The sequence below is a fragment of the Diadema setosum genome, chromosome 2, assembly GCF_964275005.1.
Source record: "Diadema setosum chromosome 2, eeDiaSeto1, whole genome shotgun sequence".
NCBI lineage: Eukaryota > Metazoa > Echinodermata > Echinoidea > Diadematoida > Diadematidae > Diadema > Diadema setosum.
In genome coordinates this window covers 38,318,680-38,390,768 of record NC_092686.1, presented here as the reverse complement: position 1 = coordinate 38,390,768, position 72,089 = coordinate 38,318,680, and the positions used below count along the sequence as shown (strand labels likewise).

Sequence of the window (72,089 nt, the reverse complement as noted above, 5' to 3'; positions counted from 1 at the left end):
CTTGTGAGCTGTATGACTCGTTGGCTGTATGACTCGTGGGTGTCGGTCTCGTGTCGTGCACCCAGAAAATGTCTGTGTACCAGTACACCGTCCTTGGTATGTCGTAGAGCCTGAAATATGTTATGATATCCATAACAGGGTCAACAAATCTGATATGATTCATCAACAAAGAATAGTTAGCGAAGAAGTGATAAATACTCGCTGGATATATCATTTAAGAATATAATATGCTGACGCATCCAAAGAGACTGAAAGCGGTGCTACGGCAGTTGCCTCTTGCGCTCCTCAGCTGAATGTTTCAGGAGGGAAAAAAGTTACGTCAATTTCAGTATGAAGAGCGGAGCAAGTAGCCATAGTAATGGCTTTAAACTAGAAAGAAGAGTTTCAGCCAGTCTCAGATGTGGTGATATTAACGGACTCTTTGAATAGTTTGCATGAAATCGAAAATGTTTCAAATGATAATATAGTGCAAGAAGTAATGTTTAAGATTGCAAATTTATATTATATGGGAATAAAAATATCCTTCGTATGGATTCCCTCACACTGTGATATTCATGGAAATGAAGTGGTAGATTCTTTGGCAAAAGCAGCCTTGAAGAGAGAATATGTGGATATATTTGTTTAGAAATCATATAGTGAAATAAGAGCAATTGATTGGGAGGTATTATAACGCCATCTGGCGGAGTCAGTGGGACGCATCCGATAGAGGGCGACATTTATATATTGTGAAGAATGTACTGCCGGTCATCACATCAATGGGAGGTTGACGTACGAAGAGGGAGAAGTTATTGCTTGTAGACTGAGATTTGGTGTGGCAAGATTAAATCACTTTATGTATATTATTGGCAAACATCCGACCGGAATGTGTGCCACATGTATGTTTCGAGAAACTGTAGAGAATTATTTATTACATTGTGATATGTTTGAAGATGAGATGAAGTTGATGAAAAAAAGAAATAAATCAGAAAGAGCTAAATATATACGTTTTATTACAACCACGCAATATACATATCGTTTTGAAATACGTAAAAGGGACAAATAGATTTAGATTGCTGTAGACCCTGTGCTACAAATTCTCTTTTCGCTTTTCATATAGTTTTTATGTTTTAGTTGTCTTTGTTTTGTGTATACTGCACACTAACACTGTTGTTAAACTCACTTAAATGAAGCTCTAAATGAAAATGCTTACAGTATGTGAAATTGATTATTATTTAAATTGCTCATGAAAATGTAAATTAAGAGTAAATTTCTGATATCTTTGCACCCCCGGCCTGCCCTCCGTGTATATTAGTGGCCTAGGCATTTGTGCTGAGAAGCCTGCTAAACGTACATAGCTGGGTTGGCAAGATTATACCATTAGCCAGCGGTTGGCAGGTTGAGTTCACCAGTGCAAAGGACAGTTTTTATATTTATTTCACATATATTTTGTAATTTTTTTTTTTGTTTATGATTTAGTGTGACAAAATAATATAAAGTGATGTATCAAAATAAAATAATAAATTGTTTGGCGTGAAATATTCGAGTTTTGAAAGCAACGCCAAAAATTATAACAACAACAACAACAACATATTCGACATCTTTTCAAAGCATCCGAGGCAGTATCCAAACACCCACACGTTCACTCAACGTCCGTCTCAAAGTCGCGACCGAAGGACCATGGTAGAATGGCAAATGAGTTGAGAGTTTCTGTGCCCAGAAGAGAGAGGGAGGGTTATCAAACAATATATTATGAACTCGCAACGCGTTGGGCGGGACCCTCTTCATCTTGTACTTCATTGTTATTAATAGAATTCCAATTATACTTAATAATATCATTCGCATAATTTAGGAATTCTATTACATAACATTTCGTACAAGCTTTCAGAGGGTTAGGATCTTCAAAGTTCAACACAAAAACTGTCAAGTTAGATACTAGGCGTTTCAAAAAACTTTTGATTCTTAATAATATTCAAAAGCTATATGTCAGATAACACTATCATTGATATGAGTGATAGCTGAATAGTGTATAATTTTGTTGGAGGTAGTTTATATTATAAAAGCATAAATCAGTTTCATGAAATCCATTATTAATTTCACGGTTAGGTTCCAGATTTTGCTCTATTTTCAACACTCTGTAGAAAATTTTCACTTTGCACAGTGGTCAATGGGTGTGTATGGGAGTGTGTGGTTAACGACCTGACAATGGTCCTGAAGAATGGCCAGGATTTGAATGCTTTATTATTTATTCATGAGAAATTCCATTATCACAACTAGTCTTTATACAGCCTCTGGCAGTATCTGTGTAAAGTCAAACGCCTGCCGATACTGTCGCGACAGTACTTTCCCTTCTTCTGAAAAACGAAATTACAATGAATATCTTATGTTCTGTCTTAAACATGGTGACAGGAAGCAAAGAAAATCAATTAGAGTATACACTTGTGTATATGGAACCTTAAATAAATCTACTGTGAAAGAAATTGCCCCAATGAAAAATGCTGCTGAACTCTTTAACAATAATGATCTCTTTTTATCGAAAAAGCGACAAATTTGTCAGACTATTAGTAGACAGTTGTATCAAAATGAGGAACTTAAGATCATTTACGCTTATTTATATCCCAAATTTAGTGATATGTGAATCAAAATTTGAAAATGATTGCCAGTTGGAATGAAATAAAATATGGTGTTTGCAAGCACATGGAAACATGTGATTACTTTTTCCATGTGCATGCATTTTATCCATTACCGTGCATGAATTCAGACTAGCAGTGCCCACGGCAATCCACATGAATTAAATTGATTAAGCATTCATGTGCCTGGTAGCGCGAGACTGACGCCTAGTCAACAGGTGGTTCAGGCATGTCCATTGTTCAAGGCCATTGTCAGCACACATTCACATACACATCATTGGTTCCTGTGCAAAGTTCAATTTTTGTACAGAGGGTTAAAATTTGACCAAAATCTGAAACCTTACTTCAAAATCAATCTTAGATTGAATGAAACTGATTTATGCTTTCACATTCAAATCACCTCCAACAAAATTGTACACTATCAATGACAGTTTTAACGGATGAATAGTTTTTGAACTATTAATGATCAAAAGTGGGAAATGTTTTTTGAAACACCTAGTATATTTCAGGCGATGAAACAACTGCTGCACATGGACATTCATGATAGGGCATATTTTATTCATGACCAATCTGAATAGTACAATGACAAGGTGTATGTTCCGTCTGAACACATGACAAGGAGGAAAGAACAGTACAATTTCGACAACTTCTGTGAATTACATACGTATCCAGTGTCTCCCATATTTCTTACAACTTACATGAAGATGAGTTGAGAATGGTTGAAGCGAATGTTGCTTCTCGATCTGGCTTAATAAAAGTCTCGAAATGTTTTGGTATTAGACCAATGGAGTTTGACACATAATCTCCTCATGGTAACATCTTGGGTACCCTAGTACTTGAGGCATTGAGGTAACTGAGGTCTACTAATAAAATATTTAATTAATGATCAAACTTTAATTATGTTATACAATACTTTATTTTTACCATATGTAATGTACTGTAATATTGTATGGGGCAACAGTAGCAAAACAAAATTGAATACAATTTTTCTTCTCCAGAAAAAGGCTCTTCGTATATGCACACATTCAAATTTTTTGGCTCACACTGATCCCATATTTTATCGCCTAAAAACTTTGAAAGCCCATGATATACATCTATACCTAACTGCCATATTTATGTATAAACACACTCGAAATTTATTACCATTTTTTCATAATACCCTAGTAACCAATGACCATATTCATTTATACCCTCCTCGTCGTTCCCATGATTTTCATTTAAGTAATCCGAAGCTTTTACTTGCTCAAAAGTCAATTAGACATCAAGGTCCGGATACATGGAACACTCTTCCTGAGGAGTTGAAACAGAGTGCCTCCTTGTTTTCATTTAAAGCAAACTTAAAGAAGTATATTTCATTACAGTATACTTCAAATACGAACTAAAAACAAACAAATTATACAATTAATGTTGGTCTCCCGATAGCAACAACGCATGTCGTCCCCTCTTTCAGTAAACCAATTTTATTATTCTAAATTCCAGCCTATCTGCCATTGTGCACCTTCAAGCACCTGCACACACATTCACCACCACCACCATCACACACTAGAGTTTATTTTCCCCTGCTACTTTCGCAGCAGAATTTATATCGTTACGAATCTAGTACGTCCTTATCCTTTCCTCGGGCCGGCCATCTTTTCAAGCAATGCTTATAATGGCGGCCCTCTGCATAATCGTTTCTTAACTATAAATGCTATTCTTATCACTGCTGCATAGACATGCATATTGTATATTATATTTCTTTCATATCGTTGTTTATGCAAGTCAAAAGACTGTGTTAAATTTATTTTATATATTTCCTACATGTTCATGATTATGTACTTATATGTATCGTGGTTTATGCAAGTCAAACGACTCTGCATTGAATTTACTTTGTATACTTCCTGCATCTTCATGATTATGTAACTTATGTATATTGATTTGCAGAAAATAAAGTATCTATCAAACAAACTGTGAGGAGAAAACACGGATGTATCTGGTCTGCCTTATTCAATGTACCCTTTAACCACATAGACAGGGTAGGAGTGGTTACTTTTTTGTGAGGTTAGAAAAAAAAAATTGGGGTCACACCGTGAACCTGACGCAAGGGTTCTGTCCGACTTAAGTACTCTTTGAGCACAGATAAAACACACAACTTCTCATTTGTTGGGAAGGAAGACAATTCAACAGATTGATTAGCAATTCCTTCTTTGTAGTTGTTGTTTTCAATAACTCTACCACTTGAAAGATTGCACTGCATGTCATCAGAAATTGACACATCTGTAATGTCCAAAAACTGAGAGTCTGCACTCTTTGTGCTGAAACAAGGGCCGGTAGGGCAATCAACTTCTCGCTTAGTAATAGATTAAGTCTTGCATTATCATCGAATGAACATAGGCCTAAGTAACCTTTCACTTGAGAAACTTAACAAGTGGTGTTGTAACGTGGTTTGGGAAGTTCTTTATTAAAAATACCCTTCAACACTCGTATTACCAACGGGTGCTTACCAACGGGAACAGAGGGCAACACAGATGATAAGGCTGACCGATAAGAGTTTATTGTACTGTAATTTTTCTCCAACACATTCTGGTCAGACAAGAAAATTTACGATATTGGGGATAGATGAACTATGGATTAAGCGATTGTTTGCGGCACCAACTAATCCACTGCTTCCAAGCTGAGCCATACTGCTTGTTGGTGTTGTTGCGCCAAAAATGTGCGATGAGCTCGGAATCGTGCTCTGAAATTCCTACTGATCTCCAACGTTTGCTGAGATAGTCCAGGCGAGTAACTCCAGCTTGGGCACTGGAATGGAAAGGGGAACAAGGCAGTCCCATGGTAGGAGGAGGAGTGGGGCTACCAGGAGGATAAGCGGGAACTACAGTTGGACGATCAAGGGTGCGTTTATCAACTCTTTTTCTGGGCAGAAACGGGTTTTTTCAAACGGCTTTCAGGGATTTTTACGAGATGATAAACGCAAAGCTGTTTTGATTATGGGTTCGGAAAGCTTTTTGAAAACCGCAAATTTGTGCTTTCCGAAACAGGTTTTCGAAACAGGTTTCCAGAAACCTGTTTTTAGAAGCCCTATGAAGATAAACGCAAAGCTGTTTTGAAACGGCTTTGTACTGCGGTTACGAACCAAAGTGCACAATGCAGCTGCGCAGTGGCAAGGCCTGTTTTTGTGTTCGCGATGAGTTGATAAACGCAACTATTTTGGAAGCCGTTTCTAAAGGGCTTTGTAAAACGGCTTTTGAAAGCCGTTTCAATCAGGGGAAAGATGATAAACGCAACTGCTTTCAGGCAGTTGTCCCTGCGGACTTTGCGAAGGACCCTGGAAAGTAGGCAAATTGGAGGAAAACGTAGGGATGTAAAAATTCCCATGATATTAAAAAGGCATCAATAGCCTTTGCAAGGGGGTCTTGTTTCCAAGACGTACTGTACCACTGTCCTATTGGCACTGGATGCGAAAAGATCACCCTCGGGTCTGAAGGAATGTCTAGAAAAAAACAAAGAAAATGTATCGGGAAGAAGATTAATTTCCTTATAGTAGACCAGCCAAACCTCAAAAAAGGCTCTAGATAAGGATTCGACGGCATTTTTTTGTTAATGCTCTGTTCTCATGATGAAAGTCTTGCAAAAATACTAAGGAATAGCGTACGGCCGGATGTCAAGCGTATTTTTGCCGAAAAATGCCATTTTTAGCTCAAAATTCAGAAGCATGTCAAAAATCACGATTTTTATTTTTTGCTTGCATTCAATTCATATTTGAAAGATCTTGAGTTTCAATTGTCCCTTTTCATGAAATTGCAATTTAAATGAGTTTCCTTAGCATTTTAAAAGGTCATTTTGTACAGCCATATATGGGGCTCTCAAATGTTTGGGTGTTGTTTTCTCGAAATAATATAGATTAATTAACGTTCCGCAAAGTTTGTTTTTCCAAGCTAATTAGATGATCTTCCAAAAGTAATTTAATGTTTTATAAAACTACAAATGCTTCTTTAATTGAATGTGTCCATATTATTTCGAGTTTTCTTGAAGAAATTTTTACTTTTAATAAAAACTCTGAACATGTAAGAACTCAGAAAATGCATTTTCGAGCATTTTCCAGTAGCCCCGCGCTGCTTGTGTGCGCGCAAATACTGAATACGTGTGCGTACGTCTACAGGTAAAGTCTCCATCTCGCGCGCGGGACTCGACTAGAGCTGCATGTTTAAGTCGTTGAGCTGGAAACGTGGTGACTGAAAAAGGGACTATATTTCCTTTGAATGTAAGTAAATTAGTAAATAAATACATAGTTCTTTATTGCACTGCATAAGGCAACTTTAAAATCTGTTTTGATCTAACAGTTAGATATACAACTTTGATCTGAGACTTGGTAAATATCAAGGTTCAAGCGCTAGTAGAATCTAACGTTAGGCCGATGTCTTGTGACTGTATTTCGCACCGATCCCGTGGGCATGCTTAACCCCCGGGCCGCCACCCGACAGTGCCGCATCCGGTCCGCATCCAGATTCCGTATGAAGGATGTCATTGGAACCTGAACTTACATGTGGAATGCATCCATCTAAACTTCTCAAATGTAATCAAAATGTGCTTTCAGGACTATTATATAAGTTGAATACAGCTGTATATATATATATATATATATATATATATATATATATATATACATATATATGAAAGACATGTGTATATATTAGGAATTTCTACTAATCCAGATTAAATGCTTCTTTTCTAATCTTTTTTGTTCTTTTTTTCTTTAGTGATGAAGTAAAACAAGGTCTGATATCAAAATGTGCTCAACACTACTTGGCAAACAGAATTTACAATATGATTTGATACAGATCTACTTCCAATTTTTATTGCAGCATTAAAGGGATGAGGGATGGTCTACTTTTGGTTGAGATGGGGGCTGAGATGGAGATTTTTGTGAAATAATGAGAACCCTGTAATGAAATATTAAAGAGTAAACAATACCAAGAGGAATTCCAAATTTATTTGTTAAAAATTGATTTTGAAAAGGCTGAGATGTACGAAAACAAAGAGGTCCTAATAAAAGGTGGCACCCACTTTTAATTATAATCATTCTGTATCGCTTTCTTAAAAATTTCTCGGCCATTTCAAACCAACAACTTTAATCAAAGAAACTTCATATTACTCTAGGAATTTGATGCTCTTTCATATTTCATAAGTTGTTTTTAATTTGCTTGCAAAAAGTTAAAGTCTGAATCTCCATCTCAACCAAAACTATACCATGCCTTTGAGACTCACAGTTACAAGCCGCATACTAGTAGTTTATGGAAATTGGTCCTCTTATTTCCTTTGAAGCCCAAACGCCAACATTTTAATCCTGTCAGATTGGAATGTCTTTTGTTTTGGGTTTTATGGGGGGAGTCAACAAAAGGGAAGTGAACTTTGCCTTTCTTCATCAGATGGAGGAAAATATATGACATGTTGGTCAGAAAAGAAAAAGAAAACTGCATGTTGAAGTGCTTAAAAAGAGAAAACTTCACAAAGGAACAGTTAGTGAATCTGAAGGGAAATAGCACAGAGCATGTTTTTTTCTATAGTTCAAGATATGAAAGACATAAGTAAACGGTTCCAATCCAAACACCAAGTACAAGAATATGATCTGGTCAAGATGTATGTTTTGCCAGTTTTTTTTTTTCTTTTTTTCACATGTGCCGTAATTGTCATGATGTTGGTAATACTGTAATATATGTTAGCTATTCAGGGCCCCAGCAATGTATTCTGGTACTTGGGATAAGGGAAAGTATTAGAGGGAAGCATTACCCACATATTTTGAAGAGGTGATTTCTTCTTCTTCTTTTTTTTTTCTTCACTGAGAGACATATACTCAGTACAGATATCTTATCACACTGGTCTGCGGAACACAAAAATGATATCAGACTAAAAGAATCTTAAAAATTTGGCAGTCACCATTCTAATTTAGTTGTACAGTGACAAAAGTTCAATGCAACAGCGTACAGTCATAATTAGCTAGGATATGTAACCACAAACTGTGAAAAAGATAGAGATATTGAAATATTGCTAAAGAGAAAATTTTGTTTTTCTTACTGGTGTAACATTTGTGATGGTGGACACATAGTATATGTCACATTAAAAAAATGAGTTTATCAATGCAGTTATTGCAGTCAGCGCAATTTGTATTGTTGATTTTCAAAGTCTTTGGATGTATGTCACAGAGATTTGTTCACGATAAAAATTTTCACTGAGGACTCATTCTTTTTTAATGCTTTTAATCATTAAGAAGATTGCTTTCAGATGGAATTTTTGTTTTTGTTTTTAGATGTCCACAAATCGAGACTGAGGTTCTTTACCTTTCAAAACGAAATAATGTTGAAAACAAATAATTATTTATATTTTGCAGGATTCAAGTATGTTCTTACTGTGTATGGTATTTCTATCAGAATTTTGGTAACCAGCAACATAGATGTCAAGTGCTGTTATTCTAGTAAATGTACGCTAATGGCAAATCATTATTTTAAAAAAGAGAAATTGCCTCGTTTGCTGTTTACTGTATTTCATTGTGTGTTGATATAGTCCGTGAACGCTGTTTGAGACGGTGGTTGCGGGCGTGATGTGCACATTGTGTAGTACGTTTTGTTGGTTGACTGGGAATTTAGAGTGTTGGTGATAACTGAAATGATTTTTTTTTTTCACAAAGATGTGATAATATAGAACAAAAAAAAATCGAATTGCAAACAAACAATTTGTTACATGTCTGCTCCAAGGACATAGAACTTGGCAAAGGATAGATATAATCTGCGCTATAGACTAGATAATTTAACCGACTTAATGATGGGAAGGGGAAATGAGGCTGTTATTGCATTGTACGCATTTCAATTCTAGTTCCTTTTTACTTCTTGTTTTCTTTTTTGAGGGTGATATTTGCCTTACTTTTTCACACAAATATCTGGGATACATGTATAATATTCTTATGTCGCCGAATAAGTGTGCGTTCCAAACAACATTCATGTAAACAATCAACCATCATAAAAGAAACATAAAGTCTTCTGCGGGAGGATAGATCAAAATAAAATGCAAACACCTCGCCTTAGAACATTACAAAAGTAAAAGCGATTTCGTGCCTATCCCTTGCAGGGCTGCGTTTCAGGGCCTGAGAATGCAAACTATATAGCATTGTATTGATAACCATGAACTCCCAAGCATTCTCGGGGGAAGGGGTGAGTATGCAGGATGGGAGATTTGGTATCGTCATTTTTCCCAGTAAAACGTGATTTGTTATCATGGTTTCCATGACAACCATTTCCAAACATAGTAAACAATTCATATATAACTCTTAGGTTTCATTGTTAAACATAGATTAGTTAGATTGATACATTTTTCACACACAAAAAAAAAACATGTTTCAACACTTGTACGTTTTACTATCATGAATATTTGAAATTTTCAGGGAGTGACCTAATAATGATCAGTTGCCATGGTAACAACACTACTGACCACCCCTCTTTGTATTTTTTTTTTTTTTTTTTTTGCAAAGAAGCACATTTCAGTCATATCAAGGTGCCACAAAGGGTTTTTGCAGTCAGCTATCCAACCTGTCCATTGACTTCGCCGATTATGTAAGATAATATACCTACACGCACTATTCCATGTACAATATATATGGGCCTACGCTATACATTCGATTTTTCATTCAAAATGCGCGTCCAGTAAAAATACATCGTCCCATTTAGGATAACATAAAACGAGTTATACAACGTCCAAGTAGATCCTTGTAATTTGATTGGAGGATTGTTGGTGACGTGATATTAAATAAGCACTCCATTCAACGCGCCGTGCAATTTTGGTTCTATTTTTGCGTGCAACTTGGTTCGATTTTTTCGTTCTATTCCACGGTTCGAGAAATAATGTACGGTACTGCGTGTACTGTGTGTTGCATCTTGAGGATCGCATGCAGCTAGCGCAGGTACGTGTGCGGTACATGCATGCGCGTATGTAGGCCTACGTAGTGCTAGTGTACGTGTATGAGCCACAGAACTATATAGGTAGAATGATCAAGTGGGGTCTGAAAGCATAGCCAGCGCACGCGATCTCCGCCATTTTGGTTAGTCTTTTGTTACGTCACGGCTAGCGTGCGCAGAACAGGGTTTGCAGAGTTGCAGCATAGCGCAGGCCTACGCTGACTTTTTTTTTCTTCTTTTTTACCTCCCCCTGTTCATCGCAAGCCGTGACGTAACAAAAGACTAATCAAAATGGCGGCATGTAATGTGCGCGCAACTGGCTATAAAGCTACGCGTGGGTTGTGAATGGGCTTGATCAATCTACCTATTTATATCTGTGGTATGAGCGCTAGTATAGCTGTGACCTGTATCTACACTGATTGCACAAGCCAGAAAGAGAATCGCAGTGGATCCACATGTAAGTATGGCTATATTTTTCATACATATAGACCCTATAGACTTCTAGGCCTACTTAGACCAAAAAGATCTACTTGGACGTTGTATAAATCAAATAGTGTATGGTCTTTACTCGTGCAATGGAACGAGATTTCGCACTCGGTGAAAGATGAGGCGCACTATTCAACTCGGCTTCGCCTCGTTGAATAGAGCGCCTCTATCTTTCACCTCGTGCGAAATCTCGTACCACTGCACTCGTGACCATTCACTATTTGTATATTATCTTTCGCCTTATCTTATAATTTCTTTGCTGCATTCTTTCAAATTTTGGGCTAAAAGAGGCATTTTTCGGCAAAAACGCGCTTGACATCCGGCCGTACGCTAAACTTCAGTATTTTTGCAAGACTTTCAGCTGGGAAACTTAGCATTAACAAATTTTCCCGTCCAAAGTAAAACTGGCCTACTATTATTCATATCTCTACGAGACAGACTATCTGCTTCTCTATTAGCAACATCAGCCAAGTGGGAAGCAGATAGCCAACAGTTGCGGCCCAGCGACCACGCCCAAATGTCACATGACAACTTGTTAAGTAATGGAACGCTACCACCCATTTCCTGTTATCTGACTGAATATGAATATGTTGGCTGCTGTCTGCAACACTGCCGGATGATCCCTGAATCACCATTTTTTGCAGCTTCTGTGTTCTGCTGTCAGCTGAACTGTTTTTCGGGGGGATCGTGGCCCGTATTTGCTCCTCGACACTCGGTGGTGACGGTGCACACACCGAACGTGCATTCGAGAGAGTTATATACTGTTTGGAGATTGTTTATTTCCTCGCTCTCCTTTCACGGAGGCAAGGTGACCGCCTTGGTCAGCTTAGTGGCCATTCCTTCCGAAAGTGCGGGGCTGAATTCCTCAAGGCTTCGTAAATTGTCTGCTTCCAGCTCTTTGAGCTGGTCGCCGGCGCTTGGACTGCCTCCCAAGGGCTGTGCCTCCCGCACCAGGCTCTCTAACTCCACCTCGTGGTCGTAGCTTGGCGGGTGACTTGGTGGACAATTCTGACTGATTGACTAGGTAAAAATGCTCAGCAAATCGTCTTCGCGGTCTCACCGCGAAGGAGCCTGAAGTGTTTCCGCGTGCAGCGCATGGCGGGCTGGCTCAGAGGATTTGGAGACAGACATCTGTCCATCCTAAAAGCGAGATAATTGGGTCGACAAACGTTGAATCTCACTCTCCTGCGCCGAAAGTTTAGACAGCAGCTCTGCCTGATCTACAGCTCCGGTTGCCGCCGGCGGCTGTGAACCGTTGTCTTCCATATCATGTTTGTCACAATACATGTCGAAAAAGGTCTAGCGAAGCTTATAACGCACAGTTGCACTAACTGTGCAACTCTCTGCCGAACACACGAGAAAAGATGTCGAATAGTGGGAACGCTTGGTATTTATTGGGACTGGGACACCAAACTCATTGATCATAACAAAAGACTTTGAATCTCCTTTGTATGATCTCTCTGCCAAAGCACGCAGGAATATGCTAACCCTCTGAACGCTTGTGCGAAGCGTTGTGTAATAGAATTTAGGTAAAATGACATATTACGAAACATGTTCATTGTATACATGTACAGCCTGCATATATGGACTTTAAAAATATGCACAACATAGAATGAAAAGAAGCAAAGCAAAGCCAAAGCAAAATGGAAACATATTTACGGAAGAAAAATAATTTGAAAATCAGAGTTACTAAAAATGTGCGAGTTGGGAGGAAAATTACCGTGGTGTTAACATGGGCGTCACGGGGGGGGGGGGGGGGGTGCACTGGGTGCGAACGCTCCCCCCCCCCCCCCCCTCAGACCCTTAAAAAAATACCACTTCAGTCTGCGAGCGACCTCAACGCCGGACGCAAAATAATTGTTCTTTTTATTATTTTTATTTTTTTTTTATTTTGCACCAGGGACAAAAAAAAAAAAAAAAAAAAGAATCGCACCTTGGTTTCTGGCAGCGCTAATGTTATAGCCTACATATCTATTTTACAGTTTTTAGGCCTACTATTTATCGACCGTTCTGTATCCGTATATTCACTCACTGTGTAATTTCAATTTTGAAAACGCAAAAGCTCCGTCGCGTGGGAGGCTGATCGTGGGAGGGCGATACCCCTCCCCCGTTAGGTCTCCAACCATACACTTAGCAAACTTGGGGGAGTGACAAATTTCAGAAAATGTCATCAAAAAGCATGTTATCTGTCACTTGAATTCAAATATATTAAAAGTTCCCTTATCCTCTTTGATTTATATTTCCCCCGCTCGGTACCAACCGACAGATTAACAAGACTCGACACATTTGGGGACTGTCAATTTTTCAGAGTATTTCAAAGATGTGTGCATCAGATTGTTCTATTTCAATTCTAAAAATGCAAAAGCTCCGCCGTGTACGTGAGAAGGGGTTACCCCTCCAACACCCCCCTCCCCCTGTCAACTTCCATGTATTAACTCGCGGCATCCCAGCTCTTGTTTCCATGGTGCAACATCACTGTGTAGGCTAGTAATGACAGAAAACATAAATTATCTGCTGTGATTTTAAAATGTTTGATGACATTAAGTTTTTGGATGATCTGAAGGGATCTTTTTGTCAATGAATGATTTCACGGAGGAGACAGGGGTAATTAAAACAAAATGGATACAATGGAAAACTATATTTTTGCAAGTCAGTGATATGCAATGCTCCTTTAAAAATGGTAAGAGTTACACTGAGATTTTGCCCATGGGTTACAAAAGATATTGTAAAGCTGATTTATAAAAGAGACTATTTAAAGAAAAATGTGAATCCAAATCTTTTTCTAGGAAGGAATGTCAAAGAGTTGAAACAGTATTACAAAAGTTAGACGCAGTAGAAAAAATAAAGAAATATACCAGAATGCTATGTTAAATGAATGTAAAAATGAAACCAAGAGAGTGTGTCAAGGATTGAATAGAGTCACGGGTACAAAACGTAAAGAAGACAGCGTTCCGAATAAATTGAATGAATATTTTGTTGATGTTGGCAAAGAAATAGAAGGTGTTAAAACTATTTTTCAATGGAATCATTCTGAATTTATTTATGAGTTAATTTTTTATTGTTTTTCTGTTGATAACTTTCGTAATTCTTTTTTGAATCTTGGTAGAGATAGCAACCTCGATATTTTGAATTTTGATTGCTTTGTATAACTGCTCCTGTTATTTCTTAAACCTTTCATATTATATATAATAAGAGCTTGACTGATGGAATTGTTCCCACTGATTGGTAAAGGGCTAAAACGATACCTACATGTAAAGGTAAAAGTAGTAAAAAATCAACATTAAAATAAAAAAACCAATTTCTGTCGTTGGTAATGTGTCTTAATTTTCGAAAAGCAGATGAAAAATCAGTTACTGGCATATTTTCAACAAAATGATATGATTAACATAGATCAAGCTACATTGTTACCCCATCATTCAAGATACACTTGTCTCTATCGAGCTGCTGATGATTGGTTATAAGTCTTGAATGATCGGGAAGTAGTTGCTGCACGTTTTCTTGATATAAATCGTTTTGATTCAATGGACCACACATTATTATCGCGTAAGTTGGAATGTTATGGCATAATGGGTATACAATTGAAATGGTTTTTCGATTAGTTAATAGTTAGGAGTCAGAATGATTTTGTGTGTGTATTGTGTTGTTTTGTTTTGTTTTTTGTCACGGCCATCTCTCATCATCCAAAAGTACCACAAGGAGTACCACAAGAGAGTGTACTTGGATATACTTTTCCTCATATTCATTAATGATATTTCTGAATCTGTAAATTCATGTTCCTGTAATCTATTCGAAGATGATGTGGTATAATTTATTGTTCACATAACGATACTGATAAAGTTACATTAATGTTACAAAAATCTATATATAGATGGTATAAGAGCAACAAATCATGTATCACTTTAAATAAGACCAAGGCAATGTTATCAAGTCTACGGTACTTCCTTGACGGAAAAACAATGAAGAGGTTCATAATTTTAGGTATTTGGTTGTTATAATTGACGACCATCTTCTCTGGGATGTACGTACACAAAATCTTGCCAAATCTATTTCTATGAAATCATTCATGCTACGTAAAATGAGTGAATTTTTGGACAAAAATTCACTAAAACGTTTGTATGTTGTGGTTATTCAACCGAGTATTGGTTATTCATGTTCTGTCTGGGGAAACTGCTCTGTAAAAATTAAAAATATTCTTTATTGATTACAAAAGAGGGCAGCTCGGATTATTACGTCAAATTCTTATTACGAAACTGTAAATGGGAATGGCATTATCAAGGCTTTGAATTAGCAAGCATTTGAAAGAGAAGGAATTATTGTTTGCCAACGCTCATGCATCGCATGTATAAATGCATCCACGGACTTGCATTCACCTAAATGTGCTATAATAATATTGAGATGATTTTTGACAGGCATGGGTTTAATACAAGAGCAGCTGATTCTTTGAATGTGGTACCACCTAAACCGAATGGAGAGTGTTTTAAAAGCTGCTTAGATATGCAGGAGGAAAGATACTGAACTCGCTACCAAATGTCTTAGAGAAATCAAAGCCTGTAACTGAACTGATTTTTACTATTGTCATTAATGTTTTATCTCTACATATAACCTTGAATAAAACTATACTTCTTGCAAATATTCTTGTTTAGTACAGCATCTGTCTTTTTCTACAGATAATTCAGTTCTCTCCTTTCTGAATAATACTTTTCCAAACTAAAAAAAAAAAAGAGATAATAATCGTACTCTTTCCCCCTTTTCTAGCCACTTGACTTTTGCTCAGAGAGCAGCACCTCTGCATTTTATGTTTGTTCAATTTATTTCTTAACGTTGATATTAATTTTCTGTTTACCTAGATCATCAACTACATAATTTTTCTTTGAAGATCACTAAATCTTTGTTGTTACCATATTTTCACTTTTTTTATTTTTTTTTGTTGTTGTTGTTGTTTTGTTTTGTTTTTGTTTTTTTACAGGAGATATATGTTTAATATGATGACTCCGGTCGCTTGTTTTACCGCTTTCTCAAATCCTATCAGCGTACGCACATTCTTCAGGGGCGGATCCAGGGATTCCGTAAAGGTGGAAAATTAAAGGGGGTGCCCCACCCTCTCCCCCTCTATTCTTTCTTTCTTTCTTTCTTTCTTTTTCCTTTGTTACAAAATAAAATAAAGGGGGCTCCCGGTGCGCCCCGCGTGATCCGCCACTGTTCTTCAAAATTCAGGGCTAGTGATTACACAATAACCATTCAGCAATACTGGCAATGTCATGGTTAACATCATCCTCGATCTGTTTCACATTCGAACGTCACACATTAAAGCACATGTCTTCAGCATCCTATGCAACCGATGCACGATGTAAACAATTTGATAGGCGAATCATTGATATCTTATATAGATCGTGAACAATAATGGCCCATGACTGGACCCCTGCGGTACTCCACATGTTGCGCCAAGTGATTTCGATTGAAAACTATTCACTTCGGTATATTGTATGATACCGCTAAAGTCTGTAGTGTCGCTGTCTATACCAGTAATTCGTGGCTTATCTACGAGTATTAAGTGGTCCATTGTCTCAAAGGCCTTTCTTGAATCTGCATTGACAATGCCTGTAGTTTTGCTGGCATCTTTACAGGAGAGCCTGTTTTCTGTAACTTTCAATAGCGTGGTCATCGTTGAATATTGTGGTCGAAAACCTGACAGCAATTTTTGTTAATGACTTCAACAGTATGCAAATAAGAATAGATTTGTTTATAAATACACTCATTTCAAGCATCTTCACAATGATCGGTAAAAAAAAAAGGAATTAGCCTATACATTACGATTATCATTTGATAAAGTTTGCCTTCTTTGCTCTTTTGTAAATTGGAATGATTTTTAAGCTATTCTGTGAAGATGGAGTCGGGGATTTTTACCAGTTTTAATGGATGTATATTACATAGACTAAAAATGATTTCTTATTGCTGGGTTAAAGGGGAAGGCTAGTAACTGATCAGTGGGAATCAGTGGAAATGCTGGGAGATGATTGTTCCAATCCTTATGGGATTCATTCAAGAGTACATTATCATATCTATTGTTGTGTGAAAACTATTTGCTTCAGAATGGTCTCATATTCAAGTAATGTGCAGTTTAATGTTTCCAGTTAAGCGTCCCTGGTCAGTGACGGGGCATTAATCTGCACATTACTTGAATATGAGACCGTTCTGAAGCAAATGATTTTCACACAACAGTAGATATATAATGTACTCTTAAATGAATCCCACAAGGATTGGAACAATCATCCCCCAGCATTCGCACTGATTCCCACTGATCAGGTACTAGCCTTCCCCTTTAAGCCCTTAAAACTTCCTAATATGATTATTTTTTTTTTTTTAGAAATTGGCTTAAAAAGAATGTTCTTGTTTTTGGTTCACTCTTATCTTATACTTAATGTGTCCATTATACTCTCATATGTGACGCTGCCCTGGATAGTTTGACCAACTTCACACACACACACACACACACACACACACACACACACAAACATTTAATCGATCTGCAACTTCGCTGATATCATTAAAACACCATACTCATCTTGTAAATACGCTGAGTCTTGATCTCTTTTCCTCCGTCATATAACATAATTATCTGATTTCCATATCTTGTGAGAATTTCTCAAAAAGTCGTTTGTTTCGACAGTCTTAGTAATACACTGAAAATATGCCTTCCTTACTTCTTTAGTGATCGTACTTCGTAACGTTGTTCAGTCCAGTGCCAACTTCTTTCATTCTCTTATGCTGTTTTCTTCTGTATATTTCTCAAATGAATAAACTCTAATATCATCCTCGCCATTCATCCATGTGCACTTTTTTGGCAAGAGTTCCAAGATCTAAGTGATATGCATATTAAGTAATATGATTAAATTTAGGTAGTTTTGGGGTTAGGGCAAAAGTTTAGGGTTATGGTAACGTTGATCTCTGTGTCCTGAGGTAACGCGAACCCAGGAGTCCTAGGTTATTGGTGGTAGGCCTACATGATTATGGAACTCTTTCCACGTTTTCTTTCTTACTCTGCTTTTTTCAATAAGAACATAGTATTTTATCAACAATAGCCATTAACTTATTTTCAAAATAACCATATAGGCATCATTTACGTTTTCAGTTATTGCTAATTAATATACACTGATTTTTTTTTTTCGAACGGATGCTTCCATATGCTTCCACTTCACGTTACGTACCATGGTATACTGATTCTGGTTTGGGGACCTTATTTTTTTTTTTCTTTGTTGCGATCCCCATGTACAATGGACTAAATAATGATCACTGAGTTACATGTATGACTCCTTTCTGGTTTTTTTTTTCTGTCAGGATCACTGTAGGCCTAATTATAACGTCACCTATATAATATTAAAGACACATATTCTGTTACCCTAGTTGGTTCATTAAAGACTTCCTTTATAACAATATAATCAAATATAAAACATTCCAACTGCCATAAAGTTCGATCTTAGATATCATAGTTATATCACCAACGATAACCCCGACATTGTTTATGTAATTGGTTCTCTAAAAAAAAAAAAGAACACACACACACCAAATCAATGCTTATGTATATATGTTCTCCATCAGATAGCTTCAAACTAATTTCTTATTGCTAATATTTCACTTTCTTTTAAACTCATTACGATGAAAACATGGGTATCGAAAAGGCAACGCTAAACTAAATAATATAGTTAGATAGTGGGAAGGACCGACATGTAAATATCGAAAAGGTAGCCAAAGTTGACAAGCCAACGGGAAATAGAAAATGTTAGAACGATACGTACAAAGAATGGTACAGAGTGCTGAAGGCAAACTGCATATGAAGGCGATTGTCTTGTAGTCACTGTCGAAGCGAGAGACCAAATCTTCTATCAGCACTCCAAAGGATTTAGCCAGCCCGGCTTCGAAAAATAATATGACAAATTTGCTCAGCAAAACAACGTATTTCCAATAGTCGCTTGAGTCTTGCAACGAAACAGATTGTGCTGTCTGTGAGTGAGCCATTATTATATATTACTATTCAATGCCCGATCAATCAAAACCTGATGGCCCGAATTCACGAACGTGGTACAAATGAAACCATGGTTTAAACCATGGACAAAAACCATGGAGCGCCAAGTGTCGCATGGAATATTTCGTTACGAAATCAGTCATTTCGTCGATGAAATAATTACTTTGTGATGAAATGACAACATTTTGTAACTAAATGAACATTTCGTCCACGAAATGATAATTTCGTTAACGAAAAACGGTCATTTTGTCGACGAAATCACCAATTTCGTAACGAAGTATTCCGTGCGACACTTGGCGCTCCATGTTTTTTGTCCATGGTTTAAACCATGGTTTCATTTGTACCGCCTTCGTGAATTCGGGCCATCAGTCTTCAAAGTTGAGAACATGGTTCCTGCACAGACAAATACACCAGACAAAGACCCGCGCTACAGGGCATTCCTTGCTGCTGCAAGCCAGTTCACATCAGGTAGCCACGGTGTGCAAAAACCTCCCAACCATAGACTATCAAATAGGGATTCATTTTTTAATTTGCAGAGCAGCTGACACCAGCCAAGCAGAAAGTTGTCAGTGGTAAGCCTGATAATAGCTTGTTTTGGTTGCACATTCCGATAGGCATCTAGCTCATACTCGAATCTATTATGCTCATAACATCGTTTCGGCAAAGTCCTAACGAGTTTGGATTCATTACCTTATGAAAAAGCTATCGCGGGATATCGATCGGGGTCATCCCACGAGACCAACACCCATGAGTCATACACCCCACGAGACATATAGCCCATGAGTTCGACTCTAGGCAAATATGGCCCACTAGTTCGACACTAGGTAAAACAGCTCACAAGTTCGACATTACAACACGGGGCTTATCCTACTGTGTCTGTATCGTGGGCTTTGTTTGCTGAGTGTCGAACTAATGGCCTGTAGGCCGTGTCAAACTAATGGCCTGTAGGCCTATGTGACTCGTGGGCTTTATAACTCGTTGGCTGTATGACTGATTGGTTGTTTGACTCGCGGGCTGTATAACTCGTGAGTGTCAATCTCGTAACGGCCACCCAAATTCTACCCACAAACAAAACCCTTACTACTATAATAATCCTAATCCTTATATTATCAAACTAAATCTAAAACCCTATCACAACTCCAACCCTAACCCTGTAAGGCATTGTTATGTTATGTTTGTGGATAGAATTTATATTTCAGATATTTCATAGGAGCAACTGTCATGGAACCAATATTCATACACTGCATTTTAATTTTCTTTGTGTGTAAGATTTCGCGTGTCTATGTGTGACAGTGTGTTTGTGTGTGTGAGAGAGAGAAAAAATGTTTGTGTATAAATGACTGTGTGTGTGTTTGAAATACTGAGGGAGTAATAAAGAAAAACGCGGGATTTACTTGCACCTCTTTAATCAACGTTTAGGCCTAAAGTAATCACTTGAGGTAAACGCCTACTTCGTCAAAATATGTCATCTAATCTGAGGCTTCAAAGTGATGTACATGTATCAGACTTGACTAAAGTTGAGTCAGTGACTTACATGGTTATGGATCGATACTGATGTGTATTAAACGTGCCTTTTGTTGTTTAATGTATTTTGTTAAGTTGCCTGTTCCTGACAGCTATGTTGCACCGCAACAATTAAACAAGCAAGCAAACATAATCTTCAGTTGTCAACCGTTAAATGTAGATTTAAATGAAACGTTGAAAATGAAAAGTTGGAAATGATTAAAATGTGTCTCTGAGAAATCTTGTCATTGTCAGTGCTATTGCGCCCCAATCGTCACAAAAACAACAACAACAAAACTGCAAACACCTTGTGGGTGGGGGAGCACGTACGCGTGATAAATCAGTATGAGGTCGCCACTGATAAAAAACGAGACATTCCTATGCATTTCTAAGGTCTATTAAAGGACGACATGTTAATGGCTGTGGAAACATTTTGACTTCAGACGTGCCAGCAAAACCCTTTAAATCCCAAGCTGGCCTAAATAATCGGCACCATCCACGGACTCAGAAAGACGTCCAAAATGATTACCAGACGACCGCCGGCCGACTTTCTCCTAATACGCTTTCCCCCCTTCCTTTCTGGTCGACATGTAGTTGGCAAAAGCACACATACGGACGGCATCACATCACAAAACATCACATTTAAAAAACATCACATTTAAAACATTATGCACTACGGTCTAATCAAAATTTGAATCTACCGAAACCTAAAACAAATAGCTGCAAAAAAGCTTTTTAAGGGCTGTTTTATGGCATAACATAAAAAAAAAAAAAAAATATATATATATATATATATATATATATATATATATATATATATATATATATATATATATATATATATATATATGTATATATATATATATATATATATATATACGGAATGAAACTTTGAGATCTTTTGAAACACTACTTAATGATTATTTGAACTAAACATAATTTACCGGTGATTTTTTTTTTTTTTTTTTTGCCATTCATTATGAATAGGATTGTTTTGAAACCATGAATATAACCATGGAATATTGTTTATTGTAATTCGTATTTTTTTTATTTGTCGTTTTTGTTTTTGTTTCTGTTTCCTGCTGAGTCTGAAGTGTATGTAGTTGTTGTTGTTGTTGTTAAACTGTGCTTTAGAGACCCCATGAAAGAGCAGTGTTATTCTTATAATATCACTTAGTTCCGGCCATCCTCCGTATTTTACTTGGATGTACATGATTTTGACATTTTATATATTTTACATGATTCGGAAATACAAACAAACGAACAAATGAATGATGTGATATATAATATGGTGGTCGGGTACTTCCTACTCCCTTGCATATTATGATATCCATATCGAGAGTCTGTGGTATTGTAGTGACAATGTAGGTTGAACGAGGTACAGGGTACCAGACTGCCAAGTACCGAATGCACGGTCGATTGATGAAGACCAATAACATAATTATGTTTCAGATATTTTGATGGTATGAAAATAGAATAGAATAATGCCTCCGGCACCACTTCGTGGCGGAGGCATAAAAATGTGTTTTTCGTCTGCTCCTCGGTGCGCAAATCTCTGTACCTTCCACCCACCCTAACCCTAGACATCCATTGTGATACAGAGCGAGATCTTCCCTCCCCATTGTCAGCCTTTCCAACGTTTCCAATGTAGTATGATTTTTCTTTTCTCTTCTCTTTTTTATTCTTCCCCTCTAGAAATGAATCTACAGCAGGAATTATTAAAGCATTCCAACGTACTGTTTACATTTCCCGTCACGATGCTTTTAACGTTGATATTTTTATATACATAATTATTGGCTTGCGAATGAATTACAAACAAAATTTCAACACAATGCCTGCTCAAAAGAAAACATGGCTCGTACGTTTTCTCACTCGGCAGGGTGATTATATCACCTTCTACATACTTGAGCGGCTTTCGTTGAAAACGCAATGCTGTTTGCAATACTCAAACAGTATAGAATTATTTGTCCTTTTAAGCAACTACGCAAATTGAAACACATTGTGTTCTTCATCCTGAATGAGGACATGTTAATTGAATTCTGGTCTAACATTAATATCACAATGAAATATAACTGAATGATGTACGTCTATATTCTTCTGACTATCTCATCATATCGATGATCATTAAAATGGGACCTCTAAGTATAGCCTGAACCATTTTTCTTCTCATTTTTTTTTTCATTTTCCCTGCTCTGGCAGATGGTCAAGCCCATCCCCTCCAACACCCTCCCCGCTTGGTCGCTTCGCTCCCTCGCCTATATTCTACAGCATTCTCAAAATGAAATGTTGGCATGTATGCTATTGATATTAACGATAAAGTAGAACTGGGGGAGGGATCCACTAGGGGTCATCCCACTAGACCGACACCCACGAGTCACACTTTACAGCCCATTAGTTTGACATCGAAAACAGGTCCATGAGTCATACAGCTCACGAGAACACAAGGCAAATAAAGCCCATGAGTTCGACATCGAAAACAGGTCCATGAGTCATACAGCTCACGAGAACACAAGGCAAATAAAGCCCATGAGTTCGACACTATAGGTGAAAACAACCCACGAGTTGGACACCAGGTGAAAACGGCCCACGAGTTCGACAGGTCCCGTGGGCCGTGTTAGCTTGGTGTTGAACTAATGGGCTGTATGACTCGTGAGCTGTATAACTCATGGGCTGTATGACTTGTGAGCTGTATGACGCGTGGGCTGTATGACTCTTGGGTGTCGGTCTCGTGACGTGCACCCGTTAGGTCCCAGTCACTGCTGAGGTGAGCTACCCTTGCTATTCAGGATACCTGTGAAAGAATTATTTTAAAGATTGGATTTTTAATAGCTCAGAAGCATCCTGAGATTGTCAAAAACAATGCTGATGATACAGTTTTCCGTATGTAGATCCATGCATGAACAACTTTTGATACAAAGACAGATTGAATTTAAGTAATTTTAAAGAAATAAAGCCAATTGAACGCATGTGCCCACTTATTTTCCAGAGCCAGAGTGATGAAATTGTAAAAATGACAAAATATTGAAGCGTTTTTCAAATTCACTCGTGCAAATTACCGATCACCCCTAAAAAGCTATGGCATGCTGCCAGCTCACTAGACCCGCTAGTAATTACAGTTAACTGAGGTCATGCAATTAAAGTCTTCTTGAAATAGTAAGACTGCATGGTGTCAAATTGTGTTATAACCTTGCATATAATTATGAGCATTTAAAGTGATTTCTTTCAAAATTATCCTTTCACACCTCCCCCCCCCCCCCCCCCACCATCAATGTTTCATGTGTCGCAGGCTGTGGTACGTCAGAGTGCTACTCTACTTGACCCTACAGCTGCCTAGCCTCTAACTTCGTGGCTTGTGACATGCCCCAGGACTATAGGGCTCACACCTGTAAATAAAATGGAATGTCCAAGACCCCTTCACAAAATCGTACCAAAGATATCAAAATGAATGAAGAAAAAAATTCATTAAGAATCAATAATGCAGTTTGGCAAAAAAAAAAAAAAAAAAAAAACCACACAAACAAGCAAACTGAATAGCTGCAGATATTGAGTATGAATTCTTCTACAAACCGCATTTTGGTTGGAAGATGAAAGCTTTTCTCATGGAATTTGAAGGGACTATATTTCATTGGGTGCATGTACAGAAAATAGGCCATTTTTTGAGTGAACAGAACTCGTAGTCTGGCTTTGCGGACCCTTGGACAGAGTTTGAGCTTAAGAATCCTCCTTGGAAATTTGATGGATGAAAGGGTATATTTCACTTATCCAGGTTAGTGAAGATGAAACACCTAATTTCTCCCAGCTATTTTACAGATTTTTTTTTTTTGGGACTTTTAACATGCGTCTCTATGGGGAATTATTACCCGTGTGAGCCCTATATATACCAGATGGCTGAAATCCCTACTTATTTACTCCTAGTCCTATGTTATAGCATCGGGTAGGAACAGCTGTTATTTTGGGGGCACCTACAACAATTAAAGCCAATACAGAATTACCATGCAATGAGATACCAGGATCATTAATTGCAAGAACAGCTAGATGACATCCGTGACTCCAGAATTGAAGTAAGTTTTCTATTATTTAAGACAGTTACAAAAGAGACACAGTTTGCTTATTCTCAAATTGGGAACAAAAACCTTCACGTTTTCTTTTACCAAACTTTCATTTCATGCGTAAATCATTCTAAATTTGTGTCCCTAAAGGAGTTATGCAATGTGAATGCATGTTTACTTGTGATGATTTAGGATACCCTGATCTTCACTTACGTGGCCAATATCATAAAATGTGTAGTCCATTTCATGACATTTTTTTTTTCTACATTAACTTCTGATTACTTGGAACAACCCCCAAAAGGCTTCAAAACCAAGATTCTAATTAACACAAGAAAGTTGGAACGTACCTTCTCTTTGACTGAGCATAACCTGCATGTCTTTATGCTGTCATTTAGTAAAATGTAAAATGTTCTTATTTTAACATTCAGGACATGGTAGTCCAGTTCATGTGGCCGTCAATGGAGGCTCATCACCTCTGGCATCTTGATGGTACTCACTCATAGCAGATACTGAAGTTGTGGCAGCCTCAAATGACTACCTGCATTTGCTATACATAGCTGTCATCCTTATTCAGTTCGCCTACTGTTATGTTTGTGAGTTCACTTGAGCCGAAATACAGACAATTCAAAGTCACGATTTGAAGCCCAATCACAAGAGCACATCTGTACTCCTTTATTACTTCAGTTGCAGTCTCATCGTGTCTACAACACATATAGATGCATGTATGTGATATACTGTACTGGCTATCATATAGTCTGTGTCTTCAGACCTTGTATGACTAGTCTTAACAACTCAGTCTCCTATATAACACATACCAAACGTGCCTTAACAGGAGCCTATATAGTTACCTTTATCAAGCAGGGTTTTCTCAACATCGAAGACCTCCATGCAAAAGATATAGGTATCCTCACAGCAACTAACAAACTCAGAGACTTCAACTCTCCCGTTTTCGACGGGAGATCTCCCGCCGAAAGCCCATTTTTGCACAATCTCCCGTTCTCCCGTTTGAAATTTGATTTCTCCCGCCCTAGCTCTGTGTCTCCCGGTGGAAAGGATTTCTTACTTATTTCTATCGTATGTTGAAAAAATAAACCTTAGACAGCACCAGAGAACATCTAGAACCCTAGGAACTTCGCGCTTCGCACACATCAACTTGGAGTCTCCCGTTTGCTAGGGGTTTCGGGCGGGAGAATCTCCAGATCAGATGGTGCTTGGGGTTGGAGTCTCTGCAAACTAAATGCTGCAAAGTCGTTTGTTTGTATTATTTTCCATATAAGGTGGCTGGATAGCCCGTATTAATTGAGGTGCACTAGCTGTTCTTCCATTAGTCTAGCTTCCGGTTTCTTTTTACTCGTAGCGGTGATTCAGTGTACGCGACAAGCCGTATGAGGGCGTGACACCCGACAGGGTTGCGATACGCCGAGAACTGCGATGCCCGAGAAGTTACCGGGCTCGCTGTCTCACGATTATCGCAATCAGAAAATTTGCGCCCTCTCTTGGTTTATGGCGTCAAGGAAAAGGGGACGGAGCCCAGACTAGTCTTCCATGCACTGGCGTAGCCAAAGAGGGGGGGGGGGGGGGGGGGGGGGGGGAGGCGATGGGGGCCGTCGCCCCCCCCCCCCCCATAAGATTGGACCGGGGACTTGGAAAAAAAAAAAGATGCGTATGTACTGTATGCATGTGCATGAAGCGGGTCTCCCTTTCAACCTTTCATCAAGTAAGATCATAATTTGTTTCAATATTTCACTCAAAGTGTGCACCAGATCGTTGAATTTCAATTCAAAAACTAGTGCAAAATCTCTCTTGCTTGGGAGGGGATACCCGTTCCCAAACCCTTCCTGCTGTGCCCCTTTCCCTACCTAGCCTTAGTACACTTTTCAGATTTCAAAACAAAAAAAAAAAAAAAAATCTGAATAATTCTGAGTGCACAAGACTTATCACTAATATTCCGAAAACTCCAAAGTTCCCTCATGTACAAGGGGGATATCCCCTTTTAATCAACCCTTTCCTTGCTCAGTTCCCCCAGATCAGTTGTTGTTGGGTTGTTTTTTTTTTTTATTAATTTCCCAAATATTCCATCAAATATGCGCATACGAGATATATCAATTTCAACTTTAAAAAGGCAAAAGCTCCCTCGTACGGGATATTTAAATGATACCATTTTATAGGCAAATTGTTCAATGATAATTCACACCAAAATATACTGCTACCTTAAACAAGTGGGACTCTTTCAAGTCGATAAAACACGCAAAACATGCATCAAATTGCACCATTTACAACAACAAAATACAAAAAAGTTCTCATCACCGCACCCCTCCCACCCCCCCCCCCCCCCCTCGCTCCGCTCGCTCGGGCTCGGTCGCGTTCATGATATTCAGTGTAAGAATTAATAAGAAGTTTATTTAATGATATCATTTTGTAGGCAAATTGTTCAATCAATAATCTACATCAAAATATATCGCTACCTTAAACAAGTGGGACTCTTTCAAGTCGATAAAACACGCAAAAACATGCATCAAATTGCACCATTTGCAAACATCAAAATGCAAAAAAAAAAAATCTCACCTCAGCTCATATTTTATCAAACAGAGATTAACAAAAAAAAAAAAAAATGATAAGGGGGGCGCCCTGTGCGCCCCTTCTGGATTCGCCACTGTAATATTCGACAATACCGTTGATGTAAATAGATAATAACGGATAAAGAACTGACCCATGAGAACATCATAATCACAGTGTAGATGGCAGGACGCTCAGTTTTTAACATCATGTGCACTGAAATTATTATACACTCATACGAATATTTTACTCTGTACTGTAAAAGGACAATAGACCTACTAGTTTATGTATGCTAATGTAACACATTACCGTACTAAATTGTGGTGTTCAATTAATTTGTAGTACATCGTTCCGGCACTGCCCTATCGTGTCCTCCGCGCCTCATGCTTTCAAAAACCTTCAGAAATTAGTCCTTATTACCAGACCCAACTTTTATGTATGCTTACGAATACACTTCGTATTAATTTCCACGTGTTCGAGTTTGTTACATTTCTACAATAAGTCTATTTCACGTTTTGATTTGTAACATCATCGATTCATCGGTATGGGATGTCAACGTTAAATAATAAGTGAAGAAGGCAAGAAAATCCACTTCGTTAAACATGCTAACTCTTCAGCTTGTTTAACAATAAATAAAACGACGCTATACAATCAGGACTGACTTAAGACGAACCTATTGTTGTCATAGTCCGTGGTATGGGGTACACGCCGAAATCCCCTACCCCGAGCGGGACCTTTGACTGACCCGACCCATTGGTCCTTTTCGCCTTCCCGCACTCACAAGTAGTTTACGGTTGCCCCAGCAACGGACGCGAGTGGGGGCCCCTTGCGAAGTATTGGTTGCCTGAAAGCTCGGAACACGCCAAACCATTTGCGGTGAGGGATTAGCGATCCGCTGTTCTATTAGCAGGTTATCGATACCGTCGGCGTATACAATCGCTGCGCTTGGCTACGCGTCGTCTGTCCGTGTGTGAATCTTTTATTTCTACTCGGTGTTTTGGTGACTCAATTTACTGTTCTCTACATTCGTTGAGTCACACAAACTAGGGGGAAGATGTCGTCTTACACCGGGTCTTACAAAAGACCAATGTCATCGACTAAGTCGTCGTGAGTAAAATCTTACTTTTCGAAATGTTACTGTGCTCATTTGGATATTTTGTGTGGTAATGAGAAGGGAACCCGTTGTCGCAAACTATCGGTGTGTTTATTTGTGTTTGTGCACACTTCAAGGAAAACATACATGTACTTCAGTATGGGTTTTATATATAAAGACGCTGTGTTAACACTTGTATAAAATCATTAGCTCGTAGCAAGTGACATCATTTTGACTGACATAGCTTCAGCTTAGTGGTGCTGATGTTAACACTGAAGAGCAGTAATTCTGATAGCAATGTGTTCGACAGCAGGTTATCAAGACATATAAAATTACTGCTAAAGCTCGAATACATTATGAAAATCCCTTCTCTGTCGTTTCATGTACCCATCATCGATAACAGAAGGTTGATGTTTTGTTTTGTCTTAGATTAAGGAAAAAAGGGATACAGTCTATATACATGATTGGAAATAATACAATTGAAATGGAAGGGCCACACTTATGTTTATTGTTGAGTTTAATCACTACACAGTGATGTTATGCCAGGATAACAGTCCTTTGTCAACCACGAGTTGATTTCAGCGCGCAGGTTCTTCTGAGCACGTCAATTTCACTTCGTGTCGTTGCTTGGAAACAAGCGAGTACCTTCTCAGCAATTTTCTCTCGGCATGGTCTGAAAATACATACTTTGTGCTGATGGCTACGTAGGGTGGAGGGGGGGGGGGTTCATTCATATACAAAAGATAGGGCCAGCTGAATTACTATATACTGCTCGGCAATGAACATGCGTTGCCACATATTGAGTCTGCATTCTATTGGCTATAATGAATGTGACATTTAAAATACACTTACAAAAAAAGCAGAACATTAGTAAATATCAAAATTAAAAAAAGATATTGATGGAATTTCTCATTTTCATTTGTTTAATGAAACAGTCATTAATATAGTCGCAAGTATTTATGCAAATCAAAATGATGATTTCATTGCTTCACCACATTACTTTCCTAAAATGACCTGTACACAAATCATTTAAACTTCCAGTCTTTGACATGATAGAAACGAAAGAAATCTGTATCCTTCATATCAAATTGTTGTGTTGCAAATAATACAGCAGTGATGCCTTTTACAAGCAGAAAGGGAAAGGGCTGTATACAAGAAGTTCCCCAATTAAGACCAATTAACAGTACTACGATAAACACAATTCGCAAGTGTCAATTGAGAGTTGTGGATTTGCTGAAATTATTATCTCGGCTCAATGTGCAGTTTGGGTTCCGATTGATATATGATATTTTAAGCCTGGCTTTATGAAAGTAAAATGATTTGACTCTTCATGCTGCGCTTGCCAACCTGTAGAATTGACTTTCAGACTTCCGAGTAATTGAATCCGCACGCAGCCTGCATCCATGGATTCAGTCACTGCATTTTCACTGTGCTACAATATAAGCTGGAGCATAGCAAGACCTTGAATGGCCCATCCAATTTTGCTGATAACTACTATAGAATAATGAATTAGCGTGAAGCCTGCGCATGTTAGACGGCTGCAGTAGTTTTTATGCTTTTAGTATTTCATATTTTTCTAGCACTATAGAAGTTAATCTTAAACTGCTTGATCGAATAGATTTGACTGGTGTTTCGTGGTTCAAAATCAATTTATAAGCAACATGTATCCTTGTGGCAATCGCAAATATGATATGGAAATGCACCGTTTGTCAGTTTTCATCAGTGACACATTCGGCGACTTAGAAGCGAAATTGACTGCAGGAGCCCCAGAATACATCAATAATGAAACACACACACACACACACACACACACACACACACACACGAACACACTTACACACAAAATGTATACGCATGTATGTAAATGCATGCATGGACACACGCAGACATTAACTTGATGATTCTGGCGAATTGCACTTCCGGTAATAAATGGAACATTACATACTGTAGGCATACAGGGAAGCGAGATACAATATGTAGTAATAATCCCCAAGTCGAGAGTCCGTCAAATTTCTGAATCCCGACGCGTTTACTGAATATCACTAGCCGCATTTTCTTGCATGTGTCAGCGGTAAATCAATGATAATTATCCTGATAATGATGAGAATAATAACAATATTAATCACCATCACCATTCCTGCGCGAATTGCCATGCAGTAAACCCCAAGCACTTTGAGTGGTTTCTCTTGGGGTTTAGATATAGACAAAACGTTGAAGACGATAACTACAAGCGCAATAATGATGATTTTACAGATTTCGCCTTTCTTTGTCGGAAGTAACGCGTTTTAACTATGCAAGACAATGGTTTGTTTTTTTTTATTTCACATGTTGATTTTATTTTTAAAAAGATTGTCGTCAAACGCAAATGCATGTAAGCATGCGCTCTAATCATTTTAGCGCCAAATTATGCCCCTGTGGCGTAGTATACGGAGCTGTCCCAATGTCCATGCCGTAACTACGGTTACACATTGTTTCATTTTCGTTCTCATTATTCTCTATAATGCCACGAGCACTTTAGAGAATTGTTTCACCCATTTTTGTCCTTCATTTTTGTCATGAAAGGTTTGGGGTTTACATCGATGCTATTTAAAAACATGTCACAGTGCGATAAGCCAGTTCGGGGTTCCACTTTGAGCATGAGCAGAAAAAGGTCATCTGTGATGCAATGATTATTCAAGTGATCCTTGTATTAAAGTGGTGCTTGTCATCACATTAACCTGGCAGCAAAAGCAGTATTTGGCAATATCAATAGAAGAAGATTGTCATTACATTCAATGCAAAATAAATGGATGTTTTCCGAAGTGTCAATTGATGGATTATTCTGATCACCTGGTCTACGCGAGCACATCCTTTGTTTGAACATGACTGATGAATTCCATGAATTGTTACGTTGGGCAAGCTAATGCATTCTGTTGCTTGAAGACTAGTGGAGTGCCTAATCAACTGAGAAAGAAGGAGGTCATTTGTACCCATCTGTACATGAGCTAACCCGAACTGGCTTATTCCACACAAATGTTTTGTTCGTTTCATCTTCATAGAAAAAAAAATTCTTTATCTAATATGTCTATCTTGAACAAAGCGTCAGATCGACCTTTAGATTGAATTTGATAATTTGGCTGAAATCACTGGATTCTACTATGACAGTTAAAATATTATGACGAAGTCGTTTTGTTCATTTTCTTTTATTCGTGTCTGTGCCTGCAGATTGACCTGGTGGTCGAGGCACGATCCGGTCAACATGATGCAAGGTCACACAGACCACTGGACAAAGATGAAGATCAAGGTATGTAGACTAGATCATGTGGTTACTCCGCAAATGGAGGCGCAATTAATCTTGAACCCAAACAGTCCACCGTAACGTTACAGTAGAGTTCGGAAGTTTCGAATGTATTCAAGTTTCTGAATGCTTCTCTCTCTTTTTCACCTACACGTTGTACTTCGTAGCTTTTGTTATTCTGTTTGGTTAACCTCGAGTCCGAGACTTAATTGCATTTTTCATAATGCAAGTTAAAAAGGACCAATTAAAACGAGTGTTCTGGTTGTTAAGGGATTTTTTGTGTGTTTTAAATTACTGTTTACAATATTCAAATAGGTGACGAAATATCTCTATTGAAAAACATAAAAGAATACAAGTGATTTCGTTTTATCCCGTCTTCATATTCATATTGGCTTGAGTCACTATCACTTGATATAATTCGACCTTCTTTGTTATTTAAGCTGCTTGATACTAATAGAACAGAAATGTATGTGAAAATAAAAGAAAAAAGAAAAACAATATAAATGCTGTGCTTCTATGAAGACGTGGTTTAATATGCTTTTATGGTTGAACATTTGATTTGTCCATACGGCTTTCCCCTGATCTTTCAAACATGTCAATACAACATAAATATATAATATCTGTATGAATGTATTTGCCTTGCAGTGCATTCCAAGTGAAATTGATGATTTGTGTTTGCGTGACTGTCATATCTTAAGATTATGTGCTCTTTTACTTGAAATGCGTAACTTTGTCGAAAAGATTGAAGAAGCAACGAGGATGGCATACGTAAGTATCAATGCATGTTTGCAACGTGGTAGTGACGTCACTAGCACTGATGGTGAAAGGGTTTTCTTGAGGTTCATGTTTTGAGAATTTTTTTTTCCGTCTCTTCCTTTTATTGTGACTTTTTTCTTAATTGTGTAGTCATTTCTGGACTTATATGACAGTTTGAAATTTGACGCGTCGTGATGTTGCCATGGTTACGAAGTGCCAAGAACACATCCTGTTCGTAATGATAATAATGATGATAATAACAACAACGGTGGAACTTAATCACGTTTGATATTGAGTAGCGCTGGCTGCGAATCGAGATGGATGTGATTTACTGCAAGGAATGTTACCAGCTTTGGCGGCGTGAAATATGCCTGCATATGCTGCAAAAGTATGTCGATATATCTCTTTCAGGAGATGACAAGAATTTCACATCGAATTCGTGTGCGTTTGATTTTTCTTTGTTGATTGAATATTGACAGTGGATATGGGCAGACTAACAAACTTAAAAATCGTTTCTGTAATCAGATAGGGATATCTAACTCTTGAACCGACAAATCTATGCTGTCTAAACCGCAAACACGTAAAGACCCTAAGCTCTTATTCAGATGGCCAGGGCAAGTGACAACATCACCCACTCTTTTTATAGTGCCGTTTAAAACATACATGACATCTGCGGCACATGAGCAACAACCACTGACCTGCAGGCGTAGTAACCTGATATACGGTGACTCTAACGATTGTATAAGAGATTGTATAGAGATATAAGACCGGTATTAAATCTCTGTGATGGTAACTTACCTTTATATCTGGGAAAGTAAACCCTAATATAGTTGTTCAAATGTGACCATATCTGAAGCTTGTTTTGGTTTGATTGTGATATTCTTGCTCTCTGTGATTTGCTTTTTTGATTTCTTTAATTTCGTGTCTGCAGTATTGATTGCATATGTGTGCAGCGCTGAACGATGGGCGATGTTGCATGTGTTTAAATGTTATTGTTCCTTCACACAGTCATGGTGAACGTGATTTTTTTCTTCAATATTCTTTTAAGAAAATACCGCACGTTTTTCAAAGGGTGTCCTTCATCTTCTTCTCGTTTGCGGTTCAGACTGATTTATTTTTGTGGTCACACTCTAGCAGAAAACTCTTCCTCATGCACTTTTCTGGATAAAACCAGAAAGATGGCAAGAGACCCACCTCTGATAAAAACCACAGGTCTTAAATGCAGACAGTAATAGTATTACCATAATTACAGTAGCTTCAAATGGGCAAACACACTTGTCGACAACAGCATGTACTTTGACTATACCACATTCATAAAAGGAAAGAGCAGAATCTGATATTAATTCATACACATCAAATATGATATAAAAGGAGATGTATCTTAATATAAAAATAGAGACTTTTGCTGTATGTGTAAACATACGGAAAGATGAGATTTTATTCATACTTTTGTCTACGATTGTTTTCTTGCGATACAGTCCACGACATTTGAGGTCGCTGTTCCTTCTGGCCAGCTTGTGAGTTACGCAGGTACGTTTTGTAGTCTCTTTGTTTGTTTGTTCTGTTTTTGAAGTTCTATGACAATAAGAGTATAACCAGTAGTAAAATACACGTACTTGTAATTGGACTAGGGTATTTCCACATTAAAAGGGTACATTTCAGGCGTGTCGGGTGTTGTTCCAACGTGCATTACCCCAATACAATGATCTTTTAGAACATTTGAATGATACTGTATATATACCTTGTTTCAAACAATATCTCAGAATTTTTTGCCAAAGTGAAAATTTGGGGGCAATCGTATGTAACGCTGAATTGACATCGCGTCTATGGTCAAAATAATGAATATCCTTTGAAAAATTGTTGTTCAATCGAATGGCCTGATATTTATTAGAAAAGATAACAACACTAAAGTTCTTACAATATGTTACTTGGACTGATATTTCAAGTAAAACATAGGGCCTAGATCTACCATCAGGTCTAGAGATACTTTTTTAACAGTCATTATATCATATAGGCCTAATCATAATGGTTTGGGTATTTTCTTTTCTTCCAGACCGACATGCACCGAGTATTCCAAAGGGAGAGGGCCTTGCAACCTTTCAATACAACAATAATGGTACCATCGCCCGGGTCAATGACCCGACGTTCAATGCCATGCTCGTCCGAAAGATGGCTGGACGAATGCCGGGATCATACGAGATGCACCGACCGAAGCCGACAAGCCGATCCGAGCATCTCCGGACTTCTTACAACGAACGCGCGCGTGAAGGATTCAACTACTGGCAAATTGAACGACCGAAGCCTACCAAATGTAAGACACTTTGAAGTGGTTGTGGTTGAATTTGGAGTTATTCTACAGAAACAAAGTCTGTGCCAAATCACTTCACGAATTCATTACGTCATGACTATTATATAGAACAGATGTTACCATTTCCCATCACGTGAGAAATGAAGACAATCAAACGTTACTTGAGAACATAAAAAGAATGGTTGGATGGTTGTAACGATGTCCAGAGAGACCGTAAAAGATAGGATTGCTCCAAACAGACAATTCGAGAGTAAAAGGTGAAAACGGCTGTGAAAGCGTTGTATACTCTTCGATAATTACTGAAAAAGTTTTGTTCCTTTCTTTCTCTCTATCTCTCTCTCTCTCTCTCTCTCTCTCTTTCATATGCTACAATGTTGGTCTTCAACGAAATGTATTTTTGTGTCAATAATCAATGTTGTGGTATTATCTAGGCCCTACTTGCTGTCATTCTTACGCTTCATACAAAATCTTGACATGGACACCTGGCTAATCGTATATTACTCTGTACTTTAATCACTTTATATGGGAATAAAATCATTTGAGATTTGACATTTGAATGTAATATAAGGTTCTGGTAATGGTGGGAATATGATATGCTAGTTGATATTGATAATTACTTGATCCGAGTATCCTCTCGGATCACTTTCTGTTTATGTACAGGACCTTTCTTCTTCTTCTTCTTCTTCTTCTTCTTCTTCTTCTTCTTCTTCTTATTTCTCCTCAAAAGTTGTGTAGAGGTTAGCTCAGAAGGTCCTCTGCCTATCAATTTCAAACTTATACCATATATGTATCATGTCCCAAAGACGACAGATCTAGTTAATTATGTATTTTATACCAGTTTATTGGCGCGCCAAGATCATGTAAACTATTCTGGTTCTGATACATAATGTTGCTGTGTTATTGAGAAATTGTATAATTTTCTTTCGTTCAATTCTCCTTTTCCAGTCGGGAGGTACGGCATCGGTTCAGCAAACACAATCCTTGGCATCGGCAACGCGATCAGGACGTAGAGAATACGTCCGATCGTTAGTCTTGAACTTTTTGGTGAAGAGAGTTTAAAAAGAGATGAGATCAAATCCTGTTAAACAAGAGGGATTTGCATGTTGTACGCTGCATTGCGAAGACTGAAAGTGTGAACTCGGGAGCAAGTGTGAACGAGCGAACTACGTTTGAACTCATCAGGAAGTATTTCGCCGCTGTCATCAGTACATTTTCCACCTTCGTGCATAATCGTCATCTGCCTAAAGAACACATTAAAATACGTAACACAAGTTTCACTTCCGATCTGGATGGATAATGACATTTTTCTGCTAATTTGAGTTGGCCGACTATTTACAGATAAGTGAATATCCCAGTTATGATTGTTTATGACATATTTCATGACAAAAAAAAATTTCTCTATGTCGTGTTTGAAAATGTAGTGACTTACAAATACTGAGCCGGTCATCTACAGGGAATTAGCTGCGAAGAGATTCTTGAAGCTATATCCGTGATTTTAGCTTCACTATTTTTCGATGAGTACCAAAATACATATTTTGTAGCGTCATTTTTCAGTTTATTTTAATCTCTTCTCGATGCAGATTGTCGGTTCTCGATGCAGAATACTGCCACAATAGTTGGTTTACACAGTAACAACCACTGTTACTTCACTAATCTTTACGCTGTAGCAAACACATGCACACTATATCTTCTTTCCATTCTTCAATATTATATAGCACTATACACAAAAACAATAAAAACATTCAAAAACGGTCAACTACGCATAACAAACAGTATTAGGAAGATACGAGATATCATTGAGTTCTGTTCTTTTTATGCATTTCTGTAGCTTTTATGTGACTGAAAAGGTCTGCCTGAATGTGTTCTATCATATTTTCTTTTCACAGTTTGTTTTTTTGTTGTTGTTGTTGTTTTTTTTTTTTGCTCCTTTAGTTCAGCGCAGCTGTGATGTGTGACATCTCTGTGTAATCATGTATAAGAAATATAAAAACTGAGCGTGTGCCTTTAATCTCATTATCAAGTCGTTTGACCAATCAGAAGGCGTTGCTACATTAAAATGGCTCTTTGGTGATCACGTGACAATAATATTAAGAGCCTCTTGTGCTTCAATACGAAAAAGAAAAGAGCGAAATTACCATCGTGACAAAAAGGTTTCTCCGTGCAGCCGCCATCAGGTACCCATACAGTACCTCCGACCTGCATACAATCTCTTCAACGGCGTTTCCCAGCCCCTTTCCAAATGATCAATATTTAGCGAAATCTTGGCTTGTTATAAGCATGTACACCTGTATGAACCTCCTGAGAATCTTATTCTCAATCTTGTTTTGTCTGCATAAGTTATACTGTACTACAGTCCTTTAACGAATACCTTTTGATGACTGATTAGACTAATCCGACTGGGTGTTTGTGCATTAATTCGTTGTCTCTGCAGAGCCATTCAGTAGGAAGCTGAGTACAATGTAAAATGTAAAGTGCCGTGATTATATTGCGTGGAGCGCCCTCTGACGAGTTGTTTTTTTTTTCGTTTCATTATGTTTTGCTTTGCCTCAGAAAATGTCCTATTTGATGTGCTTAAGCAGACTGTATGTTAAACAAAAGCAAAAAATCTGAGGATTTTTTTTTTTTTTTTTGATGTGTAATAACTACTATTGACAGTATTTGATGCTGCTTTGCTAAGTATTTTGTTACTTGGTATCTAAATGTGTGTGTTTGATCTCAATGATCACTGAGATTAATAAGTGTGCTATCTGATAATTATATATGATACAGCAATCGTGAAGATGCCAAACAACAGTATATCTATAGAGAGAAATGATATTATTTGATTTGCTTTTAATCAAAAATTATCTGTTTGTGTCTGAAGTTTTCAACAGTGCACAAATTTCTACACGATTTTCTGCGAGAAAACATTTTGATATCGTGTTATCCACTCACAAGATTTACATTACATAACAGTGCAGTCGTTGAATACGAACGTTCAAGGTATTTCTCACATAGTTATTGTTCATATAAAAGATAATTATATAAATGGGGCCCTATTGATAAACAATTTCCCTCAAATTCACACTTTGAGTGTATTGAGGAATTGTCTGTTTGAAGCACTATACCAGTTACTTGAAGTCGACTATCTCAAAAGAAAATCTGGTCAGCTAGCCGCACAAACCCTTTTTTGATAAAATTTGTATTTTTTTTTTTTTTTGGGGGGGGGGGGGCTGAAGCATATCTGTGGTAATAGTTCTGATGGACTCTTTATCATAAGACTTTTAGGAATTATTGAATTATAAACAAGACAAAGGCAAAATAGAGAAAAAAGAAAGATAGTTGCGTTGTGATCCTTAACTGAGAGGGCATAACAAGGATAACTTGCTATTTCCCCTAATGATGACGTTATGATATGTGACAAAAAGAGATATGTTGATTTGATGTCAGCTTGGTTGTTAATACATCATCTGTCTTATTATTATTAGGCCTATTGTTGTTTTGTTAATGATTGATATCGTTATTGCTTTGGCGCTCAAATAAACGCAATAATTTCATCGCAATCACTGAGTATTTCGCTTCTTGCATGTCCTGAAACATTTAAAGTATATATTATGTTTTCACAGCAGATAAAAAGATACCGTAAGACGAATATAACTCACCTCCTGAGAAACAAGGTCCCGCATATTTCTTTCCTCTGATGGACCTTGGACCCTTTCCATGATGAAATTTGTAATTTGCGTGTGTTAATTGCAATGATTACAAGAAAAAAAAAATCTCAGTCGCGAACAAGTACATTGATTGTTGCCATGCATAGCACGATCTTTTACAATAATCAAAATCATTTTCATGATACAGGCCCTACTTCGATATGGAGACATAATAATTATGTCATAATGATATTTAAATCATTATCTCATAGTCGACCTATATAAATTAGAAGGGACAATGACGGGAATTCTGTTTCGTTATCTAACGTTTTTGTTTGTTTTTGTTTTTTGACGGGGGTGATTAGTATTATACAGTAGAGTCAAAGGTAAAAGAGTGCAGAAAGGTAACATAGCAACCGTTCTAAAAATTCTCTATGTATTTGTGGTTCATGAAGAATTGCAAACTGGTTGTCTATTCCATCCAATAACTCATAGGGAACATGTAGGTGAATATGAGCACGAGCGATGTAGGATGATCAAAGAGGATTATAAACCTCTTTCGGATGATGCATATATCTTTGAGCTGAGATGAGCCGAGGTGGGCTTATCTTTTGACACGCTTCAAATCTCTCCTGTGTTGAAGTTGAAGTTTATTGACTCAACGACCCTCATTGGGTATGGGATTGATTGATTGATTCTTTTGAATTGATTTATTTACTCAACGACACTCATGGGGTATGGGAGTACAATGTCAATTGGAAATATACAAAATAGAAAAATTTCAAATAAGATTTAACATATATACATGTATGATACAAATATATCAACATAATTATCAAACACAATTTACATAAAAGTATGTTATAGATAATTATATAAATGTAAATCTATCACATAAATTACGAACAATGCAGGCACTGCCTGATACAAATAATCACACAGAGGATACATAGAATATACTAAACCAAACAAAATAATAAAGTACAGTAACTAACGAAAAAAAAGACATTATTACTTTACAAAACCGAGAGATATTTGACAAAGTCTTTTTCTTAGTGGAATTGAACAATTGATCCACATATTTAAATGTGTTAGGATATTTCCTTTCTATAATACTTCTCGAGAAATGTTTTACGTTCCGTCTTAAAGAAGGGACATACAAACAAATAATGGAATTGCATTACCAATATCGTTTTTAGAACAATGAGTGCACAGACGTCCAATTCTTGGAATGTCTTTGTAACGCCCAGACACTATTGGAAGCTTATGATTGAGGCAACGAAAACGTGTTAGAGATTTCCTATTATTTTCATTACGAAGACGAATCAGGAATTATACTACCCTACTTTGGCAAAAGGAAGCAAGTGACATACCATCCGAATTTGAGTTATTGATATTTTTATAATTCACATAATGAGCTCTTCTTCTAGGCCAAATTTCATGCAGAAACACTCATCCTACTAAGAGATATGTTAGATAAGACATCCTGATGTCAACGTATTAACTTTAAGATTCTTCTTCTTGTTTATCGTACATTGCACAAATTTGCCCCTGTCTACTTTCAAAATACTCTTCATCTTCACCAACCACCACGTAATCTCCGTTCATCAAACTCGCTAAAATTACAGGTACCTCGAATCAAGCATAATTGGGGGGATCGGGTTTTTTTCATATGGGCCCAAAACTATGGAATGGCCTACCAAAATCTCTTAGAGAAGCATCTTCCATTGATGGTTTCAAAAAGAATCTCAAGACATATATTTTCAATTTAAATTAACAATATTGTATACCTGTATGTATAATATGTGTACGTATATAGGCCTATTGTTTGTTGGTTTATTGTCTTAGTTCTGTGATACTGTTGTAACTTGACACAATATAGCGCCATGAGTATTTTTTTTAGGTAGAAATGTGCGCTTTATAAGAGTCTCACTATTATTATTATTATTATTATTATTATTATTATTATTATTATTATTATTATTATTATTATTATTATGATAGTCCATTGACGTCAGTGTAAATGACAGACACATTTTGCTCTTTTACAAGAAATGTCACTTTTGTCACTTGCTTCCTTTTGCCAAAGTAGGGCAGTATACTTTCCAAAGCATAATCGCTGTGAAAGGCACTTAGACAAGAGCGCGCTGCTTAAGCGCGCGCGTATGTGTCTTTCCAAAAGCGCTCTATTATGAAATATGTATTGTATCCCGGGGATGATATCGAAGTGCTTGCTATTTATACGATACCGGGTTAGGCTGCAATTTCTCGGCTTATTTTGGATAAACAGTCCCCCGGAGCTGCTTCGCGGCATGGCTGCTGCCTCATTTCATTCGAGTGATGACACTAACGTAAGTCCCTTGAAGTCTTCCCGGCGAAAAAGCGCGCTGAAGAACATCCACCGCTTTCTCCAGGTAGGTTTATACTTCGTCATTCATCAGCCATTTCAGCTCCGCTCCTCATCGAGGGCCACCGAACGTTTTTCTGGGTTGTGAGGGAGCTGCGAATCGGGGTCGGTAAGGGGATTACGGGGGGAAATTACAGAAAAACGGTTTAATTAGCATATTTAGGCGTAGAAGAGTCGCCTAAGGCGGGCCCTCCTGCGACTCTCTTTCGGCCCGAAGAGCTTGCGCTCTCCGCGATTGGTTGCCGGTATTCTGTAATTTACCCGATTACGGTCAATGGTCAATGAAATAATAACGGTGATGATATCACAACCTCATCTAGACCTGACTTGGCAGGCGACTGTGACCAGTGGCAACATGTGAAAAGCTCCCATTTAGTGATTTTTCTTCCGTTTTGTCTGTGATATGCTGCTGTATTAATATCAATGTCTACATAGGAAGTATTGAATTTTGTGAACCAATACCTGGGGCTCGTAGGAGATTACATACAAAAAGGATACAATCTGTTATGTGTTTAAAATCTGCAACGGAAGAACCGTAGAGATCTGTAACGTTAGACCTGTTTCTGTACAGAAATATGTGAACACAAAGCCTTTACACATTGTGATAATCAATGCTCTGACGGAGCGTAATCAAAACACACACGCATAAAATGTGATGCCGTAATATGTCCTCCAGAAAATGTCGCCAAAAGCTGCCAAAAGATCCCTGGAACATAGTTCGGAAGAGTACCTGGAGTTCGACAGCACCACGTCGACTTCAACCAGCACACGGGAGAGTGGCGACGAAGATGCCGACCCATCTTCCGACCTGAAAGACTTCCAAACTCCTCTTTTATCACCGAGTGTAGATAATGAGCAGGAAAAGCCGGTCGATATTCTCGCGCAAGGGTGTGAAGATCGCCCGTTGAACAATTTTGAATGCGTAGAAGAAGGTGCCACTGCGGACATCTCTGTTGTCGCAGACTCGCAGGAATCGGCGCAACACCCGCAACAGTTTCTTCAAAAGCAGCAATACCAGCAACCTCGTTGGCAAAGTCACTGGCAACAGCGGACCAGCCCTCAATATAACGGTATCGAAGGGCAGCGAGTCAAAAAGCCGCCATGGGAGACCGAAGAGTGCCTCGATCGGGAGGAGGAGGACGACGGCGATTACGACGATGATATGGGCATTGAAGACAACGATGACGTCCATCTACACACTGGGCACATACCGGTATCCGACGAAAGAAGAGTTGTGTTTGACGGGAAACCCATGCGCAAAACGCGAAGAGGACCGAAGACCACGGGGTTACACTGTACTAGCACGCCTAACGACCTAACCACTGATGACATCACACCAGGGAAGGAGGCCGAGATCGAAATGTCGCCGAAGCCAGCATTTCATAGTCCCGTGAGTTCTGAGGAACTCTCATCACCAGAATGTGTCACAGATGAAAGCGATGAAAACATTTCTTTGGCAGACGGAAAGGTATTACACGTACAGTATATACACATAATTTACCAATTGCAAATTAATAAATCAAATGCAAGTACTTATCCGATGTGGGGCCTACTGCTAAAAAAAGGTGGAAGTTAAAAAAAAAAAGATCCTTGTCATTAAAACTGGCACTAAGCATTGCTTTTCTCAGTATCCTCTCTCTCTCTCTCTCTCTCTCTCTCTCTCTCTTCTCTCCTCTTTCCCTTTCCTCCTGTCCAATCTAAAATTATCATCAGTAGCATCTCCTTCTCAATTCTTCTTCCGACGATTTCTGTTGTAACGAACCTGGATGCGACATTTCGTTAGTGCGACAGGGTTTTACCGGCAAAACTCGACCTCCCTGATCTACTAGTACCTATCTGCACTCAGCATTTAAAAAAAAAAGAAAGTAAACGCTTAGATTTCTCATAGAAGATTAGATTTCTCATAGAATCTTTGGCTGAAAGCTAATGTATTATTATACCATATTGAAGGTAATTTAATGGCTATCAACCTGGTAGGTCAACAAAAGAAACTTTACGCATGAGTGAACACCATTGTTTTTCTCTTCCAGGTCACAAAAGAAAAAATTGCAAAACTGAACAAGTTGTCATTCATGCGCATGTGCTCTTCTATAGAACAATAAGAACAAACAACAAATTTCACACAAGAAGAAACATGAAATAAGTAGCAAAAATAAACCTCTGATCTCTATATCTTTAAAGCCCAAAAGATCAATGGAGGCTAAAAATAATGGAGGAAAATAAAGCATCATGTGTCAAATCTAAATTCAAATGAAATAAGGGAAGAAGTAATAATCAACCAAATCGTAGAAATTTGAGCTGTTTTTCTGTATTAGGAAATTGTAAATAATGTTTGGTTCTTGAAATTGTCACATGGGTTTTAAATCACTAGATTAAAAGAAATAAAGAAATTCTGCTCATTTAATCATCTTTATGCTTATTATTCGCTATTGAAGTTTGACTTGACAGAAAATTATTTTTCCCGTTTGGTTTCCCATTTTGTTTTTCTTAGAGGTTATAACAGATAAAGAGAACAAAAACTTATTTTTCCTATTTCATTCATGTCTCTCATTGTGTTAAACTGGTCTTTTGTTGTCAATGTTATCGTGAAGGGCATTTGCAAATGAAAGAGAATATGTCAAATTTTTAATTTTGTGCCTTGGAGAACAAAAACGAATGTGCTCACTCATGCGTAAAGTTTTCATTTCAATTAACCTATTAGCTTAAAAGCCAATTAAATTACCTTTAATATGGTATATAATACATTGATTTTCATTAAAAAAAAAAAAATCTTTTATGAAAAATATGACCTCGAAAAATTGTTTACTTTCTTTTTTTGCCGAGTGTACTTTGTCCATTCTAACGAGAAAATTCTCGCGGTACCGACCTTTTCGTTTCGGGTTCACCTATGTACTTATCTGTCTAAAGCGAGTGACATCCCACACCATGTTTATTTGTTTTTTCATTCTTTCTATCTTTCTTTCTTTCTTTCTTTCTTTCTTTCTTTCTTTCTTTCTTTTTTGATTTTATGAAATGACATCTTTTGTGTTGGCTGTGTTGTCATGATTGACACTGAATTTGCTTTAATTTGTAGCGCAATGAAGAATTCGACACTGGACGCCCGTTGTTAACAACCAGTAGTAGTAGTGCATTCTCCTCTGAAGATGAAGACGTTCCTGTGGTAGACGACATCGAGGACGACATCGACGTCGGTGAGCAGGAATCACCCGAGTATCTGGACAAGGTCGAGATCGAGATCAGGTGGGGGAGGCGGGGCTTTCGGGTGGAGGTCGGCAACCTCACATGCGTGCCCGTCCAGCTCCCTCCTCCAGAGGATACCACGCTCAGGGCGGTGGCAGGGGCGGTCTTGAGTGCGTGGACCCGAGCAGCGATACGGAGAATAAATCCTTTCAGCGGTCGTTCTTAACCCAACACACGTTACAGCAACAACATTACGAATGTGAATCTGTTACCAACCACCGGTGAAAATCGGAATCAGTTAAACTGCTGCAAAATGCACCTGGTCCTGCCATAGCTCTCTTACGAATTCAAGACGTGGAAAGCTGGAACAGTTTGCGTTATGCAACATGTTCTAGTTGTAAAAACCATTTGTGTGTACGTTTGAATGGCTCATGCTTATACAATGTACCCAGTTCTTGGAAGCTCATTCCATTTCATCTTTTTGTATATGTATATACGTATATGTACATGTATATAAAGTTTCTTTAAGAAAATACATTTAAATCTGTAAATAAGCTATTACCCCTCCCTTGTACATGTACTGGAAGAATTTAATTGTACACTACGTATATTGTATCGCATGTAGTATACATTGTACCATCTGTAGCATTCACACGCAACAACACCTAATATACTTCTTACAGTAACTACAATGTACTCTCGGCTCGTTACCAAGTTTTGCTTTACTCAAACTTCCATCGCTGAGAAAGTGAGATTGCTTTACAGAATGAATTGACACCACAGAAGTTAAAGTCATAAAGAACCGCAGTATGAATATGGAATTTATTGGGGAAAAGAGTGACAAAATCTGTACACAATCTACATGATGATTTTACAAGGAAATGCACATCAACCATTTACAGAGCACATCTACTTTGTACAAATGAAATGTCAACTGCCACTCGCTTCACTCTGATGAGAACTAGAAGTCATTGTCTAGTTTCCAAATATTCAAAAAGAAATTTAGAAAAGGAATTTTGATTCAGCTTGATTGAGAAAGAAATGACTTGAGGGATCAAAATTTTGCCTCAACACTGGTAGAACTTTTAGACTAGTTTTGCTGGGGTTGGTTGGGGAATGGTTTACATGTACTTGGAAATGCCTTCAAAGAGTGGGAAGTTCAGTGGTTACCAAAGCATTGTATCAATGCAGTGGAACCTTGATACAAAGAGGTCCGATATACTGTAACAAAACCCTCTTACAACAAGATGATTTTGCAGGTCACAACCCTTTACATTTCTTTGTTTTTGTATGTACTCCTGGTAACAAGGATTCCCCTGTAAATAAATAAATCTGTATGCAATACTATGAGCAGCATTCAGCACCTGGATATAAGACAGTATCCTGCTGCAATAACCAACCACAAGAATGACCTCAGTAGAGATGCACATATGTCTGCGTATCAGACAGACACTGGTTGAAACATCTGACTGCTCTCCGCACATAATAATCTGAATGGTGGAGAAATCGCAACGCTGTGTTTGTTGATTGGGTCTGTGTAAGCTGGTACACACTGTAGTTAAGAAAATCTGAATTGCCAAAGGTTAGTGGGACATCAAACTCCTGATCACCATCATCATCAGAAGCAGGCTTCCTTAGTGACCTATTCCATGAAAACATTCGTTCCAAATTCCACATGTTCAGGGCTTATTGCTAGAACACAGGCTTACTTTCCTCCACTGACGTACTGTATTTTTTGTTACACAGTGTAAATACCTTGTCAAGATGCAAATGCAAAAGCAGCATGCATGATGAGTTTTAACATTTACGTGTACATAGCATGGGTCTTATGACTAAGGAATCAAAAACCTGAAAAGCATTGCATGATTGAGTCAGGTTTTATAACAGCAGGTCATATCATAATGGTTGTGCATAAAGATTCTGAACTTGCAAATACGACTACCAAGGCCAAAGACCTCACTCCATAGCTGTTGAAGGGAAGGCATATCTTCCATTAGCTTAAGTGGACCTCGCCTAAGTCAAGCAATCATCTAAGATGAAGGTCTTTTCAAGTCCTCTTCTCTTTATATGCTACTGATTCATAAGTTGAATTTTCTCTTAGTAGAAGCTATTTCTTCAGTCCAAATAGATCTGACTTAGGCAAGGTTGACTGTACATATGAATATTCACTGTATGTATCATAATATTAAAAAAAGTTCAGCTGAAGACATGCTGTGCTTTGGAGAAAACCCGTCCAATATTGGTGAAGTTGCGCATGCAGTAAAATTACAGGAACAATATCGCATCTTCCATATCCTGTGGCGCCTTGGTCCATACAAAATAACACCTGTCCAGTACTGTTTCAAGCATCAATTACCGCTGATGTCAAGCATCAGGAGATTGCATCACAGCTTTACTTCATGTACTTGTCTCCGGCCTCTGCTAGTATCTTAGCAGACGACTTGGCATCGTAGAAGAGTTCGTTGATCTCGTTAATTTCATCCTCTCCAATGCTGTCCTTTCCATTGATGCGGGCTAGAAGACTTGATGGTGTCAGAAGTTGTACAGCGTACCTGGAGTCGATGCAAGTAGGAAAGAGCCAATATCACTACTCAATAAATAAGGCTTTTTTTTTTCTTTTTGTCTGCGTGTGTATGCTTGTTTTGAAGGCAGTAGCATTCTACAGCAGCTAGGTATAGATTTCATTATAAAAAATGCAACTCTTATTACAGTCAGACAGTGGAAGCAAAGGACATGTACTGTCAGTCATTTGTGTTCCATGATATAAAAGCCAGTACAGTAGTTCACGAATACTGTCTGTAGTGTCCTACGGCTGATGCATCTTAATCCCACCTTGCACCAAAAATTACGATTGTACATTCTGGACTGCTCAGCTTTGTCTCCAAAGAGTAAGCTTTTACATACAATGAGTGCAAGCTTTTAATCAGTGGGTGGAATGATGGAGTGATAAGAATTATCTTATTAGTGACCATTTCTATTAATGATTAGTTGTTTGTGTAGTACTGAATCACAAAAGATGAGATGAACCCTCTTCAAGAGCTGCTCTGTACTTTGTCAATGATATGGTTCCTTACAGCATCAAATTACAGTGCAGATCTTGTCCGCACTCCAGCACACTAAACGACATTGATACACTTGCAGCAATGTCTAGTCACATTGGTGTGCACGTGACATGAAGGGTGTGATTGAGGGAGCTCACAAAGTTCACAAGTATATACCTCAGTGTTGTCTTGGTGCCAATTTCAGCCAGCATGTTCAGGGAGTCATCCTCAATTTGAATGCCTTCCGTTTGAGCTCTGATGCGAAGAATCTGGCAGCAGTGGAAAACAAAATCAACACTGTCTCATATATGTATCATCTTGCAAAATTTAACCACAGGATGTGACCTACAGATTACAGTTCATTATTTTTGGGAGTTTCACAAGTCGTGTGCTGTTCACAATTTTAATGTATGTGCATGTGTACATTTCTCCATCTCTTGCTGTACTCCATGGTCGCAAATTTAACCTTGCGAAATTGCCACGAAGTCCTGATTTGCAAAAAAAAAAAATAGATAAAAATAAGGCTCGCTTAACATATGGCATAAACAGTCATTTACACAACTCTCAAGAATTTCACAGACTACATGATCCAAGAGAGGAATGAAAACAAAACAAAGCATCAAGTTAAAACTTTCCGGCTTCATGCTCTACAACAGAGGAAGTTTTCCTCTTCATATTGGCTGCCACACAAAATCAAGGCTGAAGGTACGCACTACTCTCAAAGTACTTTGACCAACCCATATGCTAGAACAGATAATGACCTTTCTTGTCGGAAACTCACCATAGGTTTAAACCTTAGGGTCTGAAATGCTATGCTAAAGAAGATATGAGTGCCTAAAAATCATTTCAAACCCTTCCGATGGAAATTCAGTATGTCTCTTCCCTGCCCCCCCCCCCCCCCCCCAAAAAAAAAAACACAAGAAAACAAACCTGAGTCATTATTGATAAAATGTTGACATTGCTCTGTATCAGGCCAAGTCATCTTGCATCACGATTACACCATCCGTATCAACACCATTATTAAAAAATTATTCTCATCTTTACCTGCATCATCTCCTCCTGTGAGTATGGCAATGTCCTGATGATCATCACTCTGTCCAGAAGGTCAAGTGGAATGCCATGGGGGGAGGCAACATCTTCTGTACCCCTGTCACCATGGCAACAAAATGGAAGGAAAGCAATTTATATCACAAGGCTAAGCATTATTCATGAAACGTTTTGATGATCTGCTTTCTGCTCAAAAGTTTCATCCCAAAATATTTTTCACTAGGTACTGAATAACCCAGTATGCGTACCTTCAGAAAGATGAAATTATACAACGTACTCAAAAGAAAAAGCAATAGCATAGAAGGAACAAATCTATTACAGTTCAAATCATAAAACTTACCATAATTACAGTAAAGTCACATTGTACAGTGCACTGTATAAATGACAACACCTGTATGAAGCATCTGGCTGTCTAATCAATTCTCAGTCAAATCTGGCCCTATAAAACACACATATTTTGTTGTCCATAGGACATCTAGTGACATTTTGAAGAAGTTACGAACAAAATAAGTCAATTCAAGATATAGAATAAATAGTTGTTTTTTCTCTCCATTGATTTTGAAATATTTCTTTATCTTTCAATCCCTGTTACAAAATTTGTATATAAAGATATCCTATTTTTAGTAATATATCAAAATCACATCAACATATGATGCACTTCTTATGAGGAAATACACCCATTGCAATTATAAGATTTCAGATATGTTCAAAAATGCAACAAAGAGTGTTTAAGAAATAGATCATATGGGATGTTCAGATAAAGGTTACCTGATTGTGCACTTGCCACGATTTGTAGCAAAAATAACAATGGGGGCCAGTGTGGACTCCAGAGCCCTGTGGAGATAGGTGAAGCACTCAATGTCCAGCATGTGAACCTCGTCGATGAAGAGGACGCCCGGTACCAGTTCGGCCACGCCCTGGTCGATGTACTTGTTGACAACCTTGTTGATCTCCTTGCGCAGCTTGTCCGTGATCTCGGTCTTCTTGGGCTTCATCAGCTGACCCATCATGGACAGGATGTCTTGACCACCCTGAGTGAGACAGATGACAAGTTCTGTGATGCTCACAAAGCATATCCTGGATTTACATATTACTTGAAGTTTAAAACAGCTTTGATAATATGAAAGACACTTCACCTGGGGGTTGTTTCACAAAGAATCTATGTCTATCTTAAAAGTTAAGATCAACTTACTATCATAGTATGCTGTGAGTGTCTTTTCAATAATGAAAATTTAAATTTTGCACACTTTTTCATGGAGCCATTAATACACAAAATAAAATTAGTGACAAAGGAATTGTAATTTCTGATAACAATTTGAATAGGATTCTAAGAAAAAAAAATCAAATAAAAATGGAAATAAAAACCAGTGGCATACCATAATTTCAAGCTGATCTTAACTTTTAAGATCAACTGAAATTTCCTTCCTGGTCAAATCAATATCAAGTTTTACCATTCAACCAGTCTCTAGGTTGTCATTATACACACTATGTGGTAATGAAATGTGAAATGAATTTGAAAGATAGAGCTATTGTACACACAGTACATATTTTGTTGTTGTTCTTCTTCAGCAATGTAAGCAAGGCCTTGTAATAAGCTTTTCATTTTAGCTGCTTTCTCTATTTCAACTTCTGTGAGTGATATTCGCCTCACGCATAACATCAGTAGTTGCTAGGTTACGCAATCATCTGAAATAGTGACATTCTCCAACAGTGTCAACATCTAAAATTTTCAGTGCAAGACAGAAAACAATCATCAGTGGAAGGAACATACGTTGAAGGAACATAAGGCAAGTTATCTATTTAAAAAGGAGAACATGAGAATAGGAGGTTACAAACCTGGGGTCTGGCATTGGCAACATCGAGGTCATGTAAAGTCACATCCTGGATGACTTCCTTCTTTTTGTGGACATCTCCCTTGGGTAGTGGGACATACTCTTCCGCCTCCAAATCAAATTCAGTTGCATAGGTGTCTGATCTGCCTTGCCTCTGTACGGAAAATTGAAATCAATCAACATTTAAACAACCTTATATAAACAACCTTATATAATAAGATATTATGCATTACGATCACTTTGTCTTACTTCCACTCGACGAAAGACTGAAATCTGTTATCTTCCAAGCACTTAAAATCTTGAATATGCATGCAGCTAGTATAAGGTTGTGAGAATTGACTATCCTGTACATTCACTATTTTCACAAAAACTACAGATTTCTTGTTCTCATAAATTAAATTCATGAATCACAATCTAACAAATGCACTGTGCTAGAGGACTCTCTAGAGCAGTAATGCCCTTACCAGTGTTTGAAGTTATCATTTAATTGCAGCCAATAATATCCCTCATCATTACATTCTAACCAATTTAACAGGCACTTAACAAGTCACATGAACAATTCAAACAAAAGTAGTTTCCAAGCTGTTATTCCTGGCAGCTGACAGTATAAGGAACAAACTGATTCATACGCATCATCTTCAGATATTTATCATAACAATAATTCTTTAAAACTTCCTTAGCATTTGCCCTCCATCATTACAATACAACAATCTCCCTATTAATAATTGCAAACATGAACACATAAATCCTGAAAGAGTGAACACAGCTTCCACTGATTCAACCAACGACAGACCCACCTTGACAGCACCGCTATTTGCCTCGATGTAGATGACATCACCCACTTCTACCTTCTCCTTCTGCAGACTCTCATAAATGGAGGGGTCGAGTTTGAGCTGCTTCGTTCCCTTGGCGGTCTTCAGACCAATGATCACATGACTTACTGTCTTGCCATATCCTGAAACATTGAGTGAGGTGGAGTAAACGTAACTTATGTGCAACAATGAGATATCTAGACAAAAACAGATGCAATGATATATACCCGAATCTTGATTTTAAAGCCATCGTACAACTTACATAACTGTACACATTCTATGCTACCAGCTTTGAAGGAAGCTCATATGCTTTGAGGAAACAAAACTTCACCCATGGATCGCAAACACTGTTCATGAGCAACTGTGAAAGGTGTACTTAATTAGAAACATTGTACTTGAATACTTACTGACATCTAATCAAAGCAGACAACAATTGTTAAAGGACAAGTTCACCTTCATAAACATAAGGATTGAGAGAATGCAGCAATAGTAGAACACATCATTGAAAGTTTGAGGAAAATCGGACAATCCGTTCAAAAGTTATGAATTTTTAACATTTTTGTGTTGGAACCGCTGGATGAGGAGACTTCTAAGGCTCGTGATGTCATACGAGTACAACAGTATAAAGAAAATGTAAAGAAAATTCAACATATTTTCACTTTTTTCGCATAATAAAAGAGCACTTGACTTGCCTCTTTCTTAAGGCAATGGGAATAATATTACCCATAACATATGTCAGTAACGAGTCAAGGAAATGTGTACCTTTTTCAAAAGATGAAATTTTTTGAAATTCTCTTTATATTTTCCTTATATTGTTGTACGCATGTGACATCGTACACTGCATACCTGCCAACATTTCAAGATGAAATATCTTACTCGTGGATTGCAAAAATCTTATTTTATATGCAAACTGAAGTTAAAAATCTTACTTTCGGTCAAATCTTCAGAAAATACACATGAAAGGTATATCTAAATATTTTTTTAAAATCTGATTTCTCTGACAGAAAATCTGATTTTGCTATTTTAAACGTAAAAAATCTTACTGAATCTGATAAAATCTTACTAGTTGGCAAGTATTACACTGCAGTAGTCTTCTCATCCAGCGGTGACTGCACAAAAACTTCAAAAATTCATAACTTTTGAACGGATTGTCCGATTTTCCTCCAACTTTCTATGATGTGTTCTACTAATATTGCTACATTCTCTCAATCCTTATGTTATGAAGGTGAACTTGTCCTTTAAGTTTTGATGGGCCTGACATCAGGCATCTAGAAAGTCATGGAAAACTTCTCTCCTTCTCTTTCACTTGACAGCATACACCATATACTATGCCATGGTAATGAAGTGACATCTTACCTCCCATAGGATTCTCTGTTTCACAAGGTGTCAGTTCAGTCACCTCTCCTTCATACACTTCCTTCACCTCCTTTATGCGAAGACCTGAATTTTGACATCAGAGTAGGACAATTTTAAGATGTGTCCACTGCATGCAATCAGTGTAACTGAAATACATTGTATACATGTATGATTTAACTAAATCATTTCGACAAATATGTTTCAAGACATTCAATGTACAACACGCAAGCTAAAGGCCTTTCTAATGATATCAAAATCAAACACATTTAGAAACAAAAACAAGACAACCACTGCACATCACCGTAAATGCTTGGCTCACTAAAAGAAGACAGAACTGGGTTTAATTTCTTCTTCTTCTTCTTCTTCTTTGATACTGTCCAACATCCCTTTGTAGGGGCCAACCATCTTTCAAACTGAAGATACATGTGTCATGTACTGCTGCACAAGATGTTTGTGTTCTATGTCAACTATTTTCGACTACCACTTTGACATGTCGGTCATGTTGGAGGTTCTTGGTTCCAGCAAACTGGATTGAAGAAAAAAACAACAATTTCTGGCTACACAAGACTCACCAATTGCTCTTCTGAAGTTCTCCATCAGCACCTCAGTCTTCTTGATTTCAGAGGAAAACACCTCGCTGCCCACCATCGGGCAGAAGGGCACCTTGCTCCCTAGCTCCTGGGCAATGGCAAGAGCGAGGGCAGTCTTACCCGTGCCAGGTGGTCCTGCCAGAAGGACAGCACGCCCCGCCATCTTCTTTGACCGGATCAGTTCGACCACCACTCCAGAAGCCTGCGGCGAAAATGCAACGTGTGAAGATAAAAACAATTTGCAAAGTTAGAGTTCCAAGTTCCAACATAGTTATATTAGTATTCCGATCATTAAGAGTAAATGTCAAGATTAACTTGGCTGAAGTGCAAATCTTCAAACGTTCAGAATCATACCATTGACATAGGCCTAAAGCAAATGTTGATATTCTGATGGTCAGCAATGATGGCGATGATGATCTTACAAATTGTACATCACATTTCTTGGAATGTTGGGAAACTAACATTTGGCCTAGGCCCTATTATTAATAAATTAATCAAAATTGAGTTCATTGTCATGATTGTAATTTGTAAAAAGCATTTGTGTCCAGGCATTCGCTTGATCTCCTAATATTACAAATACACTGTATTGGAACTTCAGGATGATTCATGAAGGTGGGTTTGCTGTGTGAAGCCAGTTATGTGACTGTGAGCAAACTGGCCCAGTACAATTAACGTTATGATGATGCTATCAAAACTCACCAGTCAATTCAGACACGAAAACCATCATCTGCCTTTACTCGGTATCATTCATTTCACAAATGTCTGAACTTTACTTTTAGTCTTGACAAAGAAGTTGACTCTAAAAAAGTTTTACATCTTTACTCTTAGAAAAGACAACCAAAGTACGTCACATACTAGACAAAAAGATCCGTCTGTCCAGAGGAATCTTTTATTTTTGTGACGTTATATCGCTCTCCTCCAGAGCAGAGGGGATTCCGTGAAGCCAGACGCAGTCTCCGCGGAACATATCCTCAACCCCGACGACCACATACCGACCGGTCTTTCGGTCAAGTCACATACCAGAAATCTAGATCATCATAGATGTCTAGTGACGTGACAATTTATAGATCTTCATCGTACATTCGTAATAATGTTACTGGAATCTACTCGCTGGATTAGTACTGTAATAGTAGAAACTAGAGTAGAAATCTAAGAGTAAATTTACTACCTCTCGTGCCATTTCTTGCCCAACCAGGCCAGCGGTTGTCGCTGCTGCAGCATTTCCAGATTCATCCAACCCCAGGCCTTTGACGTGGCTGTGGCTTGCAATTCGCTGGGTTTTAGTCGTGCTTTTTACTTCTTCGATTTTCATAATTGCTACTTTGGTACTATCTCTGGAAGACGGAAGGATCTCAAATTCTAGGGCGAAGGTTTCTTGTTTCCAAAGAATTGAAGAAGCAACAGATCGCCTGGCGCTTCACAACGTTCCTCATATGCACCTGCTGCTGCCAAGCTTACTACAATACTAGCTGTGAATTTCACACTGCACACACTGAATGATTGAAATCAACGCGTAAAACGTGCACTCACGATGCGATCATAGCAATTGTAGGCATAAAATGTTGCACATTTTTAAGAAAAAAAAGCTTATATTAGAAATATTTATACACAATATTTCCATATAAAATATTATTTTCAGCTGAAAATAATTTAAAATTCATATTTGTATATCTTGTGTCATACGTTGATTTTTTTATTGAATCATTAATCATTTGGTAGCAGAGACTAGGCAACGTTCACAGCCTGTCGATTGAGCGTGCGCAGTTGTCCTTAGAAACTAACGAAGCTTGTTTTCATCATTATATTGAGAAGATAGCCGACAAGGGTCATGATTAATTTGTACAGTAATTGCACACAAGAGCATTAATTAAAACGTCAAGAATAAATCTACAAATTTATCGTTTTCTGAACAAGCTGATTAGCATCGCTTGGAGAAGAAATGAACCCTGCAGTAATCGGATGACATGTAAGTTCATCGAAGTCAGATTTCTTCGACATTGTGCATTAGTCGTTGTAGGAGGGGTATCTACGCTCCTTCATCCGCAGGGTTTCGGGCGGGCCGCCGCATCACGCACGCAGCAGTACGTCTGCTGTAGCTGGAGCTGGAGACCGCTCTCTATTCTCGTGCTCTTCCGCATCCTGTTCGTTTTACTCCTCTCATCCTATTGTACTTGTAGATCTAAATAACTTCAGTTTTGATGTAGAAAGGTCCAAACGTGTAATGTGCCTCTCTAGGCTATAATTATCTTCAAAAATTGATAACGTGGAATAAATTTAAACCAGAACAAGAACTTTAAGAGGGGAAGAAGAGAAAGAAGAAGAGAAAGACGAAGAAGACGCAAAGCAAAGAAGAAGAAGAAATAGAAATGATGTGAAAGTATTTATGAGATGAGTGATGTAAGTATTAAAGTCGTTAGCATTTAGATTTTCTTGTCTTTATTCTAATTCAAACGGTGGTTACATTTCTAATTTAGATAAGATTTATTACATTAGCCCAGGCCTACACTGAAGTAGGCCTAGATCCAAGATTGACGAAATGTTAGAATTAATTTAATGATATCAAGTAGAAATGGGCCTACGTGTGTGTGGAGTCTAGGGTTCTGCAACTGTATCAATTGGTATAGTAAGGGTACTAGGTCTCGCGCAGGGACGTAATGATCGCGCATAGCGTAACTGCGTATAGCAAGCGATATTACGCGTAGGACTAAGCGCAAAATTTGCCGATACGCCCATGGAATAAACATACCTGACTTACCGCTCAACATGAGAAGGAAGCAGGTAAGAAATTTTGATTTCCAACAAATTTTCCACTAAATTTCCAATTTTTTACCTTGTACAAACCTACCTTCCCTTAAAATCTGTTCTAAGGATGTTGTAGCCTAGACGTGTCGTCTCGTTGTCTCGTTCGTATATAGTCGATAGAATTCGTAATTTGTTCGATCGATCGTTTACCACGTGACGTCATCATACACAAGAACAATGTATGCTGCCAGCTACGCTGAAATACCGTTAATAAATGTTGTTTTAAGTCAAATTTTAACACAACGATTATAATATTACAAAGGAAAAAATATTTCAGTCTATCGAAGTTGAAGTGTGATTTCAATTTGAATTTGCTTGTGATTTCTTGTGCTAACTTGTGATATATTTGTGACAGGGGAGGGTCATAATGATACTGAAGAAAACAAATTAGATGAGAGTGTGACAAATGGGTGACGAAAATGAGAGGGTGACAGTGGGTAAGCACACACACAAACACACACACACACACACACACACACACACAAATATATGTTCATATTTTACTTTTTTCCATTTTATATTACATGTATATTATTGGTTAAAGTGATTAGAAATACTGTAAGAAAACTTTATAAATGAAAATCATTAACGATTATGAAAATATCAATGATAAAAATAATGATAATAAGAATGATAAAATGATGATGGTGGTGGAAGTGATAATAATAATAATGAAAATGATAATGATGATGATGATGATTATGATGATCGATGATGGTGGTAGTGATAATAGTAATAATGATAATAATAATAATAACAACAATAATAATAATAATAATAATAGTAACACATATAATAATAATAATAATAATAATAACACATACAATAATGATAACAATAATATACACAAGTTAGGTAAAACTGCTGTTGCTTAACAGGGACAAATTTAATATCAAGTGAAAAAATATTCTACGAAAGCCGGAGCACGTTACAGCAGCAGAGGGGCAGACACTTTCACGCATGAAACTACAGAGGGCAGCTGCGCGATCTTTACATACCCCGAGAAATTGAACGCAGAAAAAAAAGTCCGACATACAAACGGCGACAGCGCACTACTCCGTCATCGTATCATCAGGAGATTCTGGGAAGTGATTTTTCTGCATTTTCGTGATATTCATTGAGAAATTCAGGTACGATTATGGAATAACTTCTATTATAAGAGCATTTCAAATTTTCGTGCGCGATATCTAGACCCCTCAACCATACTACTGTAGCTTCTCTTGATACTCTAATTGGCTTTTCTAAACAGAGAAAAGAAAATGAGCAGCCAGGACCGTCGAGATGATGAGTCGTACGAGCCAGCCATCGCCCCACTGGCTCCAAAGGTCATCCTACAGGAGGAGGGTCAGGTCGAGGTCTCCGCCAGTCCTGCTTTCCAGTGCCTTGATGAGGTAATGAATGCTTCCAGGCATTTGTTTCAAGTCCAAGTAGACTAGTGCTCTTATTTTTGCCATGACGATTAGATCATTTTGGATGTGTGCTTGTTATTGTATGCTAATTATGTGCTTGTTGCTTCTTTGTCATCCCAACTTACCAGCTCTTCCAAGATGGAAAGCTCACAGGAACCAGAGTTGCTCAGCTCAAGGCAAAGTACACTGAACTGCACAAGACTTTGGCCAGGTATGTCCTTCCAATTGAATGAAATCGTGTCAGAACCAGTTGTTCAGACATGACTGTTGTAATTGAAAGGTTGACTTATTTGGTAAGAGAGAGTACTAGTATTGATCGTAAAGCCACTAAAGGTTATTCAAATTTTTGAAATTCTTCTGTTGAGTTGCTTTTATTGCAACTGATTGACAAATTGCCGTACATTGACGTAAATAAGCACTGATTTGATCAGTGTTTTAGTAGCCATGAAAAAAGAAATGATGGGCATACATACTCGCAGGATTTTAACCACTAAGGGTTAAATTATTTTGCTTTGGGATTTCATGTTCTTTGGTGGATATCAGGGGCGGATCCAGGAATTCAAAAAAGGGAAGGCACCTTAACAAAAATGAAAGGGGGGTGCATGCGCCCCTATTTTCTTTTTATTTCTTTTGTTTTAACTGGATCTGCCACTGGATATAAGCTTTTGAATATTCATCCCAAATGTAGATGTGAAGTTGGCATAGATCTGCATTTTCCTTTTAAAGTTTTTGAGTCCCTATTGTAATGACAAGATTTTGTGGTTTCATTTTTCTGTTTTGATGGGTTTACATTTTAGCTTTGTTTATAAGGAAGTAAAGTGAGTATTTTTACAATCTCATCATTACAATCTCCCACCAGGACACGTGAGTCCGAGTTGGGCCTCCTGCAGATGGCCAAGGAACTGACACAGTCGATGGAGAAGCAGTCAATCGAGCTGGAAAAAGCCGACAACTTTCCTGACAGCTCAAACTCGGAGACCAGCAAGCTGCGTGCCAAACTCCTGAAGCACAATAATGAGATCGACCAGGCTGAGGAGCGAAACTACCAGTATGACTTTAAGATAGAGAGGTAAGTCTGTTATCTTCTGTAAAGTGATAGATACTGCTCTGTCATTGCCTTTCTTGTATTACCTACGTGTAACACAAAAATTCTTTGATAATTCATGTGTCATCCTCAGACACAATGTTCAGAGTTGTGAGTTTTTTTTCCCCCAGGCTTTCTTGTAGCTACGTAGATCAGATAATGACGAAAGTTGTCAGCAGTGTGATGATATCGATCTTTGCTTCAGGTGTACATCTTTGGACAAATGTCCATGATAATGATGAGATCAAATAATGTAAAATTCTGCATTTTGAAAAAAAAAATTATTATTGTGTTGTTGTTGTTTTTTTTTATCATTTGCATTCGCCTGTATGCCAAAGTTATTACAGATCCAAAAACCGAGTGCAAACAGAATTACTGCACACATTCATTTCTTTGCTTGATATTCACTTTCTTTGGGGTCTTCTCGTCTCCAGCCTGCAGGAGGAGAAGAGGATGCTGGAGAGGGAGTATGACCGCCTCCCCAAGAAGGAGGAGATTGAGAAGCGGACCAAGGAGCTGACCAAGCACGTGGAGGAGCTCCGCATGGAGATCGGACAGCGTCAGCTGGAGGCCAAAAACCTGAAGGAGGAGCTAGCCATGCGAAATCGTCAGATCGACCTGGAGCTGAAGGAGTTGGAGGGCGAGGTTGGTGTTGGGGTCGTGGGGTCAAGTTTAGGATTTAGTCAACTGAGAATACGTCATATACATCACTGGTGTAAGATGTGGATTAGCCTCCTTTTTGTGTGTAGCCTATCCAGTCCAAGAGTCAATATTTTACCCCATGAAGTAATGTACAGTTATAGTATCATGGAGTCAAATTTTGTGATCATGAGTTGCTGCTTTGATATGGTCATGATTTGAAAATGTCATTTGATATGGATCTGCAACCTTAGTCAGGAATCATCAAAAGAATGCTGTTGTACAGGTATGAGGACAATCTCCCCAAACTTCCTTACTGTCTTACCCAACAACATCTTGGTGTATGTTAAACATGTTGTTTGAGTTCAATCCCTCATTTCTGTTGTTTCTTCTTATTGCTTGAAATGGTTTACAGGTGGAAACTCAAGAAAAGCTAAAAGAGGACCTTGTTGCTGTGCACTCCCTGCCAGGACAGCTCATCAAGGAGATGGACAAGATGAACAAAGCAAAGAAGTAAGTGAAGACATTACCCTCTCTTGAAAAGTCGGACATTGTTGTTTCATTTGTTCTGTGTCAGAATATTGTCACAGCACACTAGGCAATGTGTATATCCTGTTGACATTATCACTTTCTGTGATAGTGTTGGCCATCAAATAAATTTTTCTGAAAAAAAAAATTGATCCGTTTTCAATATTCAAACAGTGGGATAGAGTGTTCATATGTGTGGGAATATCAAGACGTAATACTGAACTATCCAATTCAGACAAACCTCTCAAGCCATTCCATTTCACTGCCAAACACAGGTGCAATTTGATAACCCTCAACCTCTTTTCTCCCATCAGTGAGGTCGAGCGGCAGAGAGGTGAGAAGGACGAGGAATACGCAGACCTAGCCGCACACCTGCAGGACCTGTTGGCACGGCAACAGGCCCTGATGGAGGACAAGTTCCAGCTGGAGCGGGACAAGGCCAGGGCTCAGAACGCCCTGGACGAGCAGCAGCGCAAGTTTGACATGTGCATGAAGGATTATGAGTACCAGAAGGAGAAGGAGGCAGTTTACCTTGGTGACAAGTGAGCAATTTCATCATCTTTCATTATGCACAGAGGGTTCAATGAAAGTTAACATATGTGACCCGCTACAACAAAATGATCCTAAAGTCGGGTGAGGTCGATTATCTGAAAATTGCACGACACAATTCCCTAATCTTTCTGCTTTAAATTGATATATAACATGTCTTATAAAAATAATCGGCTGCGGAGATATCGATGTTTAAAAGAGCGCATGTCAAGACGTCTGGGATATCACTGTTTCGAGAAAAGCTCCCTAAAAGTTCTCCTTGCGACGCAATCACAATCAAGAGACACGCAAGTCAGTATTCACCTCCGGACAGCCCTAGCAACCCCCGAAATGCTCGTTCAAACACAGCGTCGGCGGTCTCCTCACCGACCAATCAGTGACCAGGATGTCAGGAGAAGCAGCTAGGCATAGCGCAACCCGCCCGCACGCACCAGTCGACTGGGCAGTGAGCGAGCTTCACGCTTCGGTTAGCGGCAAGCAGCAAACTCACCAATGAGATCACTCTGGTCGTTGTTAGGGGCGGAGCCTATGTGTGGCGCTCACTCCAAATGTTCGAACCAGTTTCTGCTTCGTTGAAACGCCAAAAAAACATGGCCCAGAAAAACGCTATTTTTTAGTCTTTCCTTTCATCATTTTGCTTCAAAATTTCGACAGATGATAGAAAACATGTCAGACTTTAATAATATGTCAAATTCAGAAAATCGTAAGTTTTGACAAATTTTGATGCTCTAACTTCAAACTCGATTTTCACGGCTTCGACCGTGTGCGACTTTAGGACCATTTTGTTGTAGCGGGTCACATATGTTTGGAATAAGAATGCTGACATACCCTTTAATAGTGATTGTGCAATTTTTCCTGGAGTGATTATGAAAGAGCATTTGTGTTGCGATGCAAAATGTGTTGTATAGCAGTCTTCTTTCTTGTTTCCTTCTTCCTTTGAGAAAATAGTTTGGTTCTAGTTTTCTAGTTGTGTGTTTGCCTGGATTTGTTTTATTGGCTGTGAGTATATTTGGGATGTGTGTGTATGCTTGTGTTACGTCTGCATGTTTGATGCCTGAATTTAAAGAAAAAAAAAATGAAAGAAAGAAAGAAAGAGAAAAAATTATCAAACAAACATAGAGTACACTTTCTTGAAAACTTTATGTATCCTTGACTTAATGTCCTCTTTGTGTGCAGAGCAACTCTCGACTTGAGTCTGCGGCACATCCAGATGGACAAGAAGACACAGCACGAGATCTTTGCCAGGAAGCAGCGGGAGAAGGAAAGAGACCTTAGGAACCTGAAGAAAACTGAGCTGCAACTGAGGGTGGCCAATGAGGGCTTGGCACACACACAGGTACACCAAACCCCACCCAACATAAAAAAGAAACACACACATACACATAGACACACAGATTGGCATACTTGCACAGCATCTTATATGCTAAGCAATACACTAGATTCGGCGTCATGATTTTGCTCTTTGTGTAGATTCTCTCTGTTTCTGTCCATTCGTATAGTAATGAATGAAGCAATATTATCATTTCACGATGACAATGGTGATTGTAATTGATCAGGTTTCATGGATGATGAAATAAGTTAGCCATAGTACTGTAGTTTCTGGAAACCGCCTCTTTCATATATCATTTCTTTTGTTGCACAGTTCTGTAAAGGAGAAACATAACAAATGCTTGTATGTTAAGGTAATGTGTTGATGAGTGGTGCTAGAATTTTGTGAAATCCTTGTTTATAATATTCAACAGTTTAGAGTGCTATAGACTGGTCTTGTTAACAGTCACCATGATATATCAGAATGTAAACTGACTGTACAATGAATTACTCTGAACAGATTTAAGATGGTCTATCTGAAAAGATTGTGGCTTTCTATACTGTCCTGCCGCTTAAAGTATCACCAACCACACCATACTTTACTGCAGTATCTGATTGATGAGACACAAAACCCCATGTGTATATCCAGCACCACCTTCACATCACATTAAATTTTCAAACCATTTTATGTGTTTGAATATTGCAGACTATTTTTGACAAGGTCAAAGGTCAGGCTGACAGTGGCCCTAAGAATGATGGCTCTCTCTTGGAGAAGAGGAAAGAGCTGACCACAGAAGTGGACAAGACCAAGAGGCTACTAGCAGACCAGGTATAAATCAGGCATTTGATTTTATCATAATGTCACTCCTCTTTATATTGTTTGATTGATATCGTTTTTGATATGGACTGAAAAATTCATTGAAAGTTTGTAACCAATGGTGTATAGATTTAGTCCTTGTTACTGTATTTGAAATACATTGTATGCCCTGGTGTGAATACAAAGTTCTTTTTTGTCAATGTGTGTAGGCTTGCTTTAATGTTTTTAAACCTCGAAGCTACATGATATTCAGGCAAGCATTAAGTTATTACTTCCAATAGTGTACCCAAACAGATTCTTGAGTATTTTTTTTTTGAGGGGTGTGTGTTGTCAATCTTTTGTTCACCATTCCATCCATTTTCCATTCATCCTCCTACAATTATTATTTCTGAAGAATTCTGTCGCATTGGTGCAATGCACCATTAAAGTACTTCCTTCACACTTTTCCTACAATTAACTAATAATGATGGGGGGGGGGGGGGTGAAGGAAGGGGAATTAAAACTCTATTTTCAGTGAGAGGGGTATGTAGTACGCACAAAGAGCATACTGCCAACAACGTGCTCCCTGCTCTTTATTCTGACCACTTACCCTCCTCCCCCCCCCCCCAACCTCCTAGAACTCCTTCACAGCTGTTGAGCAGGTCAAAGTGGAGCAGAGCATAGCAGAGGAGGAACGGCTGCTCTACGAGCAGAGTGACCTCCGCATTGAGGTGGTGGAGCTGACGCGCCTGGCCGCCATCAAGGGCGACGAGCGGGAGCAGAAGGCGAGGGACTACATGCGGGCCGAGATGCGCTACCACCGGGCCCTCGATGACCTCAAGTCCAAGGATCTGGCCATCATTGATAACAAGAAGAAATACCAGGAGATGATGATCAGGTAGTTTTGATAGGTGTCCTCATTAAATTAGAGGGATGGTACAGCACGTTTCAGTTGAGGTGGGGCCTCAGGTTTCCAACGTTTTTTTCGGTGATAATTTTTTTAGATAGTTATAAACCTGTCATGAAATATGAAAGAGCACATAATTCTAAGAGGAATTCAAAATTTGTCTGATGAAAACTGGTCTTGAAATGGCTGAGATATCCAACATAAGTGATCCTAATACAAGGTGGGATCTACCTCTTATTAGGATCACTTTGTTTTACTTTGTTTTTGGATATCTCAGCCATTTCCAAGCCGATTATCACCAAATAGACTTTGAATTCCTCTTAGAATTGCAATTCATGTTTAATGGTTTCTAAGTATCTCGCAAAAAGTTAAAAAATAAATCCTCACCTCAACCAATACTATACCATCCCTTTAATAAACGGTTAATTTTTCATGTTTTTTTTGTGCACCTTTACCTTTGAGCTACCATTCGAAACATTTTGTTCAAATTGTGCATCAGATATTAATTCTAAATGAATTTTTATACTTGAAAAGTTGGCAAACATTTATTTGTTAAGCATTCATTAAAATCATTTTGACCTTTTAAGAATTAAGTACTGCACACAATACTCAGCACTACAGATTGCCAGTTTTTGCTTATTTTGGGCAAAATGTTTGCCAGAATTATGGCAACTGCTGTAGTACTAGAGATTGAAGTGATGATTTTGTAGGTATCAAGAGTCATTAGCACTTTCAGTATCTTCATACATGATATAAACTCCCTCCTCGAAAAATGTATGCGGCCAAATTTGTAAACTTTGACCTCTGACCTGTGTCGTGCAGGCTGCGGGAGTTTGCCAAGATGTACGACGTGATCAAGAACGAGCGGAACAAGTGTGTGAACCTGATCCAGGCCAGCACTCAGAAGGCCGCTGAGATGAGGGAGAAAATCAAGATCCTTCAGAATGAGATTGAGATCCTCAGGACCTCATGCCACACAAAGGAGAGGTGAGCTCATCATGATTATTAATGGACTCTTGACCCTATGTACATGTTTATGGAGTTACTTCCTTTCATTCCTGTTATCTGTCACTTCTTCCTTTACTTGGGGTTTTTGTTTTTGTTTCAAAGAATAAATTAAATACGACTTTCGTATTCAGGAAATGGTCGTGTGACTTACATCAATTCACTGCCTTTTAATGGAGAGGTTGCTTGTGCTCGATGTGCAGAACAAGTTTACCATGATTACATTTGAAACACCTCCCTTTTGTCCACAAGCTATCTTAGATCTGGTATGACATCATACCATGCTGCCTGGAGAGGCTCATAGTTAAGACATGAAAGCAGATGAAATCTTTCTTACAAGAACATTTTTACCTCATGGGATCAGCATCTTTATTAACAATGCTGTATTTCAAAATGGGTTTTATATTTCATATGATGGCAACATATTGCATGTTATGTTATTGGGACATTGTCCTGACTTTAACAAAAGAGAATTGTGGGTATGTAGTTCACTAAAATCAAATTTCTCTCAAATCCTGAGGTAACTGCTAATGATGGCCACCCATGCATTCCCATGTTCGCTTCTCTCTGTAAACCCTTACGTGTATAATAGGCAACTCCAGAAGGCGCGGCTGAAGCATGTTAACGCCGTGGTGCTACGGGACCAACTGCGCAATGAGCTGGCCAAGCAGCAGCGCATTGAGGAGGAGATGCGAGAGAAGCGGGAGCAGCAGCGGCTGGACATCGCCAAGCTCAACCTCATGATCAACCAGGCCGAGGAACAAATGGTGCAGCTCAGGAAGCGCTACGAAACGGCCGTCCAGCACCGCAACGATCGGTACGTTTGCAGTCACCTTTTCTCTTTCCTTCATATGACATGTGATAACAACAGAGCAAAGTGATTTCAAAATGTTGCAAGTGATTAAAAAATAATACATCAATTTTACGTAGAGGTACTGAAGCATGTTGAGTTTGTGGCAACTTTGAAACTTTGGAACTCATGAAGATATAGGCATAACAATTTTTCTATTGCAATGTATGTAAGTGAGGCTTTGCATTTACAGCACAAACATGGACCAACAATAGAAATATGGTAATGCCAAGAATACCTTGTTTTTGTTTATATTGTTTTTATGAATGTATTTGTTGACAGTTGACTCTGTGGAAGTCATCTGTAGCACAACAATTTTATGTATGATTCTTGTCAATCATGTTTCTGTAAATGTCTGTTAAGGCATTTGTATGTTCTTAGTGAATCTTGGCCATCCAAAGCCTTCATTGATTATTTAATTGCTGATGGTCAGTGAATTCTTTCTCCACTTGGCTGCCCACAGAGGTGTCCAGCTGATTGAGAGGAATGAAGAGGTGTGTCTGTTCTATGAGAAGGTCAACATCCAAGAGGACATGATACGGCGAGGGGACGTTGACCTCCACACAAGAGAGGAGGAAATTCGATTCCTCAAGATGCAGGTAGGTTGCCATATTATGACTTATATGTGCAGTCATATTGTGCACACTGCATTCTTTTTTTGCTCTATGTCATTTATTTTTTTTCTTTTTTCTCAGAATGCATCACTCTCAAGGAAAGTACTTGTATGAACTTAGTCCATATGTAAATGATGTGCAATTTGTTCATGAATAAATTGGAAAATAAAATGAATTGAATTGAATTACAACAGTGCTTACATATTTTTGTGATGCACTGTTGAAAGCCTGTGTTTTGTTATCAGTGTGATTTCAAATTTGTATTTTTGTTGGAAGGAAATGTTTTCAATGGTTCAAATAACCAGAAAGATACTTTTTTACAAACAACGTAACCATACACACATAGTAGGGTATACTTTAATTACTTTGGTTTCAGTTAGCATTCAACTCTTGACTATGAGCTCCCTTTCCGGAAGTACAATTGACATTTAAAATTTACGTTTTCCACATTTTTATGCCTGCAGGTTGCTGAAGAGAAGCGAGCTATAGACTTGCTTCGGCAGAACCTCCCGAACAAAAGAGCACTGGATCAAGAACTTACAACTCTGCAAATTCAGGTGAGTAAACAAGGAATTCATTATATGTGACCGTGCACCTCAAAACGAACATAAAGTCGCACACACTGATTTTGCGTGAGGACTGAAAATAAGTGAAATGGGTCAACCCAGCCGAACTTGACTTTTCCATATTTTCTGAAAGAGCGGGTCTTCTTTTACATTATGCTAAAATTTGGTAACATAAAACTGGCAGGAAAGTGGTTTTTTTTTTAGCAGTTTATCTCGAACATTTTTGGTAGAATAGTGTGATTAGGTGTGTCGTTAGAATCCCTTTTTCATTTCTGAAAAACCTTGTCCAAACTCTTCACTTTCAACTCCAATAACTTTTGAAAGGATAGTGCTACTGCTTTGAAAGTTGGCATTAATTATGGACAGAATGTGTTAATGAGGTATTCCTAATTTCATTTTAATCTGATAATTCCTTCATTATTGTTACTCCGGTGGTTTACTTCCTGTTTTTTGTCCCATTCATCGCACAGCCAGCACGGTTTGGTAAAGATTAAGCGCTTGAATAGACACTGTACTTCAGAGCCTCTTTTCTCAGTTCACACTTTTCCTGAGTTTGTGCTTTCTTTCCAATATTTAGATAGGTTAGGAGAGTCCATTTGATTTGAGTTATACATCATCTTAAAGCTTAAAGTCTGCTCTTTCAGAACATGGTCTTAACTAAAAATTCATGTCTGGCGACTTTTTGTTTGTTTTGAGGTGCAGGGTCACATATAGCAATTGAAGTACAAGGTTTTTTCAATTCAATCATGAAAACCACTGCTACATGGGCATGCATAAATTGTTGCAGCACCTAGAAGATATAGATTATCATGTATATCAATGGAATGCTATTTTAAGTACTATAAAATTTGGTTGTGCTGCACATGTAGCATTCTGTTTGCATTTGGCACACCCAGGCATTTATTATGCTTTTGAAACAAAATGTGAAATCAAGTCTTTGTGAGATTATGAACATTACTTGTGAGGATAACGCTAGAAAGTGCTCTGTGATGAAAAGACATGTTGATTTCTGACTGGTATCATTGTTTGTCTCCCTCTACAGCTGGCCCAGTGCCAGGATCGCATGAATGAGTTGGAGCACCAGCTGGAAAACCCACACGATGAGGAACGAGTCCGCTTCCTGGAGGGCAAGGATCTCAGTCCTTCAGAGCTGAATACCAAGATTGAAAATGTGAGTCTGCATTTTTTTTTTTCCTGCCAGGAATAATCCACCCCCATAAAAGATGATTATAGTCAATTATCATTCAAAATACTTGCAGTTAATGATGCAGATCTTGGGATGTGCTTATTTCCCCTGTGTTGCTATTGTGTAGTAATGGTCATTGAAAGAAGTTTTTGGATAAACATTTTGATACAATGGTTAAGTTCTACCTAAGGGCCATGTTTAAATTTCGCAGCATATAATTTGTCTGTTTCTGTATTTCTTCCTTCTCCTACATGTAATTGATAGTATGAATTAGTAGAGATTAAAAACAAAATGTGAAGCTGAATCTTCTCTGTTATCAAAGTGAATTTCAGGCACATCTGTATGATTATGCCTTTAATCCCAGAGATCAGTCCCCGTCTTTAATGATTTAGCTCTTATTCACATTGCAAGATGAGTTATTGAATTATGCACTTATTTGTATTTCTGATCATTCTACTTGCCATGACATGTTTGAGATGAATTCATATTCATAATGACATTTTATCTAATCGTTGTTATATTTTTGAGAAGGAGAGGCAGACAGGATGCAGTTCAAATGACTTGTAATGCTTTTATATTTGTTCAAATATATCTAATTTAGTAACGTTGTATTTCTCTTTGTGATTATGTGCAACTCTTCTTGTCTGTGCAAAACAGCTTGAAATAAGGCTAGCTGAGAAGGAGGAGCAACTGCTGGAGAAGGACCTCATCTTTGAGCAGGTGACCCGTCTGGCGGAGAGGGTCAACAATAGGGTCAACACCGGCAAGGATGACACCCTGGCTCTAGCCAAGAAGGTCAGTTGATGCTGCCCGTTTGGCCACTTTGTGCTTTGCAACTGTGTATTTTGTGTTATTTCTTCATGACTGGACTCATTATGTCATGATTTTACTCAAGCTGAAGTTGATACATACCTACCAACTGTTCAGTTTTAATCTGAACGTTCAGATTTTTCACTGAAAGAAAATGCATTAATTTCCGTGTGTTCTGATTTTTTGGAAATATCTGTCGATAGGAAAGTATATGAACTTTATGAAAGTTCAGATTTTTGAATAATTTTTCTTTGTTTGTTCAGATTTATTAAGTCTCAGGGTTGGCAGGTATGTTGATACATTTCTTGTTAACCAGTCATTGTATACAACTAGTATGTTGTTTTTGCAGAATCTTCTTCCAAAAGCTTTGGCAATGAAGCAGAATAGTGTAACCTGTCTAGTTGTAAATGTGTAGATGTACTCTATGTTGCGAATATTGGATATATCAGGACCGACCAAATCAGTTAATGTACCCAAAGAGAAAGATTATGTGGTAGAGTATCTGCAATCCTAATCATTGAACTGGTTTTGCTGTAGGTCAATGACCTGCAAGCGCGGATCAAGGAGGTGACGCGGAAGATGATGGCATCCGTCTCCGAGCTCTCCATGACCCAGGCGGAGGCGCTGAAGCTGCAGCAGGAGGCTCGGGACGGGGAGGCGCGGCTCCAGCAGGCCTACCTCCGCATGGAGCAAGGGGAGGCGCCCACACCCGACGCAGCCAGGGAGTGGGAGAGGATGCTGCGGGATGAGACCAGGAGGGCCATGGATACGGAGACTAGGAAACAGGTGAGTGCATCCATACCACGCTGGAGCAGCGCAAGGTGGTGGGATGGAGAAAACTTGGCAGGTGCATGTCTGTGTTTGAATGATGATGATGATGATCCACAGCATTTGTATAGCACCATATATCTGTTGTAGAAACATTCAAAGGCACAAACTCTTCCAAGAGTTCGCAACTGAATGCTTGGTGAAAAATATGAGTCTTGAGTGAGGCTTTGAAGTGAGTCTTTGTGAAATGACTGTCACCTTCATACTGAATTAGGACTCGGGGAAGAAAGGCTGCTGTTTTGATAATCTATAGGATGTTTTGTTATCTGACATTTCCAGTGTCAGAATATTTGCATTTATCTTGCATGTTCAATGAGTTTGTATATATATATATCAATCCATCACAAACACTAGACTTTGTTGTGCTTTGACCCAAAGACCTCTTTTCACATAATGTTTCTAAGATCTACTGAAGCAGTTAATTTAGCTATTTACATTTGCTGTACTTGTTCAAATTAGTATTTAAAAGAAAAAAAAAACTTTGGCATTTTCATTCTGATAAACTCTACAGATTGCAGAGGAGGAGGAGCAGTACATCTTGCCCGGTGGAAATACGACCACTGCCGAGCCACGACCCAATGCTTATATTCCAGACGACGACAGTGACCTTCCGGTGCCCCGCCCATATGGGGTGCATGCTCCATTCAAACCTCAGGAGACAGGGGCAAACATGAGGCACATCAGGAAACCAATCATCAAACCAATCGAAATCTAGGTTTGCAGCGAGATGTGTGTTGTCATTCAGTGGTATCGCATCAAAGTCACTAAGTCTACTTGATGCTAAGAGACATCACTATGGGATGGACATTTAAGGTTGTAGCCCATCTTTCCAAGTCCTGGAATGTGTGTAATTTTCCTCATTTTTGCCCCACCAGGTTATGTCTGCGTTTGGCTATAGGGAGTTTGCTTGAAGTATCCTGTGGGCTTATTTTTGGGAATGAGAACAATCTAACATTTCTGTTCATTTCTCTGTGAATCATTGGGGCATCTTGCTTCTGCCATGAGATTAAGAATAAAGTCTCATTTGTCAGGAATTGAGGCATATTTTTACCATGAATTGAATGTTGTTGTCCTGGCTTCAAAGTGAAATTTCATCTCCAGCGACAGGCCCATTTGTTTGTTTGTTTGTTTGTTTTTATTTTACCTCTCCCCCCATGTTTGACAAAGGAATGGCTACTCCCTCTGTGGCTTTCAAGATTGTGAACTTGATTTCCACTTTTGCAGTGAAAGCTGCTCCTGCTCATGTGATTTACATGACAACACAGTTGTTCCAAAGGGAAGTGAGTGAAAATATGACATACTGGTAGTCTTCAGTGCAGCAGTCCATGTGTGTTCAGCTAGGATGAGAGCTACAAAAGAATGATTGCTATTGGGATAACTTTCTCAAGTGGAGACATTGTAATCATTTATTCAGCTGGAAAAGCCAGCTGCACATTTACCTACATCATTTTGCTTGTAATTTCGTATGACATATTCTACGTGTTTGTGCATTCATGTGAATTTGAATTTATTTCACATGGCCACTAAAAATGCACTTACATGCTTATGAGCAAGCTACTATGAGACCAACAGCTTGACATCCGTTCTGAAAGACAAGGCAGTGAGGATAAAATGAGCCACGGTGGTTCTCCTGGCATCTGCTACGATGCCTCAAATTGTAGGTCTGTAATGGGCCACTCGATATATTTCTTTGGATGTGGGTGGATATGCATGCTTTATCCATGTAGGTGCTATGTCTTGGGGAGCAGCTTTTAAGAAGCCACTCATGCCACAGCTGCATGTGTTTCAAACCAATGACATAACTGCAGCTCTGGAGAGCAAAGCTTGTTCCGTTCTCAGTGACTTCCATGTGGGTGCTATTGCTACAATCCACAATACAGCCCTTCAGCTGTTTTACTTTGGTTTGTTATTTCTGATGGCAGTAGGAGTCCCAGTTATTCAGGCAGGAAAAGAGAATATTCTCCAGCCTTTATAGTGAGAGATGTTTCACTCTATTTAGATTTATTGCGCTTTATGCACTATTCATCCGTCCACCTAATTGGCACGTTCCAGAATTCAACCAAAGAGTGTCACTAGGGTTTAAATCTCTATAGTAAGCTTTATATGATTAAGTAACTTGCTTATGAAAAAAAAAATTCTGTATGTGAACATTTAAGGTGCACATTTATTTACTGCTAGTAAATTGTTGTCAATTAATAATCAGATGAATGATATAACATTCTTCCATCTAACCTCACACCAAAGCTACCAGTGTTTGTTAGTTTATCTATATCAAATTTATATTCATATTTTGAATAACACTAAGAGTTATATATGACTTACAATCACAGTTTACTAGAGGGTGCTTTTTTTTTCCATTACAAAATGTGAGTGAACTCATGATTTTCATTTGTATTGTGTCATGTGGTACACTTTTGAAGAATGTGTTATAAAGCAGAACGCATGTGGTGCATTTTTAAAAATCTTTATCAGTGCCCTTGGTCTGTTTGATACCTGTTAAAGACAGTCAAAGGTCCTGTTTTGTGTGAACAGTGGAAACTTTACTGCACATTTTTGAATACCACAGCAGTGGCTACAACTGCTCACTGTACAGGGGTTGTTGCCATGGCATTTTCAAGTTCATTATTCTGATCACATACCACCTCCTCAAAACAAAGGATGTGACTTAATTGTGTGAAACTCAGTTTGTATGTCACAGTTCAACATTGAACTTGATCACTAAAGTTCATTAAACACTGTCCTACTGTGCTAGTTCGGTGCTACATTTAGTAACATACTTGATGTACAATTGTAGTTATTTTGTGATGTTTTTGTACACACTCCAAGGCATGTTGTGCACTTCCAGACGTTCCTTCCACACCACCTTCGCAGCCAAAAGATCCTATGATTTAAATACATGTTAGGTCTTCTCTACAGCTAATTTATACTCATTTAATCTTGTAGCTAATGTTTATGCCATGATCATTAGTCATGTGATATGAAGTCACAGGCTAGCTTTTCTGAAGCATAATTACATTGCATATGTGGTGCATTAATTATTACAAGTGTTTAGTATAGCAATGTTAACATTGTCATCAAATGCAGGAATACGGCAGTTCCAAGCAGTGAATGTTGTTCATTAAGACCTCAGTGACCTCTAAAATTTTAATTCATGCATCCCATGCCAGGGTTCAAACTTTGTACAACTTACAATGTACATTTGCAATTCCGCATGAATTAACGAAAGTCATATATGATGAAAATGCATTTCCTATTCTCTTGACAACATCTGACTCGATAACAGGACAGTAGTGGCTGACCAATCTTTACTATAAATTTCCTTTCCAATTGGTATGCAGTGTCAGTGCTGGAATTACCTCGCCATGGTGAATTCCTTGCATAGCTGCCTGTGATGCTATACTGACCAATGTATATTTTGTGATAGTGAGCACTATGGTTGCTGAGGTCATATGAAAACTAATGTTACATCACATATTGATACAGGTCTTAAAATTACCAAACAAAAAAAAAAAAACAGGATGTACATCACAGGGCTGCCAACTCACGCATTGAGCGCGAGACTCACGCATTGAGCGCGAGACTCACGCATTTTGGTCCTTTCTCACTCTAAAACTTTATTTCATTTGCATGCATTTCTATTGATCTCACGCATTTTGACTCCTAAATTATAGCATTGGCCTATGGGAGTCTCACTCTCAACTAGTTTCCAGTGTTGGCAGCCCTGACATCATCTCT

At 38.3% G+C, this 72,089-nt stretch overlaps 4 protein-coding genes and 1 pseudogene across 4 annotated transcripts; 3 read left to right on the top strand and 2 right to left on the bottom strand.

The window, feature by feature from the left end:
- Positions 1-260: 260 nt before the first annotated feature.
- LOC140244867 (uncharacterized) lies at positions 261-5,963 on the bottom strand (annotated as a pseudogene).
- Positions 5,964-28,084: 22,121 nt separating this feature from the next.
- On the top strand, positions 28,085-36,372 carry LOC140242502 (uncharacterized). Its single transcript, XM_072322241.1, has 5 exons — positions 28,085-28,252; positions 31,443-31,521; positions 33,750-33,801; positions 34,325-34,582; positions 35,525-36,372. The coding sequence occupies exons 1-5, from the start codon at positions 28,200-28,202 to the stop codon at positions 35,587-35,589; spliced, it is 507 nt and encodes a 168-aa protein (XP_072178342.1). The 5' UTR covers positions 28,085-28,199; the 3' UTR covers positions 35,590-36,372.
- A 4,064-nt stretch (positions 36,373-40,436) lies between these two features.
- On the top strand, positions 40,437-44,601 carry LOC140246292 (uncharacterized). Its single transcript, XM_072325758.1, has 3 exons — positions 40,437-40,622; positions 41,292-42,083; positions 43,689-44,601. The coding sequence occupies exons 1-3, from the start codon at positions 40,521-40,523 to the stop codon at positions 44,019-44,021; spliced, it is 1,227 nt and encodes a 408-aa protein (XP_072181859.1). The 5' UTR covers positions 40,437-40,520; the 3' UTR covers positions 44,022-44,601.
- Positions 44,602-44,603: 2 nt separating this feature from the next.
- On the bottom strand, positions 44,604-53,920 carry LOC140246291 (ruvB-like 1). The gene is made up of 9 exons (XM_072325757.1): positions 53,642-53,920; positions 52,456-52,675; positions 51,884-51,967; positions 50,513-50,670; positions 49,720-49,869; positions 48,652-48,914; positions 47,881-47,983; positions 47,014-47,105; positions 44,604-46,347 (listed from the first exon to the last, which is right to left on the bottom strand). Exons 1-9 carry the CDS (start codon positions 53,783-53,785, stop codon positions 46,188-46,190), a joined length of 1,374 nt encoding a protein of 457 aa, XP_072181858.1. The 5' UTR covers positions 53,786-53,920; the 3' UTR covers positions 44,604-46,187.
- A 347-nt stretch (positions 53,921-54,267) lies between these two features.
- On the top strand, positions 54,268-71,864 carry LOC140246290 (coiled-coil domain-containing protein 146-like). The gene is made up of 18 exons (XM_072325756.1): positions 54,268-54,439; positions 56,525-56,666; positions 56,813-56,895; positions 57,544-57,753; positions 58,203-58,413; positions 58,823-58,920; positions 59,250-59,477; positions 60,661-60,820; positions 61,499-61,621; positions 62,227-62,486; positions 63,318-63,482; positions 64,093-64,317; positions 64,814-64,949; positions 65,429-65,521; positions 66,573-66,701; positions 67,374-67,511; positions 68,064-68,312; positions 68,866-71,864. The coding sequence occupies exons 2-18, from the start codon at positions 56,535-56,537 to the stop codon at positions 69,067-69,069; spliced, it is 2,844 nt and encodes a 947-aa protein (XP_072181857.1). The 5' UTR covers positions 54,268-54,439; positions 56,525-56,534; the 3' UTR covers positions 69,070-71,864.
- Positions 71,865-72,089: the final 225 nt, after the last annotated feature.

Excerpts from the sequence above, each read along its gene's own strand:
- LOC140242502 (XM_072322241.1), top strand. The coding sequence starts at position 28,200 with ATGTCGTCTTACACCGGGTCTTACAAAAGACCAATGTCATCGACTAAG. Across the intron at positions 28,253-31,442 it reads ATGTCATCGACTAAGTCGTC|ATTGACCTGGTGGTCGAGGC; the intron begins GTGAGTAAAATC and ends CTGTGCCTGCAG. Across the intron at positions 31,522-33,749 it reads GGACAAAGATGAAGATCAAG|TCCACGACATTTGAGGTCGC; the intron begins GTATGTAGACTA and ends CTTGCGATACAG.
- LOC140246292 (XM_072325758.1), top strand. The coding sequence starts at position 40,521 with ATGGCTGCTGCCTCATTTCATTCGAGTGATGACACTAACGTAAGTCCC. Across the intron at positions 40,623-41,291 it reads ACATCCACCGCTTTCTCCAG|AAAATGTCGCCAAAAGCTGC; the intron begins GTAGGTTTATAC and ends TATGTCCTCCAG. Across the intron at positions 42,084-43,688 it reads TTTCTTTGGCAGACGGAAAG|CGCAATGAAGAATTCGACAC; the intron begins GTATTACACGTA and ends TTTAATTTGTAG.
- LOC140246291 (XM_072325757.1), bottom strand. The coding sequence starts at position 53,785 with ATGAAAATCGAAGAAGTAAAAAGCACGACTAAAACCCAGCGAATTGCA. Across the intron at positions 50,671-51,883 it reads AACAGAGAATCCTATGGGAG|GATATGGCAAGACAGTAAGT; the intron begins GTAAGATGTCAC and ends TCAATGTTTCAG. Across the intron at positions 46,348-47,013 it reads GGCACCAAGACAACACTGAG|GTACGCTGTACAACTTCTGA; the intron begins GTATATACTTGT and ends CATCGACTCCAG.
- LOC140246290 (XM_072325756.1), top strand. The coding sequence starts at position 56,535 with ATGAGCAGCCAGGACCGTCGAGATGATGAGTCGTACGAGCCAGCCATC. Across the intron at positions 66,702-67,373 it reads TGAATACCAAGATTGAAAAT|CTTGAAATAAGGCTAGCTGA; the intron begins GTGAGTCTGCAT and ends TGTGCAAAACAG. Across the intron at positions 67,512-68,063 it reads CCCTGGCTCTAGCCAAGAAG|GTCAATGACCTGCAAGCGCG; the intron begins GTCAGTTGATGC and ends GTTTTGCTGTAG.